This window comes from Aethalodelphis obliquidens, unplaced genomic scaffold (genome assembly GCF_003676395.1).
Source record: "Aethalodelphis obliquidens isolate GAN/ISIS:26980383/991018 unplaced genomic scaffold, ASM367639v1 scaffold8, whole genome shotgun sequence".
NCBI classification, from domain to species: domain Eukaryota; kingdom Metazoa; phylum Chordata; class Mammalia; order Artiodactyla; family Delphinidae; genus Aethalodelphis; species Aethalodelphis obliquidens.
This window is the reverse complement of record NW_020837952.1, coordinates 3,989,331-4,058,483: the sequence shown is the minus strand read 5'-3', so window position 1 is coordinate 4,058,483 and position 69,153 is coordinate 3,989,331. Positions and strand designations below refer to the sequence as shown.

The following is a 69,153-nucleotide window of genomic DNA, read 5'->3' as shown; positions in this document are numbered from 1 at the left end:
ACATGTGCCTGCTCCTGCCTGGGTCCACCAACTGACCCCAGTGTGACCTCCGTCCTCCAGGACTTGGGTTTGACTCATGCTTCCAGAATGGGAACCTGAGGATTACTGCGGCTCCACGATAGCTGGTCCAGGGGTAGCTGTGGAAGGGGCTCAGAGCAGGTGTCAGCTCTCAGGGAGGAGACACCTATCGCTTCCTGAGTACCCAAAAGGGGCCAGGGACCAGTCACCAGGCACACTGCCACATTTCATTGGCATGACTCTGTGGGGTCATTCCTAGAAAGGAGGAAAGTGAGATTCAGAAAAGATTGTGCACTTACCAGCCACGCACTTACCCTTGGGAGGCTCCCTAAAGTCAGCCAGCACCACCCCTGGGAACCACCGTGTGTTCATTCATTCCTCCAGCCAGTATTTATTGAGGGCTTCCAGGCGCCTGCTTCATGGCCACTCAGTCCCTGAGAGCAGCCTGTAGGAAGCCCGCCCAGCTCTCCTGGAGGAGCCTGGCTTGGCTGGGAAAGGGGTTCCTGGACCCCAGGTCCACCAAGGTGTCCCACAGGTATCCCACTCCCTGTCAGCATGCTGCCTCGGTGCCCAGGGAGGGATCTCTGGTTGGGACTGGGGCATCAGCTGGGCAATGGACCCCTGCACCCAGTAAGTGCTTCAGAGCAGGAAATGTGCTTGCTTTCCCAGGCCTCAGCCTGCGGCGGGCGGGCAGGTCGGGGAGGCGGTCTCTTCTCATTCCTGTGGTTTCAGGTGCCTGGGTGATGTCAGGCCTGAGTGATGCGTGGGACTCACTATGACTGGGGCCCAACTGGGGTGGAGGCATTTCTTTAAAAGCTTATAAATTACTACTTCCCCTTTCAGCCCAGCCCCACCACTGGCCTAGGAGGAGTTGCTCCACAGGTACACAAAGACAGCTTCCCCCTCGCCCTCCTTGATGCTCACGTGTGTCTATGGTACTACAGATCCAAAGAGTCACCCTTCTGGGGATCTCCTGTCCTCCACACTGCAGTGATAACGCGTACCCACAAACCTACCTCACAGGCAGCCAGCCCACCTTGGACACACAGGTGCACACTGTCAGCAGCCCCGTGCACGGGCTCACAGCCACACACACACACACACACACATACACACACACATACACACACACACATACACACACACACACATACACACACACACACACACGCACACACACAGGCGTCCTCATGCTACTCCCATGCTCACAGGTGTCCTCAGGCACAGATGAGCTCCTACCTGTCAGAGCCCTCAAGCTCCTCCAGGTACCCACAGAAACATGTGCCTTTCCATTGTCACACGTGCTCTGGAGTGTGCACACGCGCCAGTATACAAGGGGCTTACACACGGGCAACAGTCTGCGGGAGCCCGCATCCATTCCCACACACGCACACCCGTGTATGCAATCTACACAGACCTAGACACACTCCAATCACACACCCACACCAGACACACTCGCCCAAGTCTCCACACACCTTCACACACTCAGGTACACCCTACACAAACAAGTGTGATTTTCAGAATGCCTGGGGTGAGAATGTGAGCCAGCAGGGAGTCGAAGCCAGTACGAAGCCGCAATCCCCAGCCTCACCTCCAGGGGCCGCTGCCCAGTCCGCAGCCCCAGCTCAGCTGCAGAGCCCGCCTCAGGCATAGTCATCCCAGGAGGACTCTTCAGAAGGAGAGGGACATTCTGGAGAGAAGACAGCCCTGAACTCCCCGCAGTGTGTGGGGTGACCTCCCACCGAGGTGGGCAGGGATTCCAAGAGGGGAATCTGAATGGGGGCAAGTGAGTGGAAGAGGACCGCGGGGAATAAGGAGCAGATGCGAAAAGGAAGACCAGGAGGTCCTGGAGGGAAACAGGAGACAGGGAAGGACTGGGGGCAGAAGAAGAGAGAAATGGAAGGAGATGGAAAGGATGGTGCCGGCGGGGGGGCGGGGGGGAGGGGAGGGGGAGGGGAGGGGAGGGGAAAACTAGAGGGAGGAGTTAGGGAGACACGTGAGAGGTGAGAAGGGAAAGAGGGCATCTGAGACAGCGACGAGGCTGAGAGCACCTCTTCCAGGACCAGGAAGGGGGTGGCGCTTTCTGTCTCCTAGACCACCCTCCACCCTGCCCCACCATCAGCAATCCCCTAGGGGGTGTACTCTGCCCCAGTGCCTTGGCCAGCCCTAACCTGCCACCCGCCTGACACCCGTGTGAGGATGACTTCCAACAAGACCCAGGTGGCAGGTGCCCCAGGAGGTGGCCCTGGGGTGTGAGCACCTCTCAACCCGACTCACCCAGCTGCTCCCCTAGGGTGTGGAGAAAGCTGGGAACCCTGAGACAGAGCTGGAATCCCTCCTGCCGGCCGCAGGGAGGCCTACTGCCTCCCGCTCAGGGCTCTGTGGAGTAAGAAGTCGAGCCATAAAAATGCCGAGATTTGCAGACTTTCCGAGCTGGGCAAGTTCCAGGTTCTCGCCCCTCTATGCCTAAGCTGTCACCCCATATTCCCTGTCCTCCCAACCCTGGAGGGCTCCGTCCATTTCTCACAGGGTAGGTGGTGAGCCTGGTAAGCTGGAAGGTTCTGAGAGAGCAGCTCAGATTACAGAGGAGCAAAGGAGGCCTCAGACCCGGCATCTTGTCCCCCAGCTCTTCACCCTGGACACACTCCCAGAACCCCTGTCCCTCCAGTCCCTCCGAGAGTGCTCCAAGAGCTTCACATCATGCCTAGAGCCCCCCTTGGGCCATTTGCCACGGATTCTGCCTCTCCCAACTTCTGTGCCCCAGAACGCAGGCCCAGACGGAGGAGCAGTGACTGCTTATTGGTTGGATACCCCAAGTGACAGGGAGAAAGGTACGGTGCTCTCTATTTTACAGATGAAAATATTGAAGTTCAGAGAGGTGGCCTGTCTTGTCTGAGGGCCTGTGGAGCAGACCAGCAATTGAGATCGAAAGGCAGGAGGAGGCTGAGCCATCCTGGCCTGCTCTTCCTCCAGTTTCAGCCCTACGGCTCAGCCTTCCCCCTCCAGCGGAGCCCCAACTCAACCCCTACTCCTGTACCCCACCCCTCCCACCCGTGTGGGACACACCTCAACTCCCCGCTCCAGACCCACACCCCACTCTACACCCATCCCACTCCCTCCCCCTCCCCAGGAGCACACCATCCCCCATCACTCCCTCCTCCTTCCCTCCTCCGGAAAGCCGAAGTCAGACCCCTCCATCCTCCCCCATTCCCATAGCGCTGCAGCCCCTGCGTCTGCCTACGTCTCTCCCCTGCTTAAAACCCTTCAGTGGCTCCCCCCTCACCTTGAGACAGTGTTCACTCCTCAGCCTGGCATTCAACACCCTTGCGAACTTCTCTGGCCTCATCTCCACCCACTCCCCCCAACACCCAGGCCCCTGTCTGCTCCCCACCACCACCCTGCTTTCAGGTCCTGGCTCCGCCTACCGGGCTCAGCTTCTGTCTCACCCCAAGCAGCCCCACACCACCATTCATGGGGTTCACACGCGGCAAGAGCCACTGCAGCGCCTGGGGCCCCAAGCGCCATCCCCGGGAGAGTTGGCTCGAGGACGGTACATGCACATCTTGCTGACACACAGCTCCCTGCTCACCTTAATCCCCTCAGACTCGACAAGGGTAATGGGTGGCCGGGAGGGCCTGAGACACCACCACCACCCTCCGCCGGCCTGCAGGTCTCTGAGGCCTCTGAGGAGCCACCCAGAGGCCCCCAGGTGCATCTCCCTCCTCAGCGGCGTTCCCAGCTCCTTCAATTCCCGGAGCAACTAGAGCAGGGAGGCCATGCATGTGACCCTGCCCTTGGGAATCTTCCGAGCTGGAAAGTGAGGAATGATCCTGTAACCCGGGGGCCAGACAGACCCAGGGACAAAGCCAGGCCAGGCTGCAGGTGGACACGAGCTGGTGGATGATGGCGGCCACAACGGTCATCACGGCTACTCCTCATTGAGCACTTACTAAGGGCAAGACTCCAAGCTGGGCAATTTATAATGTAATCCTCCCATTACATCTATGGAGAAGACATCATTCTTATTTTACGGACTGAAAGAGGAAGCCCAGAGAGATCTAGCAATCTGTGTGGCATCGTACAGCTCACCAGTGCAAGAGCTGAAACGTAAGTCCAGATCTGCCAGTTCCAAAACCCATGCCCTCTCCACTCCATTTCACAGCCACTCCAAACTCCAGGTGGGGACTGGTTACTTCCCTTCCAAAGAGGCCTCAAGGGCTCCCCACTGCCAAGAGCAGAACCTCCCCCTGCTGAGGTGCCCCACGATCTGGCCCCTGACTGCCTTCTGCCACCACCCCGCCCACACCCACTACGCTTCGGATGGCAATCTTGCCACGTTCCCAGTCGAGCCCTCTGAGCTTCGCTGTTCGCTCAGGCTCTAACATCTGCCTCCGTTTTACAGATGAGAAAACGGAGGGTTAAGAATGTTAAGTAACTAGCCCAAGGTTACACAGTCAGGAAGCAATTGAGCCTGGTTGGAACCCAGGTCATTAGAGCATCAAGTAATAAAGCATTCATTTGTGTTACAGACAATCCGGGAAGGGGAATTAGTAGGACATTCTGCCAGTAGCGCAGAAGAAGGTAGGGGAGAGTAATCGGGTTGGTTCCAGAGTGAAGGAGGACCAGGCTAGGCCTTCAGGAATGGCAGGGTCTGGATGGGTGAGCTTGAGAGGGGAAATTCTAAGAAAACTACAGACAAGAGAAAAAAGAGACAGAGAGAGAAAGGCTGGTCAAAATTAGGGAGGCAATGTACATGGTGGAGAGGGCCGTGTCATGGGGAGGCCTGCAGTGTCCTCCAAATTACTGTGTGACCTTGAGCAAGTCCTTTCCCTCTCTGGGGGATGCCTTGTCTGCAAATGAAGGATAGATGAGCCTTGATGGTCTCTAGGGTCCCACCTGGCCCTGACATCTTAGGATTCTGACTGTGTGTGTTTCCACTGGGCCTTAAAACATAGGATCTGATCCCAGACCCATTGACATGGGGCACAGGCTTGGAAACCAAGAGCAGGCAGGGGCCAGTAGTCAACATGGCACATGACAGGGCACACTGAGGGTTGGCCCCAGTTACACACCGAGGATGGCCCATGCATCCTTCTTTTCCACACATCCGTGCTGTACATGTGGACTCACTGCGGTGGGTCCAGTCCTATGGAAGCTGGAACACAGGGGTGAATGAGTCGAGGTGGAATTGTGGGCTCATGGGGGAAGGTCCAGGACATGTCCAGCACAAGCTAAAAGCCCAGGCCCCAGCGCCTCCTCAGGGAAGGGGAAGGGAATGGGGGTCCCTGAGGAAGGGGAAGAGAAAACATCCTGAGGGTAAGGTGAGGGTGTCAGGACTAGAATAAGTGGTCTGCCCAACTGGAGGACATTTGGGGAACAGAATGGTCCCCAATCAAGTCAGCATTGCACCCAAATATAGAGTACATTCCGGACCATCAGCAGAGAGGTTGTTCTCCCTTGGGTCCCTGTGGTACAAAAACACAGATGCACTGGAGAGCTGGGGCAGAAAATGTACCACTAGAGACTGTGGACACACACATGTGTGCACACGCATGCACACACACATGCACACACACAGAAACTCCTGCACAAAGACCCCCAGATCAGATCATCCATCCCCCTCACCTCCAAACTGAGCCTTCAAAGTGCCCTCCCTCCCCAGAGAACACGCCCTTCGTGTGCCAGTGACACACAGCCCTGAAAGCCAGAAGGTCTCGCTGTCTCACCTCGGTCCCTCTTGCTGCAGTTCTGATGCGCCGGCTTCCTTTCTGACTCAAGAGGTGGCAAACAACCAGGCCCACCCACCTCTGCGCGGCTGACCTCCACCCTCTGGAACGTGGGCTCACCTCTTATCTTTCCTGCCTCTTTGATCTCCATCTCTTGCCCTCAAGAACCCTGTCTTATTCACCACTGAACACTAAACTAGGGGATGAGTGAGCCCTTGGGAGCCCACCTGGTCCTCCAGTGGCCAGCCCCACTGGACCCTCAAGATGTATCAAAGAGCTTGAGACTACCAGGACGCAGAGTGAGTCCTAAGTGAGGAATATGTGTCCTTAATTATCTCACTATCCCATCTCCTGAGTAGGAAGTCCTTCTTGAAGTCTAGCCTCAAGCCCTCATGCCATGGTATGAGTCAGTGTACCACCTCTGTTGCAGTCAGGAGACCCAACTGGATGAGGCTACACTGGGTGGCCAGAGGAGTCACCTTCCTGGAAGGGGATGAGGCCAGGAGGGAGGTTGCGCAGGCACGGGGCCCAGGGCTCCACCAAGCAACTGTCATGGCTCCGACGGAGATGGGGGCGCCTGCCAACGTACCCCGCCCCATGATCTCATAGCTGCGTTTGCCAGGCGCTGGCTCAGGGAGCAGGCGCTGGCAGCAAGGGTTGGGCACAGAGCCCAAGGACAAGAAGGCGGGAAGGCCTCAAGGGACAACAACAGAGCCGTCTCCATGGGGCTGAGACGCGAGGTCCCTCCAGCCTCCAGATGCCACCTTTGGCTAGTGACGCCCCATCTCGGCTCCTCTTCCCAGGCCCCCCGATTGCCCACCCACCCCCAAAGGACAACAGAAAAGGGGAGGAGAGACTCCCTCTTCCTCCCCAAGGGTCAGTCTCTCCATTTGCATCTCTTTCGGCTTCTCTCTGCTCCAAATCGCTGGCCCTGAACAGGATGCTACCATTTCGAAGCATGGAGAGCTTGCTGGGCGGGAGACGGATGGTCAAATATTGCCATTCTTGAGGGTGCTACAGGCACGCATCTAAATGCCAGCTAAAAGTGACTATGAATCCCTAAATAGATGCCTCTGTCCTGGTTCAGGCTGTCCCCAGAGGTGTCAACCCTAGTCCCAAGGCTCTCCTGAGTATTGATCCTCAACTCTTCCTCCCGAGGAGGCCCCCCACAAGAACTCCCCTCCACCCACCACGATATCCACCTCTGGGGTCAAGAGACCCCTCCACGCGGCTCTAGTTGGATAAAATGCCACTCTTGGACTCAGCACGGGGACACCTGGTGGAAACCCCAGGCCTCAGAGTGAAGAGTCATCTGCGTCTGAGGACTGCAGTCAGAGCCCTGCTGGGCCATCAGAGGCTCCATTTGCCTCTTGATTCAAAGGTGAATCCCTCAGTTTGGGCGGACAGCTCTGTCCCTCGGGGTGCTCTGTCTGCTCCCCATTGCACTCTCACCTCAGCCAGCCTCCCTCTGCATGCCTCCCTCTCCCCAGCAGGGAGCCCTAGCCAGTCGTACCCCTTCTACCTGCTCAGCCCTGCTTCCTGGCTGACCCTCCTACAGGGCGCCACCCGGGATTTGCCCCTCTCCCTCCTCAACCACTGCCCAGCACTACTGCCAGAGGCACGTCTGCTGTTCCCACCTTGGACCGCAGCCTGGGATGTGCCGGTCACCCTGCAGTGAACGCCTCGAAAACCACAGCAGTGGTTTTCCTCAAATCCTGGGTCTATCCCACCCTCTCCCCCACCCACAGAATCTATCCTCCCCTCCCAACTCCTGGCCTTCCAGGTCCCTCTCTGTATAGGAAGTGGGTAGACTAAGGGTCCCTCCCATTCAGGAGCTCTGTGAATCTGAGGTTTCTCTCCGCCGCCCCAAGCCCAGGCCCAGGCCCGAAGCAGCCACGCATGGAGACGGGCTGACTGCAGGTCTGCCGTCATCATCATCACTATCGGCGCCCTGGCCCCTGAGAAGGAGGCAGGAGGCCTTATGAGCATCCTCCCTCCACTTCTCAGAATCTCCCTCGGTCTCCCAGAGGCCCACACTCCTCCCTCATCTCTCTCCCCAGACGTCCCAAGAGAAGCCACCTGGACGGTCCACAGGCCGAAACTCAGCCAAACTTCCTGGAGAGGAGGAACTGGCTCGAGCCCGCACCACATTTCTATGTCATTTCCAAGTGGCTCCAATTGGGCTGGGCAGATGTGTGTCAGATCAATCCCCACCCAGGAGGTGGGGCAAATTCCCGGGGTACCAGGTCACTGAGCCAGCGCTCTGAGGCATGGCTCCTGGGGACAGGCTGGCTCCAGAATGATGACGTCACTAGGATGCTAGGTGCCTGCTGTTCCCCCTGTCTGCCCCTACTCCAGGAAGGCCTTGTCCTTCTTCAACTGGTCCACACCCCCCCGCTCCGGGAAGCCTTTCCTGGACAACCCCACCCAGCTCTTACCACAACTTATTCCCAGTTCCCTAGTGACTTAGGTCCAAAGTTTTCCGTGTATTCAGTTGCCCGCGTTTACGTGCTGCCTTGCAAATGTTCTCATAGAGCTATGTATCTTGAGACTTCCCTGGTAGTGCAGTGGTTAAGAATCCACCTGCCAATACAGGGGACACGGGTTCGATCCCTGGTCTGAGAAGATCCCACGTGCCACAGAGCAACTAAGCCCGTGTGCCACAACTACTGAAGCCGGTGCGCCTAGAGCCCGTGCTCCGCAACAAGAGAAGCCACCGCGATGAGAAGCCCGCGCACCGCAACAAAGAGTCGCATCGCAACAAAGAGTCGCCCCCGCTCGCCGCAACCAGAGAAAGCCCGCGCGCAGCAACGAAGACCCAAGGCAGCCAAAAATAAATAAATTAAATAAATTAAAAAAATTTTTTAAAGCTATATATCTCATGGTCGTCACTAGCTGGGGGTCCCCGTATTAATCCAGCCCATTTTGCTAGAGGATTAGTTTCTGCCCTTAAGGAGTGCCAAGAAAGACTCTGAAGTCTAAGTCACATCTCCTCCTGCAATTTTGTCCTCTTGACAATCAAGCAGTCTCAGTGATGAAACTCCCAACAATGAGCAGCTTCTCCCCATGACCAAGTTCTTGCCTTGGTTACCAACAATAAGGCTGTATCCCAGCAGGAATCTCCGGGGAGTATCTAGACTAGGTCAGCTCTTCCTCAAGGGAAGCTTCTCACTTTGGAACACTGCGAACCCTTCCCAGATCAGGTTCCCTCTTCCTGGCCACTGGAACTTGGCTGAGAACTAATGCAGTGTCCCCGCCAACACACTGGGGTCCCTCAGCCACTGCAGTAGGATGTAGGGAGAGGCTGACGTGGGATTGAATCTACACTAATTGTGAGGGCTGCTTTCAGTGCTCTGGACCTTGATTTCCTTACCTGTAAAATGGGCACAACGGTAAAACGGAGTTGACATGTGTAAATCAGGCTGAGGGAAGTCCCACCTTTTGCAGAGGAGGATGCTGCAAGTCACCTCAAAGTCACACAGCTAGTTCCAGGGATGCATTCATTAACCCAGAAAATCTTTAGTGAGTCCCTACTGAAACGAGCAGAGGACTAAGTTTATCTGCTTATCTAGGTAAACTTATGGCAGGAGGAGGCAGACCTGTGAGTGGGAAGCATCAGTAGGATGGAGTATGAACAAATTGCTAAGGGCTCACACAAAGGGACCAGCAGCCCCTCCCCAGCATCTCCTTCTGAGTCCAGAAGGCTCTTTTAACTTCATTTCAATCATAAAAGACAGTTTGGTACAGTCAGCCAATGAGGCTTCAGCAGTGAGACTCCAGAGGGTAGCTTGCCCTGGATGCTGCAAACTCCTGGGCTGCCCCAGAACCCCCTCGACTCCCCAGGGGCAGCTCCAGACCAGCTGCTCAGACAGGGCACAGACAGGCTTGCTCAGAGAGGCTCTCTTCATTGGCAGAGGTGAGGAGGGACAGGAAGGCAGACTCCTGTCTATGGGAGCTAATGTGGGTCAAGGGCACCTTGTGGGGAGGGGCAGCAGGAAGCAATGTTGGGTCCAGGCAGCAGCTGCCCTGCCGGGGGAAAGAGACAGAGGGCAGGGCCCAGACCTGGGTCTTCCTGCCCAGGAATGACATCAGCCAGTTGAAATTCCCAGCCCACTGGGCACCCTGGAGGACTGTGGGGGAGGGTGGGACTTATGCTCCTCCCCACCCCCACTGACACCCCAGCGGGAAATGCTCTGAGCTCGACAACATCTCTCTGGCCATGGACTCAGTGCTCCTGTGGCCCTTGAATGATGGGGCAGAAGCCAGGTCATTAGGCAGGAGAGACTGTCTTTAATGCAGGCGATGCCACTGCCACACGGACAATGGCAAACAGTCATTAGTGGCTGTGTCACACGGGTGAGGCAACGCTGGCGAGGTGCAGGGAGCCGCCCCTCCCCCAGCGCAGCTCACACACACTCGCTCACTCACCTGTGCACACACACCGAGGAGAAAGCAGGCCCACACTGCCCCAGTACACGTTCACGCACTCACACACTTGCCCACTCACATGTTCACACACACACACTCACAAAGGGCCTGAACAAACGCACTGCCCAGAAGGGCCCACAGGATCTGGAATGCCCCTCCACCCACATCTGAAGGGCAGGGTCCCTGGATCCTTCCACAACCGGGTACCCAGACACACAGGTATCGCCCCCTGACTTGAGATGGACACACAGACCTCCAAGGGCCCCAAAGGAGACAGACTTCAGACACCCCCTCCCATCCCACCCGCTCCCTGCTTCGAAGGACCAGCACCCGGGACAGAGAAACCACGCAGAGTGCAGAAGCAGGCAGGGTACGCGTGTCCTGAGGGTGGGGACCACATTGGTTTTAACACTGTAACCCCCTCCACACCCCCAGCCCTAACGGCTAGCACATGCCCTGCCTTACTTGAACCCCCAAGAAATGATCTACTGTAAGTATGTTTCTAAGCACTTTTCTGAGCCCCCCAGCAGGTGGAAGGGAGCAGGGCACCAGCTGAGTCCTAGGTTCAGATCCAAGCTCTGCTACCTTCTGGGTGTATTCGTTTCCTGCTGCTGCTGTAACCATGAACTTAGCGGCTTAAAATAATGCAATTTCATTGTCTTACGGTTTGGAGATCAGAAGTCCAAAATGGGTCTCCACAGTCTAAAATCAAGGTGCTAGCAGGGCTGCGCTCCTTCTGAAGGTACTAGAGGAAGATCACTTCCCCACCTTTTCCAGATTCTAGAGGCCACCCACCTTCCTTGGTCCCCTTCCGTCTTCAAAGCAACAGGAGTCTCTCTCACAGCATCACTCTCCTGACACCCTCTCCCACATTTAAAGGACCCTTGTGATTACATTGGGCCCAGTGTGATCATTCAGAGTAACCTCTCCGTCTCAAGAGGCTTAATTTATTCACGTCGGCAAAGTCTGTGGCCATGGAAGGTAACATAATCACAGGCTCTGGGGGTTAGGACATAGACATTTGGGGCGTCCAAGACATTTGGGGGGTCCATTATTCTGTCTACCACACTGGGAGACCTTGGATAAGTCCTTTAACCCCCCAGAGCCCCAGCATCTTCAACTGTAATCTAGAAATAGCTCCTGCCACATGGGTGGTCATGACGATTTAGAAAGCCACATGAACGGGAAGCTCTGTGCCTCACGCTGGGGGCGGGGGGTGTCCTGGGCCAGCAGCGCTGCCCTCTCCCTTTTGGGCTTCCTGAGGATAGAGGAAAAGGAGCAAGTTGCAGGAGAAAGCTGAGTAAGGCATCTCAGAGGCTAGAGAGGGGGTGGGTCTCTGGGGGCTCAGGCAGGAATGGGAGGAGGTACGGGGGTCTGTGAGGGTCCCGGGATCTGGGCAGCTGTGAGGCCCTGCCTGGAGGGCAGCCACCCCACACGGCTACGGACACACACACCTGCAGTGACCTGGGATGGGGCAGCAGGCGTGCCGCTCCTGACTGATCCTACCTTACTCTCCCTCATCTGCCGCCATCTGTTTGCAGGGCTCTGGGGCCAGCGGGCAGGCAGGAGCCCCAGTCCAGGCTGCTATTACCCTGCTAAGTTCAGAGTGCGGAACAGTGACCCAGGAAGATAAACCCCACAGAGAGGAATCACCCGCTACAAAACACTGGTTAGGCCCCAATCTCGCGCAGCGCTGTCTGCCCACTCAGGAGGCAACAGGCCACCTCAGAGAGGAGCTGAGGTCGTCAGACTCCCACTGGTCGGTCCTGCTCCATCCAGCAGCCCAGGCCATGGCGGGGGGGACTCCAGCCCTGCACCCTGCTCCGTCTCTCCTCACCCCACCTTCCCTTCCCTACCCCTCCCTGGTCCATCCCCACCCCGGCTCATCCCCCCCTCTCCCAGCCCCAGCTCCTCCCAGCTTCCCCCAGAACCTCAGAGCTTAACTCAGGAACTAAGACTCCAATCGGGGCTTCCCTGGTGGCGCAGTGGTTAAGAATCCGCCTGCCAACGCAAGGGACACGGGTTCAATCCCTGGTCCGGGAAGATCCCACATGCCGCGGAGCAACTAAGCCTGTGCGCCACAACTACTGAGCCTGCACTCTAGAACCTGCGTGCCACAACTACTGAAGCCCGCGCACCTAGAGCCCGTGCTCCACAACAAGAGAAGCCACTGCAGTGAGAAGCCCGCGCACTGCAACAAAGAGTAGCCCCTGCTCGCCGCAACTAGAGAAAGCCTGTGTGCAACAACAAAGACACACCGCAGCCAAAAATAAAAATAAATAAAATAAAATAAATTTATTTTTTAAAAAGAAAGACTCCAATCAACAGGAGGAAGCCTGGGCTGAGGGCTGCATTTAGAGGCAGAAGATCCAAGTGCCAATCCCACAGCTCTGCACGATGAGGCGGCAGGGATGCCTGGCCTGCCAAGCGTTGCTGGGGAGATGAAACTGGGTCACCTGTTGGAGTGCTTTCTGTAAGCCTGGGTACTAATCTGAGTTATGGGGACATATGGAAGGACTTCTTCCTCCTTTTCTCCCAGAGACGCAGTGGGCAGGGCTGGCCTTGGACTGACCTTTCATAGACAGCTGTCTTGGAGACTCCCCACATCTCACTGCATCGGGAGATCCCCAGCAGGTGCTGGAGGAAGGAGATGGAAGGATGGAGAGGGAGGGAGCGCTCTTCTAATTCCTAGAGGGGATGCCGCCCAATTCATGAATCACTGATAAAGCCAATTAGATCTTCAATTTTTTAAAAAAGAACAGAAAGAAAGGGACTTCCCTGGTGGTCCAGTGGTTAAGACTCCGCACTTCCAGAGCAGGGGGCAAGGGTTCAATTCCTGGTCGGGGAACTAATATCCCACATGCCATGCGGCGCAGCCAAAAGTAAAAAATAAAATAAAATAAATTTGTTTAAAAAAGAAGGATGGAGAGGGAGAGGACACAGCTGCCTGCACGTGGCAGATCCTGATAAACAGGTGTTGAGTGCATAACGTTCAACCCCTGAGCTCCTACTGCATGCCCGGCATTGTGCTCAGTGCTACGGATACAAAGATGAATGAACCATAAACCACCATCGCTCAAACATCAGTTCTCAGGATCCAGCCTGAGCGTCTCCCGTGTGCCCCATATGGGCACTGGGGAGCACTGGATGAGTGGGACATCCCTGCATTGGGGGGTGGTCTGCGTGTTGGTGGCTACCCACAGGGCTGCAGCCTCCTGGGGCCGTCCAGCCTGTGTCAGCACCACCCTGGGCTACTGCCATTCTGGCAAGCTCGCAGAGGCCAGGCACTGACGGCTCCGCAGGGAGCAGAATATGGTTTCGGTCTGTTATCAGGGCAGATAAAGCAGCAGCTGGGGTTCAGGGAGCAGTCAGGGCTTACAAATGAGCATATCCAGAGGCCCCACAACTCCCCCATCCTGCCTTTGTCAGCCACCCTGGCCTTCCAATCCCTCTGAAAGCAGCCCCAGGGAAGAGGACACCTCCTAAATAGCTGCGTGCAGTGCCAGGAATGGAAGGGTGAGGTGGCTGGAACCAGCCAGGCAGCTGACCTGGAGGCAGCAGCTGGATGGAAAGAGATTCCAGAGTTCAGAAAGAGCTGGACTGGGAAGCAGAGGGGCCGGTAATGTGGGGAGAACACCCAAGTCACCACCCTGCCACCCTGATCTTTGTATGTGCCCCACTGCTCAGCACAGGGATAGGCGCCCAGGAGAAGTGCAGACAGCATTTCCTGAATGAAGGCACAGTTGGCCGCGGTAGGTAAGGTTGGCAGTTTCTCCAGTGACCAGGATTCCAGGTGTGGGGGGACTCACTGGAGGGGAAACTGGGTCCCCAGATCCTGTCTAATGGGGGAGGGTGCTGGAGGAAAGAGACCCTTGCCTAAGAGAGCCATGGAAACAAGTGCTAAGTAATAGAGGACGCACCATGTTTTAACTCAACAACTATTTCCATGCGCACCTACTATATGCCAGCTGTGATGGAACAGTGGGTAAAGCAAAGTCCTGTCACCACGGAGGCTGCTATTGAGAGCTCTCCCCAACAAAGACAAGTAAGGGGGCTATCTGGGAAGACTTCCTGGAGGAAGGGGGCAGGCAGGCTGGCTGAGTGGCCAGCATGAAAGCTCAGAGGCAGCCAGGAGGGAGGACCGTGCAGAAGGGAAGAACGAAGCTGAGTGTCTGAGGTCTGAGAAATGAGGACTCTTAGGAGGAACCATCTTCGTGGGTTGAGCCGCCACAGTGGGTGGATGGAGAGTGGGCAGGAGGCCACTAGGAGTCCCCTGTTGCTGGGACCTGGCATTTCCTCCTGGGGAGGAAGGAGGCGAGAAGGTGCAGTGTTTCCCGGAGAACGGGGGTCTGTTGCCGCCAAGGGGCCCTCCCTGGGAGCAGCTGGCGGAAGTGGGGCCTCCTGCCAGTTTCCGTTTGTGCAATCCTCCTTCCTGCCTCCTCCACCCAGAAGCAGGCCTGGCAACCCTGCCGGATGTCACTGACATGAGCCCAGCACCCACACAGCTGGGCAGGGGCTGAGGTACCTACCCTACATGGAAGGAGAGGTACCTGGGCAGCTTACGGCTCGGTCCCTGCCCTGCCCCAAATGCATGCCTGACCAAAGTCTAAGCCTAATGGGGCTTCTGCCAGCTTAGGGAGGATTCCTCCTGCCTCCTTCTTTTGCAAGAAGGACCATGAATCTTCTCGTCCACCTGAGGCACCTGACCGTGAGAGGAGGGCATCAGAGTTCCCTCCCTGTGCTAAGCAGGAGCTAAAGCAGCGGGAGGCCAGGCCTCTGGGAGTCCCCACCAGTGGACGCGTGCCACTCCAAGCGGAGGGCCCAGCGTCTGGCTCCACGACCCACCCGGGGTCTGTCGCTCTACACCATCTGAAGCCCTTGGAGTTGCATCCTGTGTTGCAATATCATATAACAAGTGCCCGGTGTGGAAGGGTGGCCTTTTATTCATTCCAGAAGGGAATAGTCATCAAGAACCTACTACATGCCAGGCATTGTGCCAGGCCCTGGAACCTCAAGGAATAAAACCATCATGTGGTCCCCGGGCTCACAGAGCTTCACAGGGTAGGCAGGCACAAGTAAACAAGCAACAACAAATCATCACAAATGGGCTAAGTGCTGTGAGGACAGGAAAGTGTAATTAGCCTATGCTTACCTCTCCCTGACCCCAGAGGCCTGCCGTCAGTACAGAAGACCCATAGCTGCCTGACGTCCCCAGAGCACTGCTTGGCTAGAGACCTTGGATCACACTGGAAACCACTGAGTACCTGGCATAACAATGGGATTGACCACACTGTGAGGAACATTTGTCGAACCAAACTGGAAAACAAATTTTTAATTAAAAAAATTTCAAATCATCCAGTACAATCTAATTTTACAAGCTACTGAGGCCCAGAGAGGCCAAGCGTTTGGCCCCAAACCACGCAGCTGGTGAGTAGCAGAGCCCAGACCAGAAACCAGCTCTGCCAGCACCCCCATGCTGCCCCCTCGTCTATCCTGGACCAGTTCACAGCCTCCAGGGCTCTGCAGCCTCCTGGCCCATCTCGGATGCCTTCTTTGCAGATCGGCACTGGCTGATAGAATTGTACGCGGCGTTGGAAGTGTTCTGTATCTGCGCCAGCACGGACACATGACGTCACTCGTCAGGTTCAGGGAAACGGGGCCAGTTTGGTGGGGGTGGGAATGGGCAGGGCCTGTGGAGAGAAGGAGAGCGCGAGGAGATGAAACACAGAGAGGAAGAAGGGCAGCAGGTGCAAAGAATCTTGTTTGACAGTCCAAGGAATCTTCTAGACCTTAATCCACGGAGAGCCACTGAAGAACTTTATGCCAAGTGATGAGATGCCTGCATTGCAGCCTTGCTGGGTCCCCGAGGACGCTGCTGCTCCCCTGAGCTCCGTAGCACCTCTGACACCCCAGCCACGCTGGCTGGCTCCCGTCATCGTCACCGTCCTACACGAACGGTTTGCTGCCATCTTAGCCTGAAAGAACCTCCCCACACCCTTCCTGGACACGTCTTCCTCCTCCTTCAAGCCTTTGCTCACTGCCCCAAACACCTTCCCCCGGGTCAGTGCCTCTCCCGTGTCTCCACAGCCTGCCTGGCACGTGGAGGGAGCTTCACAGGCACGGTTTTTAATTCTCCATCCTTGCTATTGGTCCCCCTTCTTGGCCGCAGCCCTTCCCAGTCTACTCTCAGCTTCCCAGTCCCCAGTTCTGGGACCCTCAGAAATTCTTTCCACCAAGCCACGGATTGCACAAAGAGAGAGGGCACTGACCCAGGCGAGGGCATAGGTGTGGGTGTGCATTTTGGAGAGAGGAGGAGAGAGGGGCAGAAAACCTAAGCAGGTTCATCTGGGAAGCTTCCTGGAGAAGTGGCCCGGCCTTCCCATCATGCCCTGGGGTGAGGCTAAGAGTCTTCCTCGCCCGGAGTCCCTGTCTGTCTCGCCAAGAGCCACGTCCCGCCCCAGAGCCTCAGGCAGGCTAGGATGTGCTCACTGGCACATGCATCCAGCAACTATGCATTGCTGTCCTGCATTATCCCAGGCCTGCCTGGGCCAAAGGGGGAAAACGCACAGACGAGGCACTGAAACTGTGACACGGCCGTGCCATTCCCATAACGCCATCCAGCCGGGCTGTGGGGCCAGGATGCCTCTCCTATCCCAGGGCTGAGAGATGGAGGAGCCCTGGACCAGGACTGTCCCAGAGGGACAGGCAGGCAGGGAGGCAAGAAACAAGGGGTGGATGAGAGTGAGCAGAGATACATCAGCTGTTGGGGGGTAGTGACCTGGAGAGAGAAATAGAAGGAAGGAGGAAGTAGAGAAAATAAGAAAACTCCCCCTTGCTTCTCTGAGGACCAATTTCAGGGGCCCGAGCCTCCCCCATTCTTAGCTCTGGCCAGCGCCTGTCCCACTTCCACCTTGTCTCGGCCTCCTGGATGATCAGGATTTTGCCTCCTGTCGCCAGTGACAGGGGACCAGGGGCAAAGGAGGCGGACTCGCAGTGGAAGGTGAGGGATGGAGATTTCTGTCCCTGGACTTGTAAGGATCAAGCAGGACAGGGCTCCAGTATCCCTAAGGGGCACAAGACGCTGTCTCCAGCTGGGCTCACCCGAGCTCATGTCCCACCAGAAGCCCCAAGGTTTGTCTGTGAGTAGATCCAGGAGGGGTTGGGAGACTGCCCAGGTCCCCAAACATACCCCAGAGAGACTGAAATTTTCGCCCACCCTCCACCTTCCCTCTCCTAACCCCTGCCAGGCTTCCTGCCCCCTGGGGGCCTGAACCCCTAGGAAGTTTGGGCTCATATCGAGGCCAGGAGAGGGTTTATGTCAGGTCCTCGGTTAGGGTGCAAAGTCAGGGGCCTGTACAGTGGACCCCCCAGGATGTTAACTCAGGGGTGGAGGGAGGCATGCGTGAAGCTAGGGTAGGGAAGGAGAAGGGGAGGAAGGGGGGTCTGGGTGCTTCCGTGGAGTTATGTTTGGGGCTTTTTTGCTGCACTTCCTGTTCAGTAGCCAGAGCTGTGACAGCCAAAGACACCTCTGTGACTGCACCCATGGAAGACTTCTGGGCCAGAGAGGAAGCAGCAGGTGGGACCACATCCCTCTCCCCACACGCAGCGTCCAAGGTCAGCGTGCCCTCCGTGCCTCCAAGAAGCCAGGCCACCCGCAAGGAAGGCCGCCCAGTGCTCGGGCCCCAGAGACCGCCCTGCAGGGCCAGCCTCGAAGCCAGGGACTGTGACTTGTCAAAACACAGGGGCTGATGGAGGTCAGCGAGGAACAGCAGACTTGAGTTATCCAAAGGTCTCTGGAGAACTGAGCATCCAGCTTAAAGACAGTTAGGCGGAATCGAGCCCCAGATGTAAGAAGACAGCTTCCTTTTCCATCTCACTGCCCTTTCCAGGAGTCACCTGGCTTAGAGGCTGAGACAAGAGGAAGGACTCCTAATTCCAACTGTCTGGGTTCAAATCCATTGCTTATAAATTGCTATCAACAGACCAGACGCTCAACCCCTCCGAGCCTCAGCTTCCCCCTCTGTAAACAGGGGCTGGTGAGAATTAAAGCGTCTGCGAAGGATGAGTGTCGTGAGGGTTTGAGGAGCTAATCCATGTAAAGCACTGGGGACATACATGACGTGTCTGCTGCTGTCTTGGCACCAGCAGGGCCCGTACGCCTTTGTCTGCCCTCCCCACTCCCCGCAGAGCACGCAGGGGTAGTCAAGGTTGGGGCGGGCAGGGTGCTGAGTTCCACCACATGTTATTCAGATACCAGGTCAGGGAGGCAGGTGGGCGCTGCATGGGGGAGGGGAAGCACATGTCAGGAGGGGTTGGGAGACTGCCCAGGTACCCAAACTTACCCCAGAAACACTGCACAGACACCCCTGCAGTGACCCCATCACCCAGAAGTGTCTCAGCAGCCCACCCCCAGCATCAGAGCCTGGGATCCAGCCTCAGGATAGGCTCGTGCCCTCGGGGCAGATTCCTGTGCCCCAGTGGAGCCAGAAATGCCCACTGTGTAGGACGGAGGTCTAGCCTGGGAGGCAGGAGGCCTGGAAGGGGCGATGTGACCCAGGCAGGAGCTCCCATCTCCGGCCTGTCTCCCCCTCCAGTCCCAGAGAGCTCTCCACCCCTGTGACCACAGGAGTCTCTCCCAGGCACGCTCCTCTCTCTGCTGTAGCCCCACCACCTAGGGCGGTGCACCAGGTCCAGGGAGGGCACACAGAGCCATCCAGCCAGGGCAAGAGCGCCCTGGGACATCAGGCCAGGGAGGAAGGAAGAGACAGGCCCGGGAGAGCTGGAAAGTGCCTGGAAGTGGAAGAGCAGTGTCTCCGGAACTTCAGGAAGGCAGGAGGGAGTGCCCTGGGCTGGCCGAACCCTCTACCACTCCATCAGAGTCTCTGCGGGAGCAAATCAGTGTCTTTTCTACTTACACTTCATATTTAAGATGAAATTCTTTTTTTAGGTTTGGGCAGGGATGATCTGGTCGCGCAGGGTCTTAGTTGCGGCAGGCAGTCTCCTTCGATGTGGGATGCGAACTCTTAGTTGCGGCGTGCGTGTGGGATCTAGTTCCCTGGCCTGGGCCCCCTGCATTGGGAGCGCGGAGTCTCACCCACTGCACCACCAGGGAAATCCCCATGCTGGGTCTTGAACCAAGTCTCACTTGTCCAAAGCCACAGGCTCTTGACCTCCACCATCTATTTCCTCTCCAGCCCCTCAGATGGTGGAAGGCACACAGTAGGTACTCAATAAATAATAGATCAAAAGCAGGAAGGAGGGAGAGCAGGAGGAAGAAAGGAAGAGGAGAAGATAAGCAGGGGAGACTCTTGCGCATGTAGAAAATAAACAGTCAAGGTGCGGTTTTCCAATGCCAGCCTGGCACGGTGCCCAGGACAGCTGCCATACACTCAGGAGCCCAGGGCCTGCGCTTGTCTCATCTTTTCCAGAAATATGTAAGCCTAGATACGTCAGCCTTCAGGTATGCGATGAGGTCTTCGGTGAGAGGCATAGCGCGCTCTCTCTCTCTCTCTCTCTCCTTCTTCATTGAAGCTGCCTTTCCTCTGGCTACCACCCGACACCCACCCAGCCAGCCAGCCCAGCTATGTCCCTCTCCCCTGGAGCCAGGCCTGGCTTGGTTGGGAGGCCTATGAACAGCCCCCCTCAGCAAGGCAGATCCCTGCCCCGGGAGGAGATGGGTCCATGGTGCCGGGGGAGGGGCAGGAACCACATCATCTAACAGGTTGGTCGGGCTGAGAGGCGTCACGCCTTCGAGGAGCTAATGAGCACTGTGTGACAGGTGTCTGCTCCTCAGTCCCCAGCCTGCCCTGCCTGCGACCGGAGCCAGCTGCCGCCACCCCTCAGGCTTGCTCGCCCCTCACTGCGCCCTGCCCGCTCCGGGTCCCGGGACCTGCAATGGCCTGCCGCTCCTGCGTCGTCGGCTTCGGCAACCTCACCAGCTGTGAGGTGACCCAGGCGAGCGGTGCCTGGCCTGGCACCTCCGGATGGAGCAATTACAGGGCCCCCGAGCCGGGCTTCAGCTCCAGCAGCCTCACAGGCTGCCTGACAGCTAGCACCATCCCCAGGGTGACCGTGAACCCCAGCCTGCTAGTACCTCTGGACCTCAAGGTGGACCCAGCCACCCAGCAGCAGGAGAGCCAGAAGAAGGAGGAAATGAAGGTCCTCAATGATAAGTTTGCCTCCCTGATCGGCAAGGTGAGCAAAGGTGTGGAGGGGCTGTCTCAAAAGTAAGCCCTGGGCAGGTGGCTGAGCTCTGTACCTCCCAAGCATCACGTCCCACGCCCGCGCCCAGCCAATGGGAAGTCGGCACTGCTAACTCCGCAGGCTCTGAGCGGAGAGATGGGGAGGGGAGTGCCTGCGCCACCCTGATGTGGGGAGAGAGGGACCCCGGAATGGCCTCTGAGGGGTGTCAGGAAAATAATGTGCTGCATGGCCTGGGCTCACCCTCCCTCCCAGGCGTGGACTAGGGAGGGGCTCTGAGTGTGGCCAAGAGGATGCCCCCTCATAAGGATGGCCGATGGGGGCCTGGGCTGCATGCAGTCCGACTCCAAGGCAGAGGGACAGGGCCCACCTTCCTGTCCACGCTGCTGGCTCTGTTCAGCTTCCCAGGGTCAGAAACACCGGCAAGGGCTGGGGGCGGGGGGCAGGCAGCACATGTGGGGAGGCCAGAAGGAGGCTGCAGAATGGGGCTGCAGCTGTGGCTTGTCAGGAGATAGGAATGCAAGGGATGGACGCTGCGAGTCAGAAACAGGTGGCCAGCCGGTCCTCCCTGCACCCACCTGAGTAGAGGGATTGAGTCCCTGGCACCCCACTTCCTGGACCCCACTGCCATGGCCAGCATGCCGGTCTGGGCACTGGTGTCCATCTCCGGCCCAGGGCAAGGGCTTCAAGGGCTCCAAGGAAGTCCTGTCTACCTCCCAAAGCCGGTCCTCACTCACCTCCTCCAAGGACCTCCCCTAACCAGCCCTCCCAGCTCTGCTCCCTGCTGCCCTGCCCGAGAATGGTAGTCAGATGGTAACAGCTACTGACCATTAACAGCTCACCATGTGCCAGGAACTGTGCTGGGTACTTTACATATTTATCTCAATTTCCCTCAACCTTAGGAAAGAAGTCATTTTCATGCCCATTTTACAGATAAGGAAAACTCAACTTTCTTGCCCCCCACCCCTCATCCTTCTGCCCCTGGCTGGGTCCCTCTCTTCCCCTTGCTCTCCCAGCCTGTGTCCCTCTGTACTTCCACTAGGTGGGCACTCACAGAGAGGGGAAGAGGGAAGAAAGTAACTTGTGGAGCACCGGCTTGTGCTCTGCCCACACCACCCGGCGCTCCACAGTGGCTAGTTCCCCTCCTGTGTAGACAGAGCAGCCCAGGGGTGAAGTACCTTGCCCAAGGTCACACAACCAGCAAGGGTACGGTCTGGACTTGAACTCAGGTCTGTGAGACACGAAGCCAGTAGCCTCCGAGGTGGGAGTCATTTCTCCCCGGCCCCCTCTCCCGCATTCATGCGTCCAGACCAGCATTCCTGCACCCACACCTGGGGTGCCTGGGGTAGGGGTGTGGAGGAGAAGTGACAACTGGAGGACAACCAGAGCCTAGAAGAGCCCGCTGCCCTGGGAAGGCAGGTCCCTGCAGGGCCACCTCCTCTCCAAATACAGCTTAATCCCTTAAAAGGAATGTTTCACGAGCTACGTAATTTGTAATTCGGCGCGGATGGGTGGCTTTCTCCCTGGACGCCAGGGCTGATATCACCCTGTGCCTCTCCGCCATGGGGACAGGAGGGGTGTGTAGGCACAGGGAGGGGCCCGAGGGGTCTGGGTTCTGTTCCCAGGGCCAGGGCGATGCCCTCTAAGATCTTCAGAAGAACTGGAGCTTCCCAATCCGCAGTTCAAGACTTGGCCTTGAGGAGGGTGCTCTTCAGGGTGGGACGCAGGCAGCCGGGGTGCCAGCCCCTTGGGGAAGCTGATCGCTGGGGCTCTGCCCAAGGAGTCCCAGCCGATCCACCAACTCTATGGAGAAGGTCTGTTATTAGCTCGAATCCCTCCTTGTAAAGACCGTGAGGGCCCAAGGGGAAGCAAGCAGAGGTTAAGAACGTGAAACTTGGAGTCGCGTTGCTGGGTTTGCATCCTGGCCTCACCTCTGACCGGCCGCATAACCTCAGGCAAATTATTTAGCCTCTCTGTGCCTCATTACACATCGGTGTAATGAGCTTGTCAAACGGGATCATTTTTGAAAAGCATTTATAAAGCCCTTACCACGTACCAGGTGCATTCTGTTTGTTATATTAAAAATACCATAAATGGGCCCGGCCCAGGGAACTCCTGAACCCATTTAGTCCCTTCCAGGCAGGAGGGAGCCTGGTAAGAGGAAAGGAAGGGCCCTGATGGAGGGAGGCGGGGGGAGCTTCGTGGGTAGGCGTGCAGCATGGGGCTGGATAGAGATGCATGAGCCAGGGGGTGAGACGCCATCACCAGTGGAGGGGTGGGCTCTAGGCAAAGAGAAGAGACAGGCAGGGCCACCCTCCAGCTCCACATCCCCTTCTGGGCCCTCTGAGGCACCGAGAGAAATCAGAGAGCACTGAGGAAGAGGAGGACGAGGGAGAGGGTCGGCGGGGAGACCCCCAGGAGTCCACCGAGGGGCCCTGGAGCGATGCTAATTCTTCCACTTGGAGGCTGTGTTTCCTTGGGCAAGGCACTTACCCTCTCTGTGCTTCAGACTCCACTTCCCTGCTCTGCTCCTGCTCTGAGGGTAGCCCTGAGCTCATGCCAGTGGAAGGACTGGTACAGCTGCAGCCATGAAGGAGGGGAGGCCGAGGGAGGAAGGGAGAGGGTAATGCCAACATCCAGCAGAGGCTGCTGGCTGGGCCCTGTCACCCTCACACGCAGACACCAGAGGGGATGGAGGTGGGACAAGAGGGAGGACTCTACCAGTGGCGCCCAAGGAGGCTATAGAGGGGGAATCCCAGAGGGGTGGTAAAAAGGCTGGGGACAGAGAGTCGGGCACAGTATCTTCCCTTGGTGTGTGTGGCCTCTGGAAGTCACCAGAGCCATTGGGCACCTGCACGAGGGAAGGCACAAACCAGCCCTTCCTGACGAAGAGACCCTGAGGCTCCGTAGGCAAAGCCAAGTTCTGGCTGGAGGCAGCGGATGTGACACCACCCCCACCTGAGGAATAGGACCTGCAAGCGCCAGAGGCATCGCTCCGAACGCTCATGGGCACGGACTGTGGGCTATGGGCTGGGGACGTGAAGCCTCCCAGGCGGTCAGCCCCCCCTCCTCAGAGGGGGGTCCCAGCCCAGCCCAGGCTGCTCAGCTCCCTCCACAGAAAGCACATCTCTCCCCACCCTCATTTGGGCCTGCTTTTCAACAGGGCGGCCCGGGACCCTGGAGTTGGGTCACAGTGAGTTCTGTGCTTCTGAGCCTGTTCCTTCATCTGTAAAATGGGAAGCAGGTAGACCAGGGGCTTGCTCTCTGACGCTCCTCTAGAGCTGCCGCCTGTGATCTAAGGGCAGGGGTCAGCCAGGATGGGGAGGAAGGGGAATGAGAGGGGGGTGCTCGGCAGCCTTGACAGGTTGGAAGCAGTTAACCCTGCACCTCACAGGGTGCCAGGATTTCCTGCCCTCCCAAGGCCTTTGTTCCGAGAGAGGGAGGAGCCCTTCTGCAGGGAAGGTTCTGGGTGGGGGATGAGTTTCCATCCCCACCCACTGAGACAACAAGCAACTCCCCCAAGGGCAGCAGGGAGAGGGGGCTTCCCTGGATCCCCCAGAGGCAAAAGTGCCCTTGGACTGGCTGGCCAAATGCACCCCATCTCCCAGCAGGCAAGTACTAAAGCATAGGGGATTGAGGTTAGACTAAGGGAAGGACTTCCTGGTCTAAAGGGCTTTTTGGTTGCTTATGGGTGGAGGAAGGAGCCTCACATCTCTCCTCCCACCCCACCCCCAGTATAAACATGGGGCTCTTACTTGTCAAAACACAGGGAAGGTGGAGTGAGCAGAAACCTGCCCTCACCCCCACCCAGCAATCCCTCACACACACAAGGAGGACAGAAACTCTCTCGACTGCATCCCTACTGAACCTGTTTGATGGCGATGACATCAAACTGTAGGCTTAAAGTCAGCTTCAAGCAGAATTTACCGGTCCCAGTGGAAGTTAAGGAGGGGAATGACAGCCCACAAATGCCATTGTCCAGTGTTCCCGCTGGTGTTGTCTGCTGCAAGGGTCAAAGGGGCCTTCCGCAGAGCAGCAGAGTATCTCAGGGAAACCCGGGAACGTGGGCAGGACAGAAAGAGAGGCGAGCCCACCCGGCACCCAAATTCAGGAGGAAGAGGACCACGAATGTCCAGCGTGGCAGCTGCCGTCAGATGGGCCTGTGTGTGCAGCTTGGCCACCGAGTTGCTGTAGACACCCTGGACACGTGACCTGACTGCCCTGGGCCCCTATCTCCTCCTCTGTATATGAAGGGTATAGACCCGCTGATCCAAAAGGCTCCTGGCTGTGGTTCTGGCTTTTCAGGATGTGATTCTGGGAGCTGATGCCAGCCGTGCACGGGAGGAGGTCCAGCTACTTGCCTGTGGTCATAGGGAACCTCACCAGGCTCGTTGTCACAACATCCTCATGACAACAACAGCCTGCACTGTCCAGGCGCCTCGCCCCAGCCACCCGTCTCACCTCGGTGGCTTACCCACGTCCCGGGCTCTGATGCGCTAGGGACCCCAAGAGGCAAGCAGATGGCTCTCAGTCTGATAGGGTGCGTGGGGGATCAGGACAAACGAGGGCCAAATACTGGAGGGAAGAGGGGAGGCGGCTGGGAGCACGTGGAGGAGGGGCTGGGATGGTGGGAAGGAGAGTGAGTGCCCGAGAAAGGTCGGGCCTGGAGAGGACAGGCGGGGTGGGGAAGAGGCAGGGGGAGCCCCCAGGCTGCGCTGGGCTGAACTGGGTGGAGGGAAGGAGAGGACTCAGGAGGGACCCTGCCAATCTGCCGGTGGCTGGGGTGGGAGCTGTAGGAGCCCCTGCAGAAGTCTGAGCAGGAGAGTGTGAAAAGGACGCAGAGTTTGAAAGGAGCCCTGGGCCCAGAGCCCTCAAGGCAAGACAGGCCCTAACTAGAGGCAGAAGCCAGCCCAGCAAGGGCAGCTGGGTCCCAGGGCCTGCAGAGACCTTGCAGCCAACCAGAGGCCTATGCTGCAGCGGTTCAAACATTCTAAACCCAAACTGCCTGGATTCCGCGCCTGGCCCTGCCACTTGCTAACTGTGTGACCTTGGGCAAGCTACTTCACCTCCCTGTACCCTGTTCCGTTGTCTGTAAAGTGCAGCTGAAAATAACACCTACCCCGTCGGGTTGTTTGGGGGTTTAGTGCGTTAAAGATGTCCAGCAGGTAGGAAAAGGCCCGGTGCACGGTGGGAGCCAGAGCAGTTTGCTATTTGCTGCCTCAAAGCACATCCCCGGGTTCTTCTCTCTGCAGGTGGGCAGGGCAGGTGACGTCATCCCTGACTTCTAGCTGGGGAAACTGAGGCTTGGAGGGGCTACAAGTCCAGGGTTGTGGGGAGGATTAGCATTTAAGAACTAACCAGGCCCTACCCTGCTGAGTTTCCAAGGCAAGATGAGACCGGGCTTGCCGAGGTGGGCGGCAGACAGGCCTCTGACACCCCACGTTCCGTGGGGTCTCCCACCCAAGCCCCAGGCAGGCCTGGAGAGCCTGTCACATGTGGGCAGTTCACAGCTTAGTCCCCCTTCCCTCATCTCCTTGGCCCCGGCCCTCCCGTAGGAAACCTTCGCTAATCGTCTCCACCTCCCTGGGATTCTCAGATTCCATCCTTATTTCACCATCTACAGTTTGAACAATCAGTAATTGGAGATGCCACCTGAAGGCTCTGAGTGAGGGCCCGGGGTGGGTGTGCTCCGCGGGTGTGCTCCGGACAGATGAGCTGCCACTTCGCATGGAGGCCCCCGGAAGGGGCGTGGGCTGGCTGGGCCGCACCTGGCCCTCTCACGGCAGCCCTTCCGCTCTCCCAGGTGCGAGCCCTGGAGCATCGCAACCAGCTGCTGGAAACCCGATGGCGCTTCCTGCAGAGCCGGGACTCGGCAGCCTTTGACCTTGGACACCTCTACGAGGAGCACCAGGGCCGACTGCGGGAGAAACTGCGCGAAGTGAACCAGGAAGGGGGCCAGCTTGAGACCAAACTGCGGCAGGAGCTTGAGACGGTGAAGGCGTTTCAGATCAGGTAGGGGCGCCCTATGGGCATGTGGGCCGGGACTGAGGCTGGGGACCAAGCTGCGCTCAGGTGGGTCCGGGAGCCCAGGCCAGAAAAAGAGGAAACTTCTTTAGAAAACAATTCTTTAGTCCACAGTTGCTTATTCAAGACCTGCAAGGTGCTAGCGGTACTCTATAAATACTGGGAGGATGTGACAGTGAAGCTACAGTGACCCCCCAAATAGTGACCCTTATGACGAAGCCAGTCTCATGCTGGCTGACGGCCAAGCCCTGTGCTTGCTGGCCCCTGGGCACTGTCACAGCTCGCATCCCCATTGTGCCCATAAACACACTGGCTCTCGGCCACACGACCCTCTGGCAATGGGAAGTTGTGTCACTAGCTAGAGCAACAGATGGGCTCCTGCTTTGAACGTAGCCTGGGATGTTGACCTCTCTTGGGCTGGCAAGGAGCAGAAATGATGGGGTCTGTTTGCACAAGGAAACAGTCCCCTAGAGGTAATGCGTGCCTGACCTCAATAGTGGACTTGGGATCTAGAGAGAGATGAGGAGAACAGCCCCAGCCCGCAGGATGCTCTTATAACCTAATGGGACACACAGACAGGGGGACAAGCGGCTGGCAAGCAGTATGGCCCAGTGGTTAACGGCCCAGGTTTGGGCATGACTGTGTCCTGTGGGAGGGGGTTACTCCCTGCCCACACCCCTCATTAGCTCTGTGACCTCGGGCAAGTCGCCTCACACGTGAACCCCAGTCTCCTCCCATGTGGAGGGGGAACGGTGATGGTTGACGCCAAGCTAAGGCTGGTGTGAGGAGGAAGTCGAGAGTTCAGCGTGGTGCCCGGGGCTGATAAACGGCCCCTTTTCTGACCCCTAAAAGGCTGAGTGCCCAGCACACAGCGGTCCTTGACTCGGGCTTGCTGAGCTGACTCAGCCAGTCTAGAAAAGCAGACCAGTTACCCTGGTAGCTCAGAGGAGAGGTGACCCTTTCTGACCAGACAACGGCCACGGCTTCAAGGACAAGGAGGCTGGGCAGAGCAGAGAGGCCGGTCTCCTTGCAAGGAGGCCCCCGGCCAGGGTGAGGGGAGGACAGGGTGCGGTTGAGCCCGCACCCTCCTCCGGCAGGGCTTGGGCTGGACCCCCGGCCAGGGATCTGAGGCGAGGCCCAAAGCCTCCAGAGTCAGAGGGTGGAGGCAGCCTGTCAGGAGTCCAGGGACCTGGCTGGGCTTTTGCCCACCGCCTCTCCGCATGGCCTCCCCTGCTCAGACCACATGCAGAGGGGAGGGTCACACAGAGAGCTCTCCCCTCTCTAGGGACCTCAGTTTCCTCATCTGTGGATCTGGCTGGGACTTCCCAGCCAACTGGCATGATCTACAGCCCTGGCCTGGGCTGGTCCTCGAGGCTGGGCCCCTTTCTGACCTGGGGGCCACCTTTCCCCTGAGCCCTGCCCTCCCAGGTCCTAGGGAAACACACAGGGAATCTGATTGCCCATTCTGACGGTGACGAGGCAAATCATATTGGCGCACCAGAGCCCACGACTCATTTCACTGATACCGAGCAGGTCTTTGGCCCTCAAAGGAGCAGAGGATGGCAGAGCTGGATGGCAACTTGGATCCTCCTTTTATGGGGAAGGAAACAGAGGCCCAGAGAGGGCGGGGGCTTGTCCTCAGTCACGTGGCTGTGCATACTAAGTCCCATCCCTAACCTCACAAGCTCCCGGGGGAAGCCGCTCCCGTGAGAGCAGCAAGATCACATCCACAGAGGCCCTTTGTAACTGGAAATTCTGTACAAACACTACCTGTTGTCTTAATCTGGCTCAGCCCCCCTCGTTTGGCCTGCTGCCTGGTTTTACTATTTAGGCTCAGGGCCTCTCTTCCCCTCTCTGGGTAGGGAACACACCTGAGTTGGGGGAGGTAAGGCTGGAGGGTTTCTGGGTCTGCGGGCCAGAGCCACAGAAGCTGCAGCCTGGCTGTGCAAAGCCCGGGGCCCCCAGGAGCCAGGAGGCGCCAGACCAAGCCCTGACAGGGAGGGGTGTGCCTTGAGCCTACAAGGCCGATGAGATCAGCTTCACTCCTAGAAATAAACAAGTTTGGTGGGGGGAGGTACAGGTGTGACGAGCTGAAAAGGGCTAAGAATGGTTTCGGGAGCCGGTGGCTGACAGACTGGCAAGGGATTGGTGGTGAATAGGGGGACATGGCATCACGTAAGCCTCTATGGGAATGGAGACTTCCGAAAGCTTTGATGTAGCAGGGACCCCAAGGATCAGCTAGCTAACCCCTCTATTTACTAAGGATGAAGCAGAGGCCCAGCAAGGGGAAGCAACTTGCCCAAGCCCACACAGCAAGTGACTAAGGAATGTCGCATACGATTTTGTAAGCTGTCTGGTGCACAAGAGCATCTGTTTGAGGGGGTGAACTGGAATTGAAATGCAGTGGAGTCAACGAGAAGGGGGCTGGAAGGCTGCACAGAAGGCTGGGAAGGGCAGTGAGGGGTAAAAAGGAGGTTTGGCACCTCGGAGGGCTCCCCACTGGACAGTTCTCCCCAAGGTCCTGCACCCAGGCTGGCAGAACTCTGCTATCCAGAGAAGAGGGGTGGGGGGAGGGGGGAGGCTGGACACAGGGCGTGCGTGGGGAAGGCCAGTCAGTGGGAGCTGCTCAGCTTGGGGCTCCCCAGACCCCTGTCCCCAACTCAGGAGGCCCCCAGATTCCAGAGGGAAGCCTCTTCAAGTCAGATTTGTGAAGGATGTGCAGAGAACTGCCCCCTCCCTCGCCTGCAATGAGGGTTCCCGTGGTTTCTTTCTGGAAATGCTGAGACAGAGGGGCTGAGGGCCGGGGTCTGGTGTTGGAGAGGAGGGAGCTTGGGTAATAATAATAGCAGTCGCCACGCACCGTTGTGAACGCTTTATGTATGAACTTATTTAATACGCGCAACATCAACATCATCATGACAAAGGCACACAGAAGCAGCCTGTCCAAGGTCACACAGCTAGTTAGCAAGGCAGTGAGGAATTGAACCCAAATAGTCTGGCTCCGGAGCCCCATGCTTAACCAGCCTGCTGCACGAGCCTCCAAGCCCCTCTCTGTGCCTCGATTTCCTCATCTGTGAAATGAGACCAATAGGCCATCCCTGGCTAGCAGCTCTGAGGGTCACAGGAGGGGGTGCAAGTAAAGCTTCTTGGGCATTTTGTTTGCCCTGGCAGGCCCCAGATTGCAAACCAGTCTCCCTGGCCCTCCCCACCACCCTGCCCCCATGACCCATACTCTCAGAGTCCCTCCAAACTCTCCGAAGCCGAGGTAGTGACCGGGGAGAGTGCAGGCCCTCAGCACACTGAGTTCCAGAGGCCCAAGTGCCCCATGGGCTCTCACTCCCTGGGGCCTGCTCCCCTGAGTCCCTCAGGGAGGCTGGGGGAAAAGAAGGCCTAGGGGATGGCAGGTCCAGCTAGTCGACGTGGGCGATGGGTGACGCTGCCCCATCTGTGAGGTCAGGGACTGGGGCAGGCGGGTGGCTGTAATTAGAGCTGCCAGTGATTCAGGCATTCCCTGAAGAGGAGGGGAGAAAACAGGAAGCCACAGGATCCCCACATCCGCTGGGGCAGGCAGGGCTGCAGGTGGGAAGCGTGCAGCTGGCCGACACCAACCCCGGGGGCCAAGAATGTAAGGTCAAGGATCCAGGGAGCCCGTCTCCCCATCCAACAGCGTTCTTGTTCTGAAAACGAGGTGGACTGAGTAAGGAAGAGGCACATCTGAGGAGAGAGGGAACCCACCTTTGTGGAATGCTGGTGGGCTTCAGCTCCCACGCACACACGCATGCACCCATGCACATGCACACACGCATGCACCCATGCACATGCACCCGTGCATACCGCGAAAGACAAGCGGGGGGTGGAGTTACCTGCCCCCAAACACACCGGGGGCCCATCTGACTGCAAAGTCCATGCCCTTCCTGTCCTCCCTCTGCGGGGAAGATGGCCTGGTGTCCTGCTGTCTAGCAAAGCAGTGGGGATAAGGGTGGGGCTGCAGGGACAGGTAGAGTTAGGAGAGGATAACGTGCGAGGCAGATGCTCAGAGCAGACTCAACCGAAGACAGCTCGTTTGAAACTGAGACTCTCCGGGGAGGAGATGGGAAAACGATGAGGGAACAAAACGTCAGGGTGAAAGGGCTGCACAAACAGGAGGGGTTTCCTGGAGGAGGTGAATGTGAAGCACAGCCAGGAAGGGGCAGATGCCGCTGGGAGAGGAAAGGCTGCTCATCAAGGAGTGAGCCTGGGAAGTGGGCTGCCTGCTGCCCCAGAGCCAGCACTAGGGTATCGTGGAGGAGCGGGGCTGCATCCACCTGAAGAAAGGGACCACGTTTTCCTAACCGGCACAAGGCACCAAATGGGGCTACAGAGGCCCTGAGCCCCACCCAAGGAGGGTTAAACAAACCCTCGCTGAGTCCCACCACACCCAGCTGAGCAGCGCCTCTCTCTCTCTCTGTCTCTCCCTGCCTCCCCCTTCCCTCCCTCCCCACCTCCCAGGTATGAGGACGAGATCTCCAAGCGCACGGACATGGAGTTCACCTTTGCGCAGCTGAAGAAGGTAGCCTCCCCAGCCTGCCCCGGGGGCTCCTTTCTCATGGACACTCTGCCCTCTTTTGCTCAGGATCCCCAAGCAAAGCCCCCAGAGGCTGAGTCCCAGGACCACAGGCAGAGAGACATGAACCTGTCCCCACCCTTCTCCTTCTGCCAGGCTCTGAGCCAGGTCTCCTCTGGGACTCACCCCCATCTCACCCAGGAAGCAAAGTTCCCCCTACCCCACCCCTGCCCTGGGACCCCTCCGTTCCCTCCCCCATCATTCACAGCTGCTCCCACCCCCAGGACCTGGATGCAGAGTGTCTTCAACGGACAGGACTAGAGAACAAGTTAAAAGGCCTGAAGAGTTTTGTGGTCCTGATGAAAAGCATCTACGAGCAGGTGAGAAGATGGGGCCAGGGTCCCGCTGAGCCGTGGGTAAGGGATGCAGGGGAGGCAGAGGTGTCCAGTGGGTCGTGGAAACTTCAGCAGGCACTCACTGTTGGCAGCCACAGATGTAACAGTTTCCTAAACCCCTTGCACGCTGCTGTCAATAATCCAGCGTGTCCCCTCGTCACTCATTTCATGGAGTGCGGCAGGTTCCCACAAAGCCTCTCTCAGGGAGAGCCCTGCTTTCATGTGTGCTGGAGCGCTGAGGGCATGCAGGGGACCAGGTACATCGAGGGTCAGGAGGTGGCCTCAGGCAGGGAACCAGGAGGCCTTGAACAACCGTTCTAATTGAACTAACCTCTCTCTCATCCCCGTAGCCTAAATTACAGACACCCACAGTTCTAGCTGTGATAGGCCTTCAGTGCACCCCCCTCCATTTTGGGGTCAGGCAGGGAAGACCTATAGTCAGATCCTCTGGTTCCCAGACAACACTAGCTTCTGCCAGACAGAAATGATGCAGTAAGAACTTCCCTGGCAGTCCAGTGGTTAAGACTCTGCACTTCCACTGCAGGGGGCATGGGTTCGATCCCTGGGGAACTAAGATCCCACATGCTGCGTGGGGCAGCCAAAAACAGAGACCCAGTAAATGTAGACAGAGGAGCCTCCAGACACGTTCTCATATGTCCTCAGCTGAGCCTGGGGGAACAGCGGCCCAGCAAGGCCTGTCCCACTGCCAGTGCCGCCAGCAGATGAGCGCTGCCGCTGGACTCCACCCCTCAGCGCCACTCTGCCTCCTGGGCATCCTTTGGGACGTGTGTTCTCCTCTCTACATCCCCCGTCTCAGGGGTGAGGAGGCTGATGGGGCGAGGCTTCAGTTCATCTACAAGCAGGCAGGACCCTCGTTGGGGATGATGGTGCAGCAGCCTGTGCGCCGCAAACCGCTGGCGCCAAGCTATGGCAACGCAGCCCAGGGCAGAGCAGGGGTCAAAGTCGCCACCGCAGTCAGAAAGGTCTGCTGAAATGCCCTAGGGCTGCTGACCACGGCTTCAGGGCTCGCCCCGTGGAGACGAGACTGGGCCTCGTGGCCGCACGTGGGCCTCCCTACTCTCCGGCGGCTCAGCCCCGAGAGGGGCTTCCGTGGGCCTGAGACCCACCTGCAGCCATGGGAGGCAGCAGAACTGAGAGAACACCCCAACCCTCACCAACAGCAGGGAGGCAGCCCTCGCAGGCAGGCCGCTCCAATGCCCACCGAGTGGTGTGGGGAGCGGGTGCCCAGGCGCAACGGACTGTGATGGGATAAATGCGTTCATTCACTGAACGAATGTTTATGGCAGGCCCGCTAGATGCCAGGCGCTGATATCACGGCAGTGAGCCAGGCGGGCGAGTTCCCTGCTCTCAGGAGGGCACAACTTAGCTAAGAGGGGACAGGCTAATAAGCACCTATGTGGACAAGATCATTTTGGAGGGTGAAAAGTTGCTGATATGCAAAGAAACAGGGTGATGCCTTACTGCAAGAGGGCAGGGAGGTTTCCGCCCCCGAGTCCGAGTGTTGACAGGGGTGCATCTCAGAGGAGGCCCAAGCGTGTGAAGGCCCAAACCAGGAAGATCCAACTCAGCAGAGACTTGAGGTGGCTTCCGCCAAAGGAAGAGCCGTGTGAGGCACCTGAGGCAGGAATGATTTGATCCTGGGAGGGAGAGAAAGCAGCAGCTGTGGCTAAGGCAGGGCAAGGGCCAGCTCATGCAGGGTCCGGGGCCCAGGATGGGCTGTGGGCCTTATTCTAAGCGTGATGGGCAGCCCATGGTAGGGACCAGCGTGGGTGCTACAGACGGGGTAAAGGTATGGCTTGTGCTGCTGGAGGACTGCTGTGGAGAAAGGGCCACAGTGAACGCAGAAGTGCATTTATTATTATTTATATTATATTATAAATACTATCATATATTATATTATAACATAATATATTTATAATATATTATTATTACATGTTATATATAATATATATAATAACAGCAGTTATTATTGCTTTGGGAGGCAGTGAAGTGGCAGGTTGACATCAGGCCGTGAGGTTTGAGTTTCTCTCCACACACCTCTGTAGGCTGAGAAGGCAACACTGACCCATTGCTAAAAAGATTCCCCACACCAGCGGGGCTCTAAGCTGGCACCGCCTAGTAGAAATATAATGCAAGCCACATAGGTAATTGTAAGTTTCCTAGTAGCCACATTGTTTTAAAAAGCAAAGAAACGGAAAAAAATAATTTTAATGTATTCTATTTAGCCCAATATATCCAAAATATGATTATTCAACATGTAATCCATATAAAAAATGAATGGGCTATTTCACATTCTTTTTCCCATTCTAAATCTTCAAAACCTGGTCTGTATTTTACACGTCCAGCTCATCTCAGTTCTGACTGGCCACGTTTCAAGTGCTCGTGACCTCAGAGAGCTAGTGGATACTGCATCAGACAGAGCAGGTCCAAGCACAGGCAGGTGCCAGCCATGGCCAGCTCAGGTAGAAGGAAAACATGGCGGGATGCAAGTAGCTCCAGGTGAGGCCAGACTCTCTGGTTTCAACTTTGGAGCAGACATCAGAAAAGCACGGCTATATAGGCCCACCCCAGGGTCCCAGGAAAGAGCCCTCCCCTCTCCCCCAAACACACACACACGCCACACACACACACACCCAGGATAAGTTGTGGAAGGCCTTTCCCAGAAGCCAATGGCCATAGGCTGCTCAGGGCCTCATCTACACACTGCAGCCTCCCAGGCAACCCCTTTACTCCTCACCTCCGGGAATACAGGCTGTGAGAGGACCCTGGGGCCCCCATCTCCCCTCAGCTTCCAGGGTACACCCCAGCTCCCAAGTGCACTGGGGCCTGGCTGCATCCAGCCAGAATGCCACCTGCCCCACCCACACACTCTGGTTCCAGGGAGATTAGCTACGGAATCCACTGACAACCCCCTGCCCCCAGGCACACCTCCTAGGCTGCTGATGCCTGCAGAGGACCTGGCATGACTAAGCTGCTTTGGCACCTGCCTTCGCGGTGCCTCGGGAGGTTGCTGCAGGCCCTGGACACCTCCTCCCGGCTCCATCACCGTTACCAATCACAACAATAGTTTCCTTAGCTGTTGCTCATTGAGCACCTACTACATTCCAGGCACCAGGCTGAGTGCTTTCCAGATGTAATCTCATTTACTCTTCCCAATAACCCTATAAAGTAGGGATAAAGATTAAGAAATCACGAACTTTAGAGCAGCTGGGATTTGAATCCTGGCTTGGCGATTATGTGAACTGGAGCAGGTTCCTTTATTTCTCTATGCCTCAATTTCCCCATCTGTAAAATGGGGAGAACAATAGCACCTAGCTCACTGGCCTGTTGAGAGGATTTATTTTGCTAATATATCCTAAAACACTTAGAACAGTGTCTGACACATGGTATTTGTTAAATGTGAGCTGTGTTCAGTTCCATAATTATACACATTTTTCAAATGAGAAAACTGAGGCTCGGCTAAGTTTACAGACTTGGCCAGGGTTGCTCAGGTAATAAGATGTGCTGGTACTCAGAGCTCAGTTCCCTTTTCTTTTGGCCACACCACGCAGCACACAGGATCTTAGTTCCCCAAGCAGGGATCGAAACCGTGCCCCCTGCAGTGGAAGCGCGGAGTCTTAACCACTGGACCACTGGGGAAGTCCCCCAGTGCCATTAAACACTGCATTTTACCAAGCAGTACTGGTACCCCCTCAGAGTCACCATCTTCCCGGACCTGGGGGACCACAACGAGAGTGGTCATACGCATGGCAGCCTCCTCAGACTCTGGCTCCTAAGCGAAGCTCTGAACTGTACCCCGGCTTAATTCTTGCCAACTTGAAGGTACCCATCCCATGGTGGCACTCCCACACCACACAAGTCAGCATTGTTATGCCCTCTGCAGCCCGGCAGGGGCTGGCCTGTCTGAACAGGTCTGCAGATGCTCTAAGCCCTCCACTTCCTGCTGCTGTATACCATGCTCATGCTTACGCTGCCTCTTTCCAGAAAGGATCCGAGGCTGCCCCATCAACTGTGTTTCTCCCATCCTTTTGCCCCGGTGGCGCCCTGTGTTCTGAAGCGCCCTAGCCTTTTCCTCGTCCACAACAAACGCTACCCTAGGCCCGGGCTGGAAGTGTCCCTGGAGAGCTTTGTCTGAAACACCCCAAGTCCACCCACCTACACAACATGGTGACTGAGGGAGCCCCAAGCTACATCTCTGAAACGGTTCACAGCCAAGCTCCGGCAGGGATGTCCGTTCCATCTGGGAGATGCCAGTCTCCAAAGATGACCCAAGGCAGCAGAGCTGGGGCATGAATCCGTAGGCACCGTCAACCTTATTCTGGCATGGGTCGGGGCCTCCTGCTGCCTCTGCTCCGAGATCTCTGTTAAGTCCATCTGCAGATCGGCCAAAACCCTCCATCGGGGAACCCCCTAAAGGGCAGCTGGCCACTGAGCTCAGAGTCCCGCGGGCTCCAGGGTGGAGACAGGCTCCTGCCACTGCCCAAGCTGCCTTTTCCAGGAGGCGATCCCGATCACCAGAGATGCTAGTGGGCGGGGTCAGGCAGCGAGCAGACAGGGGAGGGGCGGCCTTCCTCTGCAGGCCTCGCAGCTGCCCGACCCTGCGGTCTACAGCCACAGGGATACGAGCTGCAGGTCAGCAGCATCCGCAGGTCCAGACGCCAGAGCCTCAGCCACAGCCTCGCTGAGCAGAAAGACAGATGAGCGTCGGGAGGGGGCCCAAAATCAGGAACCAAGATCAGAATGCGGTCACGAGCCAAAACCAAAACCTGGATCTGAGCAGGCCTCCTGATCCAACTGCCACTTTTCAGGAAACGCAGGGGCCAGAGGGAGCGTGTTAAACACCGACACGCAGGGCAGTCGGTCAAATTCAGACTATGGGCGAGCAACTCGGTGGTTTCAATAAGAAAAAGAAAAAAATAATAACAGAGACAGAGAGAGATGGAGATGGTAGCTACAAAATAAGAGAGACTTAGAGACAGATGGACCAATGACAGTGTACGGACCTTGTTTGGATCCTGAATCAAACAAAGTTTGATCCGGCAGGAGTGACTATGCCGTCTCTGTCCCCCCCCCCCCCCCCCCCCGGCTGAGCCCCCCCCCCCCCCCCCCGGTGCCCCGCCCCCCCCCCCCCCCCTCTGAGACTCCCCGGCCACCTGCCTCGCTCTGTCTGTAAGATGCTGGCCACGGACACTCTGCTTATGCCCACTCACTCCTCCCCACACGGGCCCCACACGGGCCCAGGTTGTTGAGCAGCACCTCCAGGGAAAGCAGCCCAGGGCCCTGGAGGTGACACCTTGCAGCCCCTACAAAGACACCCCTCCCCACCTGCCTTTCTAAACACCCCTGAACCTTCAGGCCAGAAAGCTGTCAGGCTGCGGGGCATGACAGAAAGCAGATCTGGGGCTTCAGCTCCTGTGTCCACCCCACTATGTGAGCTTAGCAGGAGCCGCAAAGGCTCTGGAGTCCAGCCCTGCACTCACAGCTGTTTCCATCAACTCTGTGCGCTGCAGTCTCCTTCCTCTCTGTAATCTGGGGCTAACAATCGTGCCAACCTGATGAGGAGGAGATGTGAGGATGCCTGGAGAGCCCTTAGCACACACACAGCCTGGGCTATCATGAGCCCCCAGGGAAATGGGAGCTTTTAACGCTTCCAGGGTCTCTGAGAACATAGGCTAGCATTTTCTGGGCAGAGAAGAGGACAGAGAAGAGGGGGAAAGCAGGATCCCAAAGGACAGAGAGAAGAGAAGATGTTGAGGCTAAATCCTGCTGTGGCCGGGCAAGCCCATCAGCTAGATGGCACTGAGCCCCCAGGGCGACCCTGGAGTCACCTCTGCCTTGGCCACTGGCAGGGGAGTGGGGACGCTCGACTGTCAGCCTCTGGTCTACTCCTGCCCTCATCATTCACGGGCTTCCATCCCAACATGTGTTCAACAGAGACATTCCCCTGCCAGATATGGAGGCCTGGAGGGGAAAACGGCTCATCCAGGCCCTCGGGGAGTTCCCGTCCTGGGAGGGCAGGGGTAGGGGAGGCCAAGCTGCCCAATGGTAGAATTCCCTAGGCCCAGAGGTCCTGGGCCCTTTCCTCCCCCGCCAGGAGAGGAGGAAGGTGGTCTGCCCTAGGAGTGGACAACAGTGTAGACGGGGGGAAACAAGAGGGATAAGGCTTGTAGGGTGGGCCTCTGGAGTCAAGGGTCCCTCCCTGCCCTCACAGAGAGGAAGACCAACAGGTGAGTGAGCGGGGGGGGGGGGCCAAGAGCTGCTTCCCAAGAGTCCAAGCTGGCGAGGCGGTTCAGCGAGGCATCTATCCTCTGAGCATCTCTCCCGGGAGACAGGGAGGAGCCCGCCCTCCCCTCGCCCCGGGGGATGAATGCACAATGGGGACTATGTCTGGCTGAGGGTCTGGTGCCCCCCTACCAGCCCTGAGCCCCCAAGTCTGTGCCCCGCCAGGAGCTGAAGGACCTGGCAGCCCAAGTGAAGGATGTGTCGGTGACCGTGAGTATGGACAGCCGCTGCCACGTTGACCTGAGCGGCATCATGGAGGAGGTGGTGGCCCAGTATGACGCTGTCGCGGCTCGCAGCCTGGAAGAGGGCAAGGCGTACTCCCAGAGCCAGGTTCGGGGCTCACGAGACTCTGGGAGAGGGAAATGGGGAAACACGGGGGGACGGAGCCCACGGCAGTGAGTTCACAGGCAGAAAGGAGAATGTGAGAGCCCAGCGCTGTGCCCGGCTCCAGGGGTGATGGGGACGGGGCAGGCCCACAGTCTGCACTCTTCAGAGGCTCACGTTGTGCTGCCAGCCAGCAATGCCAGGCCAGGTGTGGGCACGGCCCGTGGGGCTCAGTCTAGGGCAGCCAGGAGAGGCCATCCAGAGACGGATGTGGTGGGGGGAAGAGGGGCAGTGGTGGGCCACAGAGGAGGAGGTGGCGTGGGGGTGAGGAAGAAGAAGAGGCCAGGGGCCAGGGTGCCGGGGGGGACACACTGAGCGGCCCCTCACTGCCGCCTCCTCCACAACCTCCAGGTGGAAGAGCGGGCTGCCTGCTCAGCCGAGGCTGGGAACAGCCTCCAGAGAAGCCGCGGCGAGATCGCTGACCTCAAAGTGCACATCCAGAAGCTCCGGTCCCAGATCCTCTCCACCAAGAGCCACGTGAGCGTCCGAAGTGCCCACCTGGGGGTGGAGCAGGGAGGGGCGCGGGACACACGCTCTCGCCCACTCTCACGCACGCACACAGTCACACATGCTGAGTCCAAGCAAGCCCTGGCCGAGTGACCCTGGGCAAGTCACTTAGCATCCCTGGACCGCAGTTTCCTCATCCGTCCTCCTAAGATGGCTCTGCAGATCACATGAGCCTTGCAGATAGAAGTGCTCTGTAAACTGGCCGGGGCTGTTGGCACGCTGGAGGGCCCAGCCACATACACCCAGAGCCCACTGCCTCCCTCCAGGCCTCCCACCAGCTACACGGAGAGAAGGGAGGGGAGGCCTAAGCCCCAGCTTCCAGCCAGAGAAGTGTCATCCCTTAAGGACAGTTGAGACAGGCTCCTCTGGGGGCCTGCTGTGCTTCCCCCTTTGGTGGCCTTGGGAAAGCGTCTCCTTAGGTCTAGCTGAATGCCCTCTTGCTGCAAGGCAACCCACTACCCACTAACCCACTACAGGAATGCCGTGCTAGGTCCTCCCTCCCCATGCACACCCCTACCAAGGACAGAGGTGGGTTCCTGGCCCTGGCCCGGTCTCTCTCTCCCACCTTTGCTCACTGACCCCTTCCCTCTGTCCTCCTGGCTGCAGTGCATGAAACTGGAGGAGAACATCAAGGCAGCCGAGAGCCAGGGTGAGCTGACCCTCCAGGACGCCAAGGCTAAGCTGGCCCAGCTGGAGGCCGCCCTGCAGCAGGCCAAGCAGGACATGGCGCGGCAGCTGCGTGATTACCAGGAGCTGATGAGCACCAAGCTGGCCCTGGACGTGGAGATCGCCACCTACCGCAAGCTGGTGGAGGGCGAGGAGAGCCGGTAGGAGCTGGACCAGCGGGGTGGGGCTGGGAGCGCGGGAGGACTGTAGGACCAGCCCCATAGAAGGCCGGCCCTCTCCACCCCCTCCCCGCCCACAGCATGATTCTATGAGCCTGGCACGCCTGGATTCATATCCTGGCTCAGCCACTGAAACAAACTGGTACCTCGGCCCGGTTCATTAAATTCTCAGCTTTCCCATCTGGAAAATGGACCGATCATAAGCATGGCGCGCCTGTGGTGCAGAGGATTAATACGATCCTGCGAGCAAATGCCTGTCACAAATTAGTGCTCAGTAAATCACAGCCATTCATACAGAGCCCAGAGAGGACAAGCTGGCTAGCCAGGCTCACACAAAAGGGCAGCCCAGAGCTGGGAGTGACAGCTAAGAATCGCCCTCCTCATGCCAGTCCCCAGGCCCCCAATCCCAGGGGAGCTTAAGCCACAGGCTCCCTTCACATCCCACCATTTCCTCCTCCCCCAGGATGGACTTGCCCTCAGCCACTATGATCAGATCCATGCAGTCCAGCTCTAGAACTGGTGAGCCCGCTTGGCCCAAGAACCCATGGTGGGAGGTGGACAGCGGGGGGATCGTGGCCCTAAAGGCATCATACTAAATGGCTCCCAAACCTCCAGCCCGTACCCTGCCCCACCCGTTATGTTCCCTGTAGCTGCCTCCAAGCATGGCCTCTCGAGAGCCCCCTCCTGGAAAAAGAAGACCAGGGGAGACCTCGTGATCAAAATCACCGAAACCTCGGAAGAGTTCCTCTCGCAGGAGTCAGAGCTCTCACAGTAAGGCTGCTGCCCGGACCCCAGGAGCCCCACGCCATTCCCCTGCGGCAGGAGGAATAGAAGCTAAACTCAAGAAAGCAGCTTGGAGCCTCTAGGTCGGGAAGGAAGGCAAACCTGACCCTGAACTAAGAAGAGGAGGGTTGGAAACAGTGACTGCCTTTCTGTGGGTTGCCAGGGATCCGACAGGACTGTCACCAGCTATTCAAAGTCACTGGGCTCCACATCAATATCTCACAGTCCCACCCTTCCAACCTCTGGCCAGAGGTTTTCCTGACTGGGTAAACTGGGATCGGGCGTCTGTTTTTCCTGCACCTCCTCGCTCCTCCCCACGACAGAGGGCTCTGAACCAAGGTCCCCCTGACCCTTTGCCCAACTCTTGCCCTAAGTTCACGTCTCAGGTCTTGCCTTGCCTCTGCCTCGGAACCGAGGCGATGCCCTTTTTCCCCCAGCCCTGGCCAGCCACGGACCAGGGGCTAATGGGACTGCCTGGGCACCCTCCGCATCTGGAGTTCCTGGGGAGGCTGGGTGCTGAGGACCCCGGGCTTTCCTGCACCACCTGGGCTCCCTGGAGACCTGACAGTATCAGGAAGGGAGGGGAAGAGGCTCCCTGGGTGTTTGGGACCTGAGCCCGGACCTCTGAGATCAGCGCAGACACCTGTGCCCCCTCCCTCCTCCTGTGGGTCCCTCCCAGCAGGTCACAGTCAGACGTGGACAGGCTGCCCAGCCAGCTCCCAAGCCCCTTCTCTAGAAGTTATTCTTGCCGTGACGAACTCCCTGGCGGGGAGGTGGGAAGCGAGGAGGCCACATGGCAACCGGAGATCAGGCAGGAGAACTGGACCCTCCTTTCTCCTCCCTGCCATCCTGGGGTTCACCACCTTGCCTGGGATCTGAGCTCTCTGCCTCCCACCCAGGTGTTTCCCAGCCTGAAACCTGGCTTCGGTGCACCAGGCCCTTGAGACCCCTAGCCCCACCCCTGCCATGAAACCCCAGGCCCATTTCCCGTGAACCCCACTCCTGGGCGTCTCTGTTCTCTGCATGGGGCCAAGCAGCCTGGCCCTCGCCTCCTCTGCACCCATACCTGTGGGTTAGAGCTCCTTCCCTTCTCCCCCCTCCACGCCTCCTCCCTCCATGCCCGCCCCCGTGCCACCGGGGCGGGAGGGTAGATGGGTCATGAAGAAGGCACTTTCCATTCGGGTCTGGGAGCTGCTGAGCCCTTGAGGTCGGGCGGGAGGGCCCCGATAACAACCAAAGAGAGATTGTGCAGCGATCCAACAAGAAGATTTGGGGCTCCTCTTTCCTCCCCTTGGCTCTCACCTTCGGGGGCTCCAGCCTGCCACTCCATAAGCCACCTTCCTTCCCTACCTGCCCCTTGCCTCACCTCCTCTTCTAGCCCCAGTTTTGATTCATTCATCTTGTTTTCCAGGAGAGGGTGGCCCAAGGCTCTGGCCCCCTCCTAGGTCTCAGGGTCCTCCAGGCCTGTGGGGGGCACTGAAGGGCAATGACTCTCAGGCTTGAGGGAACTCAGACATACACTCATCCCTCAAGTCCCAAAAGGGTGCTGATTGCTGTTTTTCTCTGCCTATTTATTGGTTTCCAAGGGAGCAAATCCTCAGTGGGGATACAAGATATAAAAAGTATATATATATATTATTTTTTCATAACTTATACATCTTTTAACTTATTGCTTCTCTTCCTGTTTCTGCATAATCAGTGCTATGTATTATACTATCTGGAGAGACAACACATCAGCCACCCCACCTGACTGGCTGACTATATTGGGGCAATGCCCCCTTCTCCCCGCCAAGGGATGAATAAAGTGCTGAGATTTGTCCATGGATAAAGCTGTGTGTCTGTTTTTATCTCCCCTCTCAGGATTGGTCAGTCACTGGTCAATCAGGTTGACCACAGGACTTTGGAAATTCTCCAGTTATGGGGAAAGGAGTCCAGGGACCTAGTTATACCTTCAAACCAATGCAACTTGGACACAAAAAGTTCTCCTGCCCCACCATCCGACAAGGAGGCTGTACCGGTGTGACCTATGTTCCCAGCGCCTCCCGATATGCCCAGGCACCACGTGGCCGCCTCAGTAAGCACAGACACAGGGGATTCCCTATGTGACGGCGTTTCCCCCTCAAGCACGTCCGTCCGATCGTGCTGGTTGGCACAGCCCAGAATATTTTCTGATAGGTACAGGCCTAATCCTGCCCAATCAAATTCGAGATCAACAAACAAGGATTGAGGGCCTTATCCAAGCCCAGCCCCGTGGTAGGACACCTATGAGCATTCCCCACCCCGCCACCTCGAGAAGCTCGCTGTCAGGTCAAGAGAGGAGCTATCTGCTCACGGCAGCCAGCCGAACTTCCTCTCCAAGTGAAGAAAGCAGGGGAGAGGGGCTTGTTCAGGGAACCCGGGGATAGGAAGAAGAGATGTCTCAAGGACAGGAATCTGGGGGGTGAAGAAGGGCCTTTGAAGCATTCGTGTCCTGGCTCACCCACTCACTGGAATGAAGCCTCAGACAGAGCCTCACTTTTCCCATCTGTAAAATGAGCATACAGCTTCCCTACTTACCTAAAAGGGTGTTTGGGGATCTGACAAGATGGCTGGGTTCACTCCTACCAGGAATAGCACATGTCTTGCTTGAGAGGTAAAGTATTATTAGTGATGTTGTTATAGTTATTACAGCGGACGTTATGGCTTAAAGACAACCCCCTAGTCGAGAGACTAAAATCAGGCGAACAGGCCTGAGGCTGGCTCTCTCAGGGCACAGCACAGCCATGCCCTTGGGCTGGGAGACTAGAGACTTCCATTCAGGGTTTATCCATTCTCCTGGGGCCCCTGAGGGATGGGCTCCACTCTCAAAGCTCAGAAGAGACGGTGGATAAACCCCATTCCTATTCAGGAAGGGCCTGGGAACTGAGACCAGCTCTCTTACTTATATCATCTTTGTTTTTTATTGTATTAATTTCTGAATTACTACTTATCTTTGTTTTCTATTCTGTTAATTTCTGAATTATGGATTTCTGAATACTAATTTGAATTTCTGAAACTGAATTCATAATATTTATAACATAAAAAATGACCTATCGTTATTTCCTTTCTTCTACTTTCTTTGAATTTATTATTTTTATCAGTTTTTGACTTGTTGAGTTGAATCTTTAGTTTTCCATCTTTCTTCTTTTTCAATATAAGATTGTCTAAAGACCATAAATTTCCTTTTATGTACTATTTTGACTGCTTCATATTAGCATTTTTTATTAGCATTTAGTTAAAACGGTTTTATTCTTTGACTCATAAGCTGTTTAGAAAGCTCCCCACACGAGGGTCACGTATTTCACGTTTACTGAGCACATACTTGGTCTGTGCCTGGCCCTGCTCTGCATGCTTAGGGAGACATTAAATCCAGCCAGCATTTATCTCTGTATCCTGGCCTCCCTAATCCCCTACTTTAGCCATGCTTCCATTGCCTACTTTTGTGCCTTTTATCCTCTAAACTCCTTGTGGGCAGGGATTGCACCCCATTACGTCCCCAGGGCCTTGCACAGTGCCTGACCCGTAGCAGGTTTTCAATAAAAGTAAAATTAATGAAAGAATGAATGAACGATGTACCTCCCCAACCGAGGTCTCCTAGCCTAAAAGTCCCATGAAGGGAAGGGCACATCTCCTCAGCCTTTGTGTCCCTGGTGCGAATGTAATGGCTGGCAAGTTGAGTGAGCACAGTTAGTGCACAAAGACACAGAGAGAAGGGAGAGGGATAAAGAGAGAGAAAGAGGAGGAGGAGTGCAGAGAGGGAGGGAGGGACAGAGGGGAGGGAAATAATGACTTCCCTACCCAAACGAGGACACTCTCCTGCCCCGCTCCTGCCAGCGGAGGATCCTGATGAGTTGCCAGGAAGGCTGGAGTCTGACTCCCCCTCCTCGTGCAAGCTCCCTCCTTCCTCCTCCTTCCCACTCCTGGCTCCAGAGTGATTCAGTGAACACCTAGCCAAGGGCACAACCCCTGGGGCTTCCCTGGTGGCGCAGTGGTTGAGAGTCCGCCTGCGATGCAGGGGACGCGGGTTCGTGCCCCGGTCCGGGAAGATCCCACATGCCGCGGAGCGGCTGGGCCCGTGAGCCATGGCCGCTGAGCCTGCGCATCCGGAGCCTGTGCTCCGCAACGGGAGAGGCCACAACAGTGAGAGGCCCGCGTACCACAAAAAAAAAAAAGGGGCACAACCCCTGCTCTGAGTACAACAACAAAAATAAGCCCCTACCTGGGCTTGGCTCCTTGGTCTCTGGTCCTCCCAACTACCTGTGAGATGGGCTGGACAGGTATCATTAGCAGAGGCCCAGAGAAGCCTAGCACTGTAACTTTGGTCACCCAGAAGATAAGAGGCAGCATGTTGGTTCCCTGGAACCATTTTTCACCTGTAGACTACCTGCCACAGGGACAGTAAAATGGCCAAGCCCGGGAGTTGGTGAAGTGCAGACTGAAGGTCCCCATCTTCAAACACAAAGGGTGCTGGGGCTGAGTAGATACCCAACAGCTGGTGCCCAGCCTGAGCCCCCAGGCACAGTGTGGAAGATCAGGGCTCAGGGGTCTTGGGCCAAGACTAAGTCAGTGCCCTGGTAGTCGCAGAGAGATCTTCCTCTAAGGGGGTCCCGGGACCAGAGCCTAAGGCAGGCCCTGTGTGCTGGGAGCTGACTACACGACCTCCCTTCCTGCCTCTTCTGGTCTATGTAGGCCTGAGGAAAAACAGCTGGAGGGGAGGCAGTCCCTGTGTTTGGGAAGCTCCAGAGGCTGATGGGGGAAAACAGAAACAGAGAGACGGAACCAGAGATACCCGGGCAGAGCTCAAGACCTCAGCACTGGGGCCTGCAGAGCAGCTGGGGGACTTAGTCAAAGAGGGCTTCCTGGAGGAGGGGAGGGAGGCGGCTTGGGAGGAAGGGTTGTCTGGTCTGGCAAAGAAGAAGGCAGTGGGAATGGCCTGGGGGCGGGAGTGGAGCAGGTTGCCAGTACCAGGCTGAGCAGAGGAATGAGGAAAACTATGGGGGCACGGGTCATAACGTGGGGTAACCCCTGAAACCCCCACCAGGAGATAAGCCAACAGGGGCAGGCACTGTGCCTTATTCAACTGTGCGTCCCAGCGCCCAGTAGGGTGCCAAGCACACAGTCAGCGCTTACTAAATGCTGAATAAATGAATGACGGCGAGAAAGGCAGGTGACTGCAGCTACCGAGGGATGCAAGATTTACTCGTGAAGGACTTTTTGAGCACCCGCTATATGCTGTGCCCTGTGCTAGGTACAGCAGGGAGGAGTGGGGTAAAATGGGGTCCTTGCCCTCAAGGGGCTTCTGGCTTCTGGCCAGGATCCAACTCGTGGTCCCCTGTCATGGGGAATCCTCTGTTGTGGCCGACCACGTGACTGATCCCCGTGGGACCTCGGGCAACGCTGGAGTTGTTTCTTCATCTGCAAAATAAAGGAGTAGATGAGTACTGCTACAGATCCCTCAGGGTCAGCACCTTGATGGTCCCCTTCTGCTCACCCGCTGCACACTCACCTCAGTTCCCTGGGCAACACGCCCTCCTTGGAGGCTGCAGTCAGAGGAATTGAGAAGCGGCCAGCAGAGCAAATCCTGGTTCAGGCTGTGTGGTCTTGGGCAAGCTCTGGGAGACAGAGTACCTGTCTCGTAGATCTGGTGTGAAGAGATGATGCATGATAAAAGAACTTAGCGCTGTGCCTGGTACATGCTAAACGCTTAAAAATAACAATATAGCAAATATGCTAACTGTGGGAGCCTTTCCCCTTATCCCAATGGAGTTGGAACTTGGGCAGGAGTGGTTAGGCAAGATCTGCCCAGCCTCCCTCGCATCTCCCTCCCCCCAAACCCGCAAGGAGAGGCCAGGGGCTCAGAGATGTGTTGGAGGGCGGCTGAGGATTAGACGAGGGAAGGGAAGGGGAGGGGCCCAACCGTCCCGCTCCCGGCAGAAGCTGACCGCCCACATTCCGCTAGGGAAAGGTCAGCGCCCGCCCGACTTGCGCGCACCTCGGCAACCACTGCCCTCTGCCGGCCGCGGCGAGACCAGCACGTCTTAGGAACCTGAGCCTGCAGAGGCTTCCGCTCCCCTGGGGAGGGTGAGGCGGGAAGCAGGGAGGGGGTATGCGGTTCCCAGCGCTGAATCCATAACCCAGATCCCCGCACATTTAGCGCAAATCTCAGGCCTCAATGCTCAGAGGCTCCCGGGGCTGAGCCCTCAATCTGGGGCCACAGACTAAGCCATCTCCTCTCCCCACCACCACGCCCCCGATCATCGCCCGCCCGCAGGAGCAGGCTCAGTGCCTTCCACAGAGAGGCTGCCGCGGCCCGCAGGCCTCAGAGACCCTGATCCCACCTGGAATACTCAGCCCCCAGGTGTGGCGCCTTCTCATTTGTCAACCCAACATCACCTCCTCAGAGAGGCCTGCCCATGTGAAAGAGCGCTCACCCCCACGACCTGCACACTGCTTGTTATTTTCTATTTCATGGTTACCCTGTCCTGTGTTCTTCAGAGCATTTAGCGCAACCTGCTTTGTCTGTTGATTTTCCCTTCTTTAATGTATCAGCTGGGATCTGGTCAGGAAAAGAGAAACCAGGCTAGGCATTTCAAACAGAGAGGATTCAACGCAAGGAACTGAAAGTGTGGGTATTGAAGGTGTAAAGAACAAAGGAGGAAAGCAGAGGTATTCTAGAAATCAGTAAACACTGAGGCGACATCATCCCTAGGGCTGAAAAGGCGGCCTTACCCAAACCCAGGAGTCCCCAGGGGGCTGGTTCTTGCACGTGGGGCAGGGAATGGATGGGTAAAACATTTTCCTTCTACTGGGAACAGTTGGGACTTAAAGACCGGGTGATTATTCTGACGAGATGGCCAAGGCCCATGTGGGCTTCCAGAAGGTGTACTGCACGTGCGTCCTGGTGGAGAATGTGTAACCCCTGCGAACCCCCGCTGGAACCCTCTGTTCAGAAACACAAACATCTCCCAAGAATAAACAAGTGAGACGACATCAAACTGAAAAGTTTCTGCACAGCAAAGGAAACCATCAACGAAATGAAAAGGCAACCTACGGAATGGGAGAAAATATTTGCAAATCATATCCCTGTTAAGGGGTTAATATCCAAACTATGTAAAGAACACATATAACTCAATAGCAAATAGCAATAATAACTAATAATGACCTACTGTATAGCACAGGGAACTCTACTCTGTACTGGCCTATAAGGGAAAAGAACCTGAAAAGGCGTGGATATATGTATATGTATAACAGATCCACTTTGCTGTACACCTGAAACTAACACAACATTGTCAATCAACTATACCCCAATAAAACGTTTTAAAACTAGCAAATAACAATAATAATCATCATCATCATCCAATTTAAAAGTGAGCATTGGAACTGAGTAGACATTTTTCCAAAGAAGACATATAGACGGCCAACAGGCACATGAAAAGATGCTCAACGTCACTCATCATCACGGAAATGCAAATCAAAACCACAATGCGATATCATCTCACACCTGTCTGAATGGCTGTCATCAGAAAGACAAGAGGTAACAAGTGCTGGCGAGGGTGTGGAGAAAAGGGAAACTTGTGCACTGCTGGTGGGAATGTAAATTGGTGGAAAACAGTATGGAAGTTCCTCCAAAAGTTAAAAATAGAACTACCCTATGATCCACTTCTGGGTATTTATCTGAAGGAAACAAAATCACTGTCTTGAAGAGATATCTGCAGTCCCATCTTTATTGCAGCCAAGATGTGGAAATAACCTAAGTATCCAACTATGGCTGCGTGGATAAAGTTGTGGTATATACACTACTTAGCCATAAAAAGAAGGAAATCTTGCCACTTGCGACGACATGGATGGACCTTGAGGATATTATGCTAAGTGAAAGAAGTCAGACAGAGAAAGGCAAATACTGTATGATCTCACATGAGGAATCCAAGAAAAGCAGACTTACAGAAACAGAGAACAGATTGGTGGTTGTTAGAGATGGGGCGGGTAGTTGAGGAAAAAGGAAAGAGAGAAAGAAAGAAAGAAAAAAAGAAAGGAAGAGAGAGAGAGAGAAAAAGAAAGGGAAAAAGAAAGGGAGGAAGTGGGGAGGAATGAGAGAGAGAGAAGCAACACCTCCCCGACTTTGATTGGTATATTTTTGTACGATAATAATTTTTTTCAAAGGGAGAAACCTGCCTCTCCCTCTCCCAACTAAGGCACGAGAGTTTGGTGGATATTACCGTAGCCACTCAACTTCTGTCCCAAAGAGAGCAAGAAAGAACCAGAACACTCCTGCCGTCTCCTCCTCCCCGCCCCCAGTCCTCCAGCCCTTGACAGGTTTACGGCAGCTGCGGCCCAGCTGAGGCCTAAAAGTCAGGGATCCCCCTGTCATCAGCCCCCATCACCAAGGGATGCGTGCCACTCAGAGCCAGCACTCAGCATTCACTTGACAAATATTTATTGACGCCTACAGTGCACCAGGCATGTTGCAGGCTCTGGGGAGAGAGCACGAACAAACGTGCCCAAACCCCTGCTCACATGGAGTTTACATTCTCATGGGGAGAGACAGATGAGAAAGAAACATGTTATAAAAGATATAGTTGGCCAGATGGCAATAATAAATGGTATGGAGAAAACTTAGGTCGCAGTGTGCATAGGGAATATTGGGGGTGGGCGGAGTCATAGGAGGTCAGGGAAAGCCTCACTGAGAAGGAGACATTTCATCAAAGCCCAGACAGGGGTGAAGCAGAGAGCCACATGGACGCCTGGGGAAGAGCATTCTAGCAGAGGAAACAGCAAGGGCAAAGGCCCTGAGGCAGGACCCTGCCTGGCACGTTTGAGGACCTGCAAGGAGGCCAGTGTAGCAGCAGCAGTGGAGGGACAAAGGGGAGAATGGGAGGAGACTGGTCAAGCTGGGGGCCAGGCTGTGCCCGGCCTCATGGGCATTACTGGACTCCAGCTTCAACTAAGTGAGACGGAGTGTTTGGGATGGAGAGTCAGATCCTGACTTCTGTGGTGAGAGGCAGAGGCCCAGAGCAGAACAGTTAAATCTGGAATTTTCCCAGCCCAGTATTTGACAAGAAATAAGAGAGAGAAAGCGCCTTCTCTGCCAGCCTTTCTTTTACTCCGTAATTTCCATTTTGGAGAATCAAAGGGCAAGCCGTAGGACACCTGCCCCCATTAGAACCTAAGCTCCTGGAGGCAGGTGCCCCCTTGTGTGACGTGCTCATCACTGCACCCAGAGGGTCTCACAAAAGGGCCTGGCATTCAGCGGGTGCTCATTAAAGATCTGGGGAAGAAATGTGCAGACGTACCGTGAGGGAACCTCCGGAAACTTGTAATAGGCTCCACGGCCAAGGTGTGTGTCAAGGAAGGTGCTGGGCACCTAGCAGACATCGTCCCCTTTTCAGGAGAGCTTGAGTGCCTTGCCCAGGGTCACCCCGAGGCCGAACGGGAATCAGTCGGCAAATCTGTCTGACTGCAGGGCCCTCGCCCCCTTCTCACTGCCACAGAGGCCCAGCACACCGTGTCAGGCCAGTGGGTCACGCCCAGCTCCCTCTGCCTCGCCCAGGGCCCTCGAACACCAGCCCAGAAGGCTCCAGAGGGGGAGGGGGCGTCCCTTTGCCTGTCCCTCTGAGGGTCTGTGAGTCTATGGGTGGGGGGGTGGGAGTCTGACCCTCCGTGGAGAGGGTGTATTTCTGTCCCACTGGGAATCTGGCCCTCCTGGCGCAAGGTCGGTCCTCCGGATCCCACCTCCACCCGCCCTGCTGGTGGGACTGTACCTGTGTTTCACCCCCGCCCGGCCGGTTCCCATCCTGGCGGACCTGTCTCGCATCTCCATCCGCGGGCCCCGAGCGCCCCCAGCCGACCGCTGCTCCGCCTGCACGTCCACGGCCAGCAGGAGCCCGAGGGCGTCGGTGCAAAGGGGCGGTGCAATGGGAAGTTCCCCGACACCCAGGAACCACAGGGGAGTCCCATCTTGGATTGAGGGGGGATTGCCTGCCACACACAGTAAGGGGACAGGGCACAGACCTCACAGATGCATCCTCCCGGCCCTAGGACTCTCCTGCAGGCTCCCGGGAGCATTTTCCGGGGTATTGGGGGTCTGAGCCTTGACAGAGGTGGATAGAGAACGCCAGGGGGTGGGACAGGACCGAGGCTCCCAGACCGCAGAGGGTCCTCTGCCCCTGCCTGGGACTGAAGAAAACCCAGGCTGACCCCCACCCCCAGGCTTAATCCCTCTTATCCCCTGCGTCTTCCTCTTGTCCAACCCCTTGCCAATCATATCCCTCCCCAAAACGGCTTTCCTTCCAAATCCTCAGAAGTCCCAGCGCCGTCAACAAGGCCATCACACAGCCCATCTTGGCACTGAGTCAGGAGCTTGAGAAAGGGACAGGAGGTGGGTGAGCAGCAGGGCAAGGTCAGCCTTTGGAGCGGACGACATACGCACAGGCTCACAGCGGTGTGCACACGTGAACGCATGTACACAGCATGTGCACGTGTGCACTCAAGTGCCGTATGTGTGAACACATATGCACAGATATGCCCGTGGGTACTTATGTGAGTCACATGCTCACACACGTCTGCATGCACGCCTCCATGCCTGGGCCCAGGTATCCACACCTACAGGCAGGCGTCCTTAGATAAACACAGACTGATACAGGTCTGCCATCGAAGCCCACAACTGCACACTTGGGTACACACACAGCCCTCAGTCGATACTCATGTGCACACACGTCTACACATGCCTGGAGGAGAACCAGACTCTGGAGACAGAAAGGCCTCAGTTTGCACTCTGGCTTGGCTCCCCACTCTCTTGCTCTGTGATCTTTTGTGTGTGCAGCTTTTCAAAGCCTCAGTATCTCTGTCCATAAAGTGGGTAATAAGGGTGCCTGTCTATCGGGTTGTAAGGGTTAAAGGAGCTAATGAATGGATCAGGCCCGACACATAGTAAGCGCTCAGCAGTGGCAGCAGACAGACCCCCATCCTCAGGCCTGCATGGGACGGTGACTATAGGGTAACCAGAAGGGTTCCCATCTAGGGATTGAGGCAAGGAGGCCCCCAGCACAGGCACATACGCGTGCACACATGCGGGGCTGCTCTGTGTTCCTGCTGTTTGTGCGGGCTGCCTAGCTACGAGCTGTGCTGAGGAGGGCGTGGGCCCACACGGGAGCCTGGCCCTCCCACCCCAGCCTGTTGGGACAGGGCCTGCCCAGGATTCATTCCTGCATTCCTGCTGCCTTCCCTCTTCCTCTTGGCCACAGACAGTTGGGGTACAAAATGGAGGCTTTAGGGAGCCAGTCACCCTCCAACCCGCCATAGGCTTTGCCCTGCCCACAGTGAGTTAGGGGTGCTGCAGGGGCCCTCCCTGACACAGAGGGAGCCTGGGGTCCCCCTTGGGGCTCTCCAGCTTGCCTGACACCCCCTCTCCATCTCCTCACAAGCCCAAGGCTGCTGAGACTATACCCCTGGTGGGGTGAGAGGTGGCAGGCCCTGCCCCACACACACACACATGCCCCCCCTTGGCCTCCTAAGGAAAAGGAAGCTGGCCAGTATCCCTGTGAGCTCCTTTCCCAAGGACTCTAAGTCCCCTCACAAAACCCTGCCCCCCAGGCCACTCCCATGGCCACCCTAGTGCCCAGGGCCGGTAGGGAGAGGAGCTCTGTCACTTGGGTCCAGAGCAGAGAACAAGCTGGGCTCATAGGCGGGCTCTGCAGACCACACAGCAGGTCACCCCTTGAAAGTGTGCCTTTCCATCGCCAAGCCCCCGAACTATCAGGCCCCAAAGGGATGACTGGGACTCTTCCCCTTGCCTGTCTTCACCCCCAGGTGGGGAGGGAGAACCTGGCAGGAACCACTGCCACACTCCATACAGTGACAGTGGCGTACATACTGCCATACTGCAGACAGGAAGAGCCCCTTTCTTTGGTAAACTGGCCCGAAGGTAGCGGGTGCAACCCACCCAGGCCCTTCCCCTTCCAGGTCCCTTCAGAACAGGTCAGGGCCACCTCACACCTCAGGTGTAGGGTTGTATGACAGTAGCACAGGTATCCCAGGGGTGACACCCAGCCGCAGAAGTGTAGCCAACCACCTTATTTCACAGATGGAGAGACTGAGGCCCAGAGAGAGGAGGGGCCTTGCCCTAGGCCCGCCGTGGAGCTGGGCCTCCTGACGCCTTGCCACCCTCTTTGGAGACAGCCGGGGCTCTAGCAAATCTCCCACTCAGAGCTTTGCTCTGTGTCCTGGGACTGCCTAACTGGTCGGGTAGAAAGAGAAAGAGGGGGTGCACACCCCCAAGTCAGCTGATCTTCTATTGGGAGGAGCAGGCTTCAGGAGGTTTCTTCGCAGGGCCCAGCCTTAGGGCTGACAGGAGTATCAGTGCCCAGACAGGCTCCCTTCTGGAACTCCAGGGGCCTAGAGCATGCCAGAATGAAGCGGTCACTGGTGTGACCACAAACAGGCCTGGGTGTGGAAAGGGGAATCCTGAACATATTCTGAGACCCATACCCTCTCCACCACTGCGGCCCTGCAGTTGTAAACCCCAAAAAATGTGGAGATAAGAAAATGGAAAAAAAGCGCTAGACTGGGAATTAGGGGCTCTGGGTCTGCTCCTGTTTCTGTCACTAACTCATGGGGGGAAGTTGAGCCTCAGTTTACCCATCTGTCAACTGGCAATGGGATCTGTGCTCTCCCTGCTTCCGCCACCCCACACTGCCAGAGCCGGCCCCTCTGGGATGGGATGGGGTGCAGGCGACCACGAGGCCCCTCCCTGGGGAGTCTTGCCAGTCTGACTGGGGAGGTGGGCAGGGACGTTCTTTAGCACTGTCCCGGGCCACTGTCCATGAGCCTCTCCTATGGTCAGCGCTCACGACAGTGCTGGGAGGTAGGGTCATCGCTCTCGTTTACAGATGAGCAAACTGAGGCCAGAGCCGGGACTCCAGCACAGCTCTGGCTGCCTCCAGCAGGACAGGGGGGAGGCCACCGGAGAGGGGGGGCCCAGGGCCCTAGCCACCCACCATCAGAGCAGGTGTGTCATGCCGCTGCGGGCAGGGGGGGTCCCCTGGGCCCAGAAACTCAGGAACTCGGGATCTGTGTCTCCCGCACCGTTCCACGCCCACCCCCACGGCGCCCGACGGGGACAGGACCCCGTGTGGCGCCAGTACCGGGGAGGGGCTCCGAAACCTCTGTTCTCGTGGCGCCGACAACTGGTGTCCGCCCGCCCGCGGGTCGGCGTGTCTGGGCAGGGAGGCGGCTCGGGGCCGCCCGGACCGGACGGGACGCGACGCGGGCGGCGACGCCACATCTGAGCCCCGCCGCCTTCAGGGGCGCCCCGCCCGGGGCAGGGGAGGAGAAGCTTCCCAAAGCCGGTCGGGCCCCGCCCCCTGGCGGCCGCCGCAGGTGGATGCAGGTCCGGGAGAAGGCACCGCCTCTCGGGTCCCACTACCCCGGATCAGTCACTCATCAAACACTTCCTGCTGGGGGTCCTGCAGAAGGGAAAGCCAGAGCCTGGTAGAGAGGCCTTGCCTTCTACCGTCTTTGATCTGCCAAGCCTCTCAGCTAGCCCGGAAACACCCAACACCCCCTAAGCCACACCAGCGACACCCTCTGCACACCCCGCAGCCAGGCTGCAGAAGTGGCCTCCAGTTTCTGGACTCCCCTTGCCCAGAAAGTGGGCAGAGCTGGAGCCCCCTCTTCCTGACTCCGAGCTGCTCACACACCCTCCAAGCACACCTGTCATGCTACCCTTGATGCCCACCCCTCCTCCTGCCTTCAACCCAGCCGGGAATGTCCACCCGGTCTTTGCCTGCCTGCTCTAAGACCCCTCAAATACCAACAGCAAAATGCTTATGTAGCAATTACTATGGGCGTTTAACAAGCCTGCCCAGAACAAACGCTGCACCGCCCCTGCCACACACACACACACACACACATTTTGTGACTGTCAGTAACTCCATGTTCCCAGGTCTGGGATCATGTGGCTTTCCTATCCGCCCCCCCCCCCCCGCCCACCACCACTGCCCCGCGCTGGCAGCTGTGCTTCAGAACATTGAGCACTGCCTGTCCTTCCCTCTGCTGAAGCCCCCTCCGCCGCCACTGTGCCCCATCCTCAGGCAGCTCTGTGGGCAGCAGGTGCTGGGGAAGGAACAGAGACTCTAGTCCCAGCCACTATGCACCGCTGTGCGACCCAGGGCGGCACAGGACCCTCTCTACGCCTCAGGTTTCTGAGCTGCGGGAAGAGGTCATTTCTAAGGCCTCGTCAGACCCCATACAAATGTGGGGTTTTGTATACAGTAAGTGCTCACTAAATGCATGAACAGCTGTTCACAGATTGTGACCCTGCTCTCAGCCCCCCTTTGAGTCCAGGACCTGGGAGGAACCGTGCCCTCTGCCTCCCACGCCCTGGCCTTCCTGGCTTCTAGAACTTCCTGATAGATCCTGGTCCAGGCCCAGAGGAGTCCATGACAGGAGGGGGTGATGATCTGTGAACAGGCCTGGCAGTCTCCTCTGCCCCCTAACCCTCTTCAGGGCCTGGCACCTGCATACAGGCCAGAAGAGAAAGCTAGTCCAAGTTCACATGTGTTCAGAATCCCCCATTAGAGCTCTATGAGCCAAAGGTCCCCATGGGTTGGACCTACAGGGTCTACCCTGGAGTTTCCCATCTGTAAAATCAGGAAGAGTCAGCTGACCATGGTTTTCAGCATGTACTTGAAGAGCTGCCCTTAACAAGCTCGTAACACTTATTGAGCACCGACTGGTGACAGGCACTGCCCAAGGCATTGGAAAGACAGGCTGCTGTGGGACGCAGAGAAGATGCTGGCAACCAGCTCAGATGCAGAGGCAAGGACAGAACCTGAGGCAGCAGGTTCTCTTCCAGGAGAGGGGAGCACACACAAGGTGTGAAAGGCGAGGGCAAGGCCAGCTGGCTGGGGAGGGGCAAGGAGAAGGGCCTCCCTGTGGGGATTCAGAACGGAGCCTCGGGTTTCCCCAAACCCCACAGGTGGAGGACAGGAGAGAGCATCTGCAGTCCTGACCTCCAACTTACTGTGGCCTGAGCACCGGACAGTCACATCCTCCAGCGGACAGGACAAGAAAAGAGGGGGTTAAACACACAGCAGAAGAGACCAGAGCCAGGCACCAGGCAGAACTTCCTGCTAGAACTGTCTGAATTCCAAACTGGCAAGAGACTGAGGGGTTCCCTGATCCCCAGGGCTTTCAAGAAGGGGTGTCACCAAGGGGCTTCAGGAGGGTCCTTTCTACACCAAGGTAGAGGGCTGGGGGAAGACCTCTCAGTGCCGCTCCGCGCAGGGGAGGCTGGGAACAGGACAGCAAAGTTCAGCCATTCTCACATGTCTGGTCTTGTTTTCTTCGCACGCAGAAGTTACTTCGTCAGCTTCCTGGAAAACCTCTGTGCAATCGCTGATGGAGAAGCCCTGCCCCAGGCCTCTCTCTCTCTCTCCCTCCACCCTCTGTTCTGAGGCAGGAGCACAGACCCGCCCGCTCCCAGCACAGGCTTGGGACCTGGCCCTCGCCCTGTCCTCTCCCAGCTGGGCCACCAAGATGCATTCGCCAGCACAAAACCCAATGCACCCCCGGGCCCAGGCCCAGCCATACGGGGAGGGAGTGGGGAGAGCGCACAGCCTGTGCCCAGGAAGTGGGGCGGGGCTGGGGGTCAGCAGTCCCGGGCTCTAGTCCCGGCTCTGGGCCTCAGTTCCGCAAGCTGCACAGTGAGGGGCTGAACTAGATAATATCCAAGGATACTCCCAGCTCCGACTGTTCTAGGACCAACAGGAAGACACACTCCCTTCCTTCACCGCGCCCACAAGGGGGCCAGGGCCAGAGCAGGGGCTGCCTCCAGACTCTGCCCCAACCAAGCTGTGTAACCTCTCTGTTGAACTCACTTGCCGAAGTGTCCTGGCAGAGGGGCTGTTGCTAGGGTCAAATGAGATAATGCTGGAAAACTGCCCTGGGAGCATGGAGTCGGCGCTCCCACCTTTCATCTCCAGGGTGAAATTCCAAGATGGTGCATCTGGCGCACACAGGATGACCAGCACAGAAAGATACAAAACACATTGCACTCAAGGGCTGGGGAGAGTATGGCCAGGGGGTAGGCTGGGGGCTTCCAGGGAAGGGCTGCTTCTCAAGGGAGGTGCTGGTCGGGAGCTGGAGATGCGAGCTTTACAGACAGGGAGACGGGTCTAAGGAGGGGCACCTGCTTCCTCAGGCCGTCTCCACCGGGCCCCCTCGCTGGGAATTAGGCAGGCTGAGCCAGACCGCCCCACCTGGAGAACTGACCAGGAGAACTGCCCTGCGACCCCAGCTCCCTTGAACAGAGAGGGCGGCCCTTGCCAAGGGAGCCCAGCAAAGTCTCCTGGGCTTGGAGAAGGGAGCCAGGGCTGTGCGGTGTGGCCTTGGCCTGTTAAGAGTCTATAAGTGAAGGGACGCTCCATGGGGCTTAAGATCCTTGGGGGAATTCACGACCCCTAGCCCACCTCCCTAAATGTGCAGAGGAGGAAACTCTGACACTTGGAAAGGAGAGCTCGCTTAGCCAAGGTCACACAGCAGTGAGCTCCGTCTCTGAGCCCTGACTGCCTTTTCTGCCTCCCAGGAGGGGAGGGCCAGGCCTCCCCCACTCCAGCTGCCCTTACCCGGGTCTGGGGAAGGTGTCAGTGTCTCCATGGAGGCCAGGGGTCATTGTTGGGCTCAAGGCCAGGACTGGGATACCGCAGAAGCCAGCTTCTTCCTGAGAAGGGCGGGGAGGCCCGGAAGCAGGGAGGTAGCCTGGCCTCCACCTGGCAGACAGCATTTGTTACCTTGTAAGGTACTTTCTCTTCTCCCTCAAACAGCTTCTGACCGAACTAGGTGGGGCTGTGGGTGGAGGAGGTGAGGCTTGTTCTTGGAGCCGTGCCTACTCACCCACCCAAGGACACCTGAATAGCCCTCCCTGGGAGCAGCAGGTCCCCAGCGGCCCCCTGGCCTGTCAGAGAGCCAGACAGCATACAGGCACGTCTGAGGACCCAAGCCTGGCCTGGGAACCACGATCCCTGGGTTCCCACCCTCGCCCCTCCGGGGGTGGGGGGGGGCGGTGTCTGCCTGCGCTTAACCTGCGCTGCTTCCCCCTCACCTCTGACTTACAGCCAGTCTGGCTCTCCTGCCCTCTCGCACTCACACCCAGACACACACACAGCACCTGCAGGGGGAGGTGGGGGGCAGGAGGTGGGAGGTTGGTGACTGTGTGGGAACCACACTTTCTATCCTTCCCTGAGGGCAGTGAGGCCTGGTTCCCCAAGGAGGGAGCTGCCCAGCAGGGGCCCAGGGCCTCCTGCCTCTTGCCCAGAGGAAGCAGGCTGGGCACGGCCCGGGAGTCCAGCAGGGCCATGTCTGTCTGCATCTTCGGAGGCACGGAGGGATGCAGGACCCAGGGCCGGTGGCTGGGAGGGGCAACAGGGCTGCTCACTCACCGGGCCCTGTGGGGCCCCTGCCTGACTCTGAGTGAGGAGTGGTGTCCGGGGGTCCCAGTGGCAAACTGGACGGAAGTGGAGGACCGGGGCCAGGCCCCCATCACTGATGTCCCACACCTGGCACAGGGCAGGCCCCACTGAACACCCGATGAGGGGCCTTAAGGCCGGCTGGCCTCTCACTAGCTCTGTGACTGGGCATCTATGAGCCTCCCTAACCCCCGCTTTTGTCTCTGTAACGTGGGAGTGATGGTTTCCTCCTCCCGGAGTTGTTTTAAGGGCCCGCTGGGCTGACAGTTTGGGTAGTAGCACATGATGGCCTGCCAATGGCCTTTACTGGGCAGCTGAGGAAGGGTCAGTGTGCTCCCCAGGGTCTCTGGCTGTGTCTGCGGACACCAAACCACTTCAGCCCCTCCAGGCCCTAACCGGACAGAGCCCCAGGGCTACAGGGCACTTCGTCACCGAGGAGCACCTCAGGAGGGGCTCACAGCACCACTGGGGAGAAAGCACTGAGGACAGGGCCCATGCCAGGCAGGGCCCTCCGCCCCCCAGGTCGGCATGTCCTGGCCCCAGTGCCATCTGTGTGTGCAAAGTGCCACCAGGCCCGCTGGGCCACACCCTGGTGACTCAGGGCTATGGCATGCGCCCTACCCAGCCAGTGGCAGAACAAAGCCACCAACTCAGAGCCTCGGCATCCAGGATGAGTCACACGCAAACACACCCAGCCAGGTACCCACATGCCTCCCAGCTGGCCCCACCCCAAGGGATCTGCAGTGGAGAGCAGAGGCAGCCTCTCCCGCTGATGAGGGAGGGAGGGGGCTTGGGGTCAGGGGGTAGGGTTAGGGGCACGCCTGGGCGCAGCTGACTGACAGACAGGTCTCGGGTCTAGACCAGGACCATCAGCCCACCTCTGGGCCCCCAGACTTCACTCACCCCAGGCAGCAGAGCCACAGGCCTGACCCTGGGATCCCAAGTCTGGCCCTGAAATGTGTGGGAATTGTGACAAGGTGAGACGGCCAGGCCTTCCAACTACCACTCTGGTTAAGGCCAGGTGAGGAGTGGTTTCCCCACCTTAGCCTGGGAGTCAGGAAAGGGGCCAGGGCTCACCCTGATAAGACCCTCCATCTCCCCGACCACCAGTGGCTCAAAGAAGGAACAGAGGTTCCCAGACAAGTGTCCAGAGTGAGGGAAGACGCCCAGGCAGGAGGGCAGGGAGCAGGTGGGTGGCCTTCACGGGCAGGGAGGGGCCCCAAACCCCAGGCCAGCCCAGTGTGGCATGGGGCCCCTGCTTCAGCTAATACCCAGGCCCTAGAGAGTCTGGGGCTCAGCTGCAGAATGCCACGTCCTTGGGCCCCCGCCTGAGCACAGACGGTGGAGGAGGTCCTGCCACCACCTGGAGTCTCCAGCCGAGGCCTTAGCCGAGCGCAGTTCACCAGAAAGGGAGAGGACAGACCGAGCAGGACACCACAGGGCAGACAACCAAATCCCTAAAACCCTCAACCAGCTGCGACCATGCCCGACCCCAACCCAACCCAAACTGTGCGCGACGCTCACCCGGGCTTGCCCCACCCCCATCGCGGACCCATGGCCGGATCTGACACTGCGCTTACCCCAACCCTAAGGCCAAGTGTGAACCGTACCCAACCTTACCCCCAATCAACTTCACTCCAAACCTGGGTGCTTCCCTATGCCCAAAACTTACCCCTTTTGCAAAACTCAGCCCTAAAGCAATCCCATCCCAAACCCCAGCTCTGACCTGCACCCACTCTCAGACTTTTGCCCGAAATTCCAATGTCAGCCCAACTGCTGCCCCAAACCTACAACATTCCTCCAAACTCTGCCTTCCCAGGCCCTCCCTTAATCCCAGTAGCACCCCACGCCCTGTCTCTACTCTCACCACCGACCCTACCCCAAGATCCCCAAACCCCAACCTCCCCACAAGCCCACTTCCACCCCACCCGCCCCCATTAAGCCCACCCTGTGTCCATTTTCTGACAATCAGAGACGTCTGCTGAGCCCTGGAGTGTCAGGTGGGGCATACATCCAGGGTAGTGGGTCAGGTCCCACATGCCCAGGCTGGGAGTCGAGGTAAAAGGGCAGGGGCTGTGGACAGGACGTGCCCCCAGTAAGAACGGCAAGCACTCTGCCAGTACCGTGAGCCCTGCACCCAGTGGCCCCATGTGAGGACTTGTGTGGGGTGGGGAGGGCGTCATTCAGACTCTGGGCCTGCCCTAGCACGCCTGTCCTCCCAGCTGAAGTGGGGGCTCTGCTCAGAGCAGTCCAAGGGCTCACTGTGCCCACCTGGCCCAGAAACCCACCGCAGTACAGCCCCCAGCCCACTCCTCTACCCCAGACCCTGGGGTACCCACACCTCGGGGAAGGGAGTCAAACCCAGGCCCCTGAGACTTGTGCCAGCACCCCTACCCCCTGTCCCTGGTCTATAGGCCCAGTAGGCTGAGTTCGAGGCCCTCCCTCTGCAGTCGGGGGGAGAGGGAGCAGGGATGCCTGGCTGGTATCAGCCGCCACCTCCTGCCCCCAGGCCCAGGCCGCATTCCCAGCAAGCCAGGACCTGCCACCCGGTAAACAAGCGCGCTCAGCACCTCCCAGACTCCAAGGTCGCTGCTGCGGCCAGAGGAGAAGGTCTCTCCCTCAGCTCCAGCCTGAGGCCTTCATGCTGCAGTTCCTGTCACGAGACTCCCCAGGACTCCTCTCAAGCAGGCCCAAGCACCCCGAACCCCTCAGGCCGCCACAGCCTTCTCTCACCCACTCAGCCCTGCACCCCAGAGACCCTGCACCCATGGCGGCAGCATGATCCTGAGTGGGTCCTTTCCTTAGCCTGCCACTCCCTGTCAGAAGACCTGGCCCTGAGTGGGCCAGTCAGGAGCTGCGGCTCCACGCCCCCCACCATAGTGGGCAAGGGAGACCCTGAGAGGTCGTAACGCATCGCACCTCACCTAGGAGGGTTAGGGGGTAAATTGCCTTGCCCCACGTCAGGCCTCAGCCGGTCCAGGGCTCGCTCCAGAAGCCTGGATAAGCGTGCGGGGCCTCTGGAAGCAGTGGAAGCTAGAAGACGCAGGGGACTCAGGGATGGGGAAGGCAGGACCAGGCCCCCCGGGACAGGGCCTCCCCAGACCTCGGCCCTGGAAGCTCTCGCAGTCATCCAACCTGATTCCCTATAACGCAGTCCAAGGGGAGAAGGAGCTTCTCCTCCTCTCCGTCCCTCCGGGCACCAGCCAGGTCTGGACCCAGGCGCCTCTGGCCTGGCGCCCACTCTTTCCCACCCCTGCTGCTCTCACTGGCTCTGACCCTACCCTTCCCGTGCTCAGCAGAGGGACCCAGCCCTCCCTCGCCCGGGGGTCCGGGCTACCCAGAGTCTCCCCACAGCTCCCCTGCTGCCCGTGGAATTCACGCCAGGACTCCCACAGAGTGTCAACCCACCCATCCCAGCAACCAGACCCCTGCTGCTCTCCACCTGCCCCTGCCCGGGCCACGCTGGCCCCTTTCGCTCTCCGGAGAGGCCATGCGGTGTCAGCCTCCTGGCTTTGCTCAGCTGCCCCACAGCCTGGAGAGCCCCCCCTCCACTTCCAGACAGGAAGCAAACCCTATCTGTCCCTCAAGCACCAGCTCAAAGGCAGCCAGGACTCCTCTCAAGCAGGCCCATCTCCTGCCTGCCACGCCAGGGACGGAAAGCTGTGGCCGGATGGTCTGTGCCCTTGGGAAGCAGGAGATCAGGGGTGGCAAAGACCCAGCACAAAGCTGCAGGACAGGGGAGGTGGACGTGCCCTCAGAGACTGAGCACAGTGGTCTGGGCCTGGGCTTCCCGGAAGGGGACTCCTCTTGGAGGAGATGGGGCTGTGATTTCACGGTGGTCTTGTCTGACACCTCCATCCCTCCCCACCCAGCTTCAGGCCACTGGGTGGCAGCTGGGGGCTAGCGCTTCCCACCTGGAGCTCCAGTTGTCACGACAGTTTTGTGACATTGATGTTACTTACTGGGACACTGAGGCTACAACAAGGTAAGTGACTGCCTACGTGGCAGAGTGGGAATTAGATCTCAAAGCCCACCCTCCAAAGAACTAAAGACTTGCCACAAGTGGGTGTGAGTAGGGTCCCCGGGGAAAGGGCCAGGAGGGTGGCAGAGCCGAGGCCAGACTTTCACCTAAATCGTTGAAACCCGACAGCGGGGTCCCCGGGCCTGGGGGAGCAGCCAGTACCCCAGGGCTCCTCCACAGCCTGTAAGCGACTGATGCCCCGCCCCACCCCTCACATTCCTAATGTCAACCATCACCGCTGAACGCACCCACGCTCCTCAAACCCGCCCCCGCTTCCGCCCCCACTGTCCACATGCAGACCAACCAGACCGGCCGCACCAGCCCCGCCGCCACCGAGAGAGGCTCCAGCGTCTCCCCGCCCCCACTCGGAGCCGGCGTGAAAATATTCCGTGGCGCACTAGCGCCTCCAGCTGACCATTGTGGGACAGGCAGGGCACAGGGACCCAATCCAGGCACCAGGCCAGGAGGAGTCCTGCGTGCCCCAGGATCCCTGCCCGCCCACCATTCCTCGACCTCGCTGAGCGCCCAGGGTCAAGTCGGAGAGGGTGAGCAAGGAGCAGAGAAGAGGAAAGGGCGGGCCTGGGGACCGCATTAGCACAAACATGGAGGGGAGAACAGCAGGGCCTGAGGCTGATGGGTGGGTGGAGTGTGGGTTTCTGCCTTGGACTTGGTGATGAATCAGGCCCTGAGTGGAGAAGGGAGAGTCGAATGGACCTCCCAGATTTCTGGCACCGGCTGGATGATGGTCAGAGCTACAGGTGAGAGCAGGTCTGGGACAGTGGCTGAAGGACTTGTCTTGGTCATGTAGGCCTTGAGGGACCTGAGCGCCATCCTGTGGAGACCAGCAGGAGGTGGTCTGGAGAGTCCGTGGACATGGCAGGGAGGCGGGGACATTCATTACAGCGCTGGTCCCCTCTCTGGCTTCTGACCCATCCTTGGGCAAGTCTCTCAATGGGCTTGGTGTGGATTAGCTGCTCCTAGGGTCCCTTCCTGTTCTTGTACTTGTCATTACCTGCCCAGCCTCCCTCTGCCTGGGCCTCAGTCCCCTGCAGAGCCCTCCTAAGAACACACTGAGGACACAGATAGTATTAACTCCGTTTATTGAGCACTTACTAAGTGCTAGGCACTGCGCTAGGTGGCCTCACCAGCCTGGGGGTGAAAACTGGCCACTTTGACATCAGTGCCCAAATCAGAGGGGCTCCTGGGCCCCACCCATGTGGCCCCCAAGGTACTTCCAGGGCCCCCAGGGATGCTGCCTTCCCCACAGACAGGCACATGTAAAGGCACCCTGCCTCAGTGGCCAGTGTCATCCGTGAGAACGCTGCTGTGGAGACCTCTCCATCCCCCACCCGTGGCCCGCTGAGTCTCAGACCTCAGAGCCTTACATGGGTCTGCGGCAGGGTGCTGAGGACGAATAATTGGGGGCGGGAGGCAACGCTTCCCTCTCTAACCATCATGCTCCCCAGGACTCAAGGTCACACTGTTTAGGCCCAGAACCTCAGAGGCCTTCAAAAAAAATGAGGCTCCAGGCTTCCCTGCTGGTGCAGTGGTTAAGAATCCGCCTGCCGATGCAGGGAACAGGGGTTCGATCCCTGGTCCGGGAAGATCCCACGTGCCGCGGAGCAACTAAGCCCGTGAGCCACAACTACTGAGCCTGCGCTCTAGAGCCCGTGTGCCATAACTACTGAGCTGGCGTGCCACAACTACTAAAGCCCGCACGCCTAGAACCCAGGCTCCGCAACAAAAGAAGCCCCCGCAATGAGAAGGCCGTGCACCGCAACCAAGAGTAGCCCCCGCTCGCCGCAACTAGAGAAAAGCCCGCGCTCAGCAACAAAAACCCAACGCGGCCCAAAAAAAAAAACCAGGCTCCTTCATCCCCTGGTGCCAATCCCCTAAACCCCTCTCTCTGAAAGGACCCCACAGCAGCCCTCCAGGCTGGTGGGACTGGCCCTGAGCCTGCTCCATCCACTGTCTCCCTCCCCCCTCTCTTGCCAGACACCTCGTACACAGACTTCCATCCTCTTGCCAGCCCAGACACCAAATACACCCTATACTATCATTACTATGCCCTATACTGTACCATGTCCTCTATGCTATACTATATTCTATATTATTCCTATCATAGTAGGAGGCGGAGACTGAGGGTCAGAGAGGTTAAATTATCCGCCCAGGGTCAGACAGATAGATTGGAACAGAGGCACATCCCACCCCGACCACTCAGGGTAATGCCTGGCATAGTACGAGGCCCTTTGTGAGCTGACTCCTGCCTGCTGGCCTTTGCAGACCTGGCTCCCAGGTGCCTTCTCGGTGAGGCTGAGTGAGGTGCCCCTTCTCCGTGCTGACCCCACATGTAACACTTTTCATTCATTCATTTAATAAACAATTATGGGGCATCCACTACGTTCTAGGTGCTGTGGGGAGTATAAAAACCTGGCCCTGGCCCTCCCTTCTCTCCCCTCTCCCTCACCCCTCCCACCCTTGACGAGGGAGCTTCTCCTGTTGCCCTCAGGCCTCCCCAGCCCTTCCTGTCTCTCTTACAACCTCAGGGAGGTGAGGGCTTCAGCAATACTTAATTTGCATTTCACTTAGAAACGTGACCACCAGGCAGGGCCACCAAGTCCCGCCTTCAACCAGGGTCCCCTCTGCTGCATCCTGTGTAGCAGGTGCCCTCAGCTTTCATATCTCCAGGGCTCAGGAGCTCACCCTCTCACCAGGAAACGCAGCCCATGCTTGGACAGCTTAGCCAGACACCATTCACCTCCCTGTTAGTCCCTGCCTGGACTTCTCTGAAGCCACGTGGAACACAGCGGCTCCCTCCTCCATGAGATGGGGGCAGGGGGGGACAGAAATGGCTTACTAAACACCTGCTCTGTGCCAGGCACTTGGGGTGCAGAGGCAAACAGGATGCTGGGTTCCTTGCCCTTCGGTCACGTGACAAGTCCCTGCAATACAAATTGAAAAGGAAAAGAACAGCGAATTTTATTGAGCACTTACTATGTGCCAGACAATGTTCCAGTGCACTTTATGTGTAGTAAAATCATTTAGTTGTCCCAAAAGCCCTCAAAGCTGGGCTCTCTTAATTACATTAACCTATGCATTGGCCCAAAGTCCTGCAGACACTATGGTGAACCAGAGTTCATGCTCAGAGGAGCAGGCTGTTGGAGTTAGCAACTAACTGCCTGTTTTAAGTGTTGGCCAGAGTTTCGCTTCTCAGTTTAAAGGGTTTCTCTCTTCCATCATCTCCAAAATACAAAATGTCTCTTCTCCCCAAAATGGCCCGCGCAGGTGGGAAGCGCCACAGTCCTCTGGCGCCATCTAGGGGCAGAAACATGCATTGCAGAGGTTTAAGTGCCGCCGAGGTGGGCGCCCCCTCCTGGTAGGGACCCAGAGGGACTAACTGCAAAAAAAAGATCCTATTAGGACGTCAGGCACCTCCCACCTCCCACCACGTGGGTTGAGTACTGTAATGATGACTGCACACCTGCTTCATCTAGTTGCCAATCAGAAGACGGCTCCCTGTAGAACTGTGTCCCTAAAACGTTATTGTTTCTTTGCGGGGGGTGGGGGGTCCCAAGCCCTTTTTATATGAACACAGGTGACTTTAAGAGTTCTGCAATCTGATGCTCTGACAGACAGCTTCATACAGTCCCTGAGCACTGTTAGATTGTCCCTGATTCTGGAGTTAGGTAGACTTGAAACAGAGACCTTACTGGGGGATGCATGTAAGGGGGTATCACTCACAATACTGGCAACATTCTTTTCCTCATTCCTTAGGATGGGGGTGGGTACATGGATGTTCATTTTACTATTTGTTAAACTTTGTCTATAATTTTTTATAGATATGAAATATTTTATTTAAAACGTATTAGTTCTTTTAGACAAACTTCCCAGTGTTTGAAACCAACTCTATTATCGCCCAGTTGTACCCACAATGAACCACAGTGAAACAACCCTGGAGGCAGGCCCCCAGGGAAATTTCAGTTTCTGACCCCCACACCAGCCACCCAGAGAATAAAACCAAGCCCCGAGGCCAGGAAGCTGCATGCAGCTCTACCCTGAGAACTCTGCCCCTTGAGCTACCGAAGCTTAATGTGAAAGAACTACAATGGGTGTTTCACTCATTTGAAAAATAGTTAGTAAGCACTTACTATGAGCTAAACATTGTGTGAGGTGCTGGGAATCCAAAAGTGAGCTAGGCATGGCTCCTTCCAGCAAAGAGGTGACCCTTTCGGAAATGAGTTCTGACCATAAACAACAACAGGACAAGATGGGGAGTGGGAGCTGCCGTTAAGAGGGAAGGAGGAATACAAAATGATCACCTCTACCTTGGAAAATCTGGGAGGGCTGCCAGGAGGAAGAGGCATAGAGCTGGGCCTTTAAGAGCACTAGAGGTTGGCTGCTGGAAGGAAGAGACTCATTCCAGAAGGAGGGAACAGGGTCAGGAAAAGCCCAGAGGGAGAGGATCCAGGGGTAGGTTTAGGGAACAGCAAGAAAAAGATGGATTTTTAGAAAAAGAATCCTGGATTCTCAGGCGGGACAGGTAGTTTGGTTTGCCATAGTGGCAGGCCTGGAGTGGGTCTAGACTTGACTCAGGAGGAGTGGGGAGCCATGGCAGGTGTTTGAGCAGGAGAGTGCCCCATCAGAGTTGCAGCTGTGTGCTAGGTGCTCGGAGCAGGGAGCAACTGAAGCTGACCAGTGAGCTGGCGGCGTAGGCCTGTGCTGGGAGGGGCGAGCAGAGGGAGAAAGGATTGCCCCTTCGGGTCTGTCTCTGTCAGTGAGTCTGTGCAGGGTCAGGAGTCATGTGGCTGACCCTCCCGCCCGCCCACCCACCCCACCAGAGGAGGTGGGAGTTAACCAGCCCAAAGCAGTGTGTGCGCAGCACCCACTGGGCCCTGAGGGGCCACAAGAGATGCAGGACAAGAAGCCCAAGCCCACCCATAGGAGCCAGGGGCAGCTCCCTGGAAAGCTGCCTCTTCGAGGTGGAGCTTTTAGGAGCCCACTGAGCCCTTTCTTGCCACCCAAAAAATCCCCCCCACCCATCTACTCTCTAAGAACTGTTCTCACCACAAGAGATGCATTGCTTAGATCCAAACTTTAGTCCTTGTGGTAGATTGAATGGTGGCCCCCAAAAGATATGCGAATCTGTGAATGTGACCTTATTTGGGAAAAGTGTCTTTGCAGATATAATTAAGGATCTTAAAGTGAGATCATCCTGGATTATCCAGGTGGACTCTAAAGCCGACGACAACTGTCCTGATAAGATACAGAAGAGAAGGGACTTCCGCAGCGGTCCAGTGGTTAAGACTCTGTGCTTCCACCGCAGGGGGCGCAGGTTCGATCCCTGGTCGGGGAACTAAGATCCCACATACTGCGTGGTGCAAAAATAAAAAATAAAATAAAAATTAAACAAAAAAAATGTTTTTTAAAGTTTCGGAAAAGGAGGCATGGATACATAGAGAAGGAGAAGGTGATATGAAGGCAGAAGCAGAGATCGAAGCAATGCAACCAGAAGCCAGCTGTTATTGCTATTATACTGATGCACAGAGAGGTTAAGTGATTTGCCAAGGGTCACACAGCTTCTGAGTGATGGAGCTGAGATCAGTAGCCAGGTTCCTGCCCACACCCTGAACCATTACAGGAGCCTCTCCCATCAGCTAACCGCTCCCTGCTTTGCCTCTCTCACAACACTGCTCTGTTTCCTTCTTTCTGAGGACAGCCTTGTAACCAACGTCTTTCTGCACCAGCTGCTGGGAAAATCGAGTCAACACTAACACCCAAGTACAGCAATGGGACTACCCTCCATAGTCCCACCAGCTTTGTTTTCTTCCCAATTAAGAGGCCCTATTTTTCTATTTTATCATTAATGATAGCCTGCTTCTTTCTAGAGAGAATGCGGAAGGCATTCTTAAAGACGTGTATTAAAGCGTGTATTAAAGACGTAGCAGTAAGACCAACACAGAGAACTAAAACGCTGGGCCCACAGGAAACAGAGATTATACAAGGCTGACCGAGTGGCCACAGATGCTGTGATTAAGCATCCGGGCAGCCAGGGCGGAAGAGGAAAGCTGGTCTGTTACTATCTGCAGGAAGCAGCCTCCTTTCTCAGTGGGAACAGAGTTTTTCCCTTATAATAAACTCAAGTGAAAGTTGCTCACATGGTCCTTGGTATAGGGAACGCTGAGTGACGTGATCCACTGACTACGTCCTGATATACTATTTTTGCAGCAAAAGGAAAGTGTATTTCGTGTGACTCTTGGCCAACGTCAAGGGCACCGCACTGAGCCACACTCAGGGAGGGAGTCATCCAAGAGAGAGACCAGCATGGTCCAAGGACGTTCTGGCCAGAACTCGGAGCCCCAGGCCCGGATGGATGGCTCAGCCCTTCAAAGCCGTGCCCTAAACATCCTCCACGGGCTTCGGTTTGTGAAAAACCGTGTTCCCCGAGAGCAGGGTCTAGTCTTCCCGTGTCCGCAGTGCCGCTCCCGGCTCACTGCCCTCAACAGCTGAGCCGGTTGGAAAGGTGGGCAGAAGGCTGGTTGGGGTCGGCACCACGCCCCCTTGCCTAGTGCGGCCACGCCCCCTTGCCTAGTGCGGCGGACACTTCCTTCGCCCCCCCAGGTCTGCTCTCCCCTTCTGCAGAAGCAGTGGAGCCCTGATTTGTCACTGGGCACATGGGCGCCCTGGTGTTTCCCAGCACCCCGGGCAGCTGGCCGTGGTCGTGCAATAGGACAGCCAACAGGATGTGAGTGGGGGTCATGAGTCCAGCCTCCACTTTGGGGAGACACCCTCTCCCTGTCTCGTCCCCTCCCGCTGGCTGGAAGCCAGAGGTGGGGTTGGCAAGTGAGCGTGGATGGAGCTCGCCTATCAGCGTGTAGAGCAGCAAGACAGAAAAAGCCTGAGACCTGATGCTGTGCAGCTGCTATGCCGGTCCTCGATGTTCCTACCAGGACGGTTCGGGACAGAAAACCAAGTTCCATCTGCTTAAGTCACTGACATTTTGAGTCTCTGATGTATGGAGAATGGATAGCCCAACTAATACCCCAGGGAACCTGGGAACTCAGGTGAAAAGCCACCGTCTTTTGTCCCTGGGTGCTGCGTTCAACCAAGCAGTCTCCCTGAGGCTGGTTCCCAAGGAGAAGGATGGCTGTTCCCACTGAGGCTTTTCACGCATTACCTCATCCTCACAGCAGCCTTGCAAGGGCTTACACGCTGTCCCTGTTTGGCAGATGGGGAAACTGAGGCTCAGAGACATGACCAAACCTGCACAAGGGCTCAGAGGCACTGAGAGGGGGAGCCAGTCTCAAATCCAGGTCTGCCGGCTCCAGAGTCTTTGCTGCCCTGACAGAAATGAGAATTGTTCACCACTGAACCAAATGCAGCCACGCTGTTCTCTGAGCGGGAGAGACCCGTGTCTACAGGAAATGCCTTGGTAAGCCTGCCTGGCGCCTGAGCTCAGATCCCCCAGGTCTGCGTGACCAGTTATGACCGTCGGTCGG

General features: G+C 57.2%; 2 protein-coding genes and 2 long non-coding RNA genes across 17 annotated transcripts; 2 read left to right on the top strand and 2 right to left on the bottom strand.

The window, feature by feature from the left end:
• Window positions 1–6,141: 6,141 nt before the first annotated feature.
• Window positions 6,142–7,668, top strand: LINC02874 (long intergenic non-protein coding RNA 2874). Its single transcript, XM_027106378.1, is given in 2 exon segments — window positions 6,142–6,306; window positions 6,308–7,668. Coding segments are annotated over 2 exon segments (537 nt in total). The 3' UTR covers window positions 6,680–7,668.
• Window positions 7,669–15,486: 7,818 nt separating this feature from the next.
• LOC113620484 (uncharacterized) lies at window positions 15,487–16,153 on the bottom strand. Its single transcript, XR_003432789.1, has 2 exons — window positions 15,962–16,153; window positions 15,487–15,862 (listed from the first exon to the last, which is right to left on the bottom strand). It is a non-coding gene; the product is annotated as an uncharacterized LOC113620484 (long non-coding RNA).
• A 3,572-nt stretch (window positions 16,154–19,725) lies between these two features.
• Window positions 19,726–41,981, top strand: KRT80 (keratin 80). Of its 4 annotated transcripts, none has more exons than XM_027106372.1 (9): window positions 19,726–20,366; window positions 26,176–26,384; window positions 30,885–30,945; window positions 31,224–31,319; window positions 37,803–37,967; window positions 38,373–38,498; window positions 39,135–39,355; window positions 39,837–39,892; window positions 40,024–41,981. In XM_027106372.1, exons 1-9 carry the CDS (start codon window positions 20,067–20,069, stop codon window positions 40,146–40,148), a joined length of 1,359 nt encoding a protein of 452 aa, XP_026962173.1. In that variant the 5' UTR covers window positions 19,726–20,066; the 3' UTR covers window positions 40,149–41,981. The 4 variants fall into 4 exon arrangements, with proteins under 4 accessions (XP_026962173.1, XP_026962177.1, XP_026962175.1 ...); XM_027106376.1 differs by having other exon boundaries at window positions 39,989–40,142; XM_027106374.1 differs by lacking the exon at window positions 39,837–39,892 and having other exon boundaries at window positions 39,989–41,981.
• Window positions 41,982–45,345: 3,364 nt separating this feature from the next.
• Window positions 45,346–61,977, bottom strand: LOC113620475 (uncharacterized). Of its 11 annotated transcripts, none has more exons than XR_003432784.1 (4): window positions 56,797–57,143; window positions 46,651–46,730; window positions 45,681–45,815; window positions 45,346–45,589 (listed from the first exon to the last, which is right to left on the bottom strand). It is a non-coding gene; the product is annotated as an uncharacterized LOC113620475 (long non-coding RNA). The 11 variants fall into 11 exon arrangements; XR_003432783.1 differs by lacking the exon at window positions 56,797–57,143 and adding an exon at window positions 49,933–54,013; XR_003432782.1 differs by lacking the exon at window positions 56,797–57,143 and adding an exon at window positions 49,465–49,892.
• Between the last annotated feature and the right edge of the window lie 7,176 nt (window positions 61,978–69,153).

Coding starts and splice junctions, on each gene's coding strand:
- KRT80 (XM_027106372.1), top strand. CDS start 20,067: ATGGCCTGCCGCTCCTGCGTCGTCGGCTTCGGCAACCTCACCAGCTGT. Junction 38,499..39,134: donor TCCTCTCCACCAAGAGCCAC/GTGAGCGTCCGA, acceptor TCCTGGCTGCAG/TGCATGAAACTGGAGGAGAA. Junction 39,356..39,836: donor GTGGAGGGCGAGGAGAGCCG/GTAGGAGCTGGA, acceptor CTCCTCCCCCAG/GATGGACTTGCCCTCAGCCA.